At 41.1% G+C, this 70,798-nt stretch overlaps 5 protein-coding genes and 1 long non-coding RNA gene across 9 annotated transcripts; 5 read left to right on the top strand and 1 right to left on the bottom strand.

Annotated features, from left to right (window-relative positions):
- Positions 1–854: 854 nt before the first annotated feature.
- On the bottom strand, positions 855–4,695 carry LOC116224709. Of its 3 annotated transcripts, XR_006152951.1 has the most exons (5): positions 4,226–4,695; positions 3,374–3,481; positions 2,270–3,236; positions 1,681–2,030; positions 856–1,473 (listed from the first exon to the last, which is right to left on the bottom strand). XR_006152951.1 is itself a non-coding variant. In XM_031585358.2 (4 exons), the coding sequence occupies exons 3-4, from the start codon at positions 3,233–3,235 to the stop codon at positions 1,845–1,847; spliced, it is 1,152 nt and encodes a 383-aa protein (XP_031441218.1). In that variant the 5' UTR covers position 3,236; positions 3,374–3,481; positions 4,226–4,695; the 3' UTR covers positions 855–1,844. The 3 variants fall into 3 exon arrangements, 1 of the variants encoding a protein (XP_031441218.1); XM_031585358.2 differs by having other exon boundaries at positions 855–2,030; XR_006152952.1 differs by lacking the exon at positions 4,226–4,695 and having other exon boundaries at positions 3,374–4,205.
- Positions 4,696–16,276: 11,581 nt separating this feature from the next.
- On the top strand, positions 16,277–39,428 carry LOC116224708 (eosinophil peroxidase-like). Its single transcript, XM_031585357.1, has 16 exons — positions 16,277–16,329; positions 17,094–17,165; positions 17,371–17,455; positions 17,593–17,768; positions 17,874–18,006; positions 18,263–18,392; positions 18,516–18,722; positions 18,848–19,211; positions 19,356–19,516; positions 19,677–19,935; positions 20,262–20,432; positions 20,669–20,906; positions 21,990–22,189; positions 22,621–22,680; positions 22,840–23,287; positions 38,904–39,428. Exons 2-15 carry the CDS (start codon positions 17,096–17,098, stop codon positions 23,271–23,273), a joined length of 2,688 nt encoding a protein of 895 aa, XP_031441217.1. The 5' UTR covers positions 16,277–16,329; positions 17,094–17,095; the 3' UTR covers positions 23,274–23,287; positions 38,904–39,428.
- On the top strand, positions 32,753–39,428 carry LOC105895489 (eosinophil peroxidase-like). 2 transcript variants are annotated; one of them, XM_031585356.2, is made up of 16 exons: positions 32,754–32,852; positions 33,676–33,747; positions 33,901–33,985; positions 34,123–34,298; positions 34,410–34,542; positions 34,775–34,904; positions 35,031–35,237; positions 35,363–35,726; positions 35,871–36,031; positions 36,191–36,449; positions 36,788–36,958; positions 37,196–37,433; positions 37,597–37,796; positions 38,021–38,058; positions 38,231–38,290; positions 38,450–38,597. In XM_031585356.2, exons 2-16 carry the CDS (start codon positions 33,678–33,680, stop codon positions 38,471–38,473), a joined length of 2,316 nt encoding a protein of 771 aa, XP_031441216.1. In that variant the 5' UTR covers positions 32,754–32,852; positions 33,676–33,677; the 3' UTR covers positions 38,474–38,597. The 2 variants fall into 2 exon arrangements, with proteins under 2 accessions (XP_031441215.1, XP_031441216.1); XM_031585355.2 differs by lacking the exon at positions 38,021–38,058 and having other exon boundaries at positions 32,753–32,852; positions 38,450–39,428.
- A 6,752-nt stretch (positions 39,429–46,180) lies between these two features.
- LOC116224710 lies at positions 46,181–47,359 on the top strand. The gene is made up of 3 exons (XR_004165706.2): positions 46,181–46,218; positions 47,038–47,109; positions 47,314–47,359. It is a non-coding gene; the product is annotated as an uncharacterized LOC116224710 (long non-coding RNA).
- Positions 47,360–47,370: 11 nt separating this feature from the next.
- LOC105895488 (eosinophil peroxidase-like) lies at positions 47,371–53,146 on the top strand. Its single transcript, XM_031585466.1, has 13 exons — positions 47,371–47,398; positions 47,445–47,711; positions 47,805–47,937; positions 48,170–48,299; positions 48,416–48,622; positions 48,748–49,111; positions 49,260–49,420; positions 49,583–49,841; positions 51,024–51,194; positions 51,432–51,669; positions 51,833–52,032; positions 52,471–52,530; positions 52,692–53,146. The coding sequence occupies exons 1-13, from the start codon at positions 47,371–47,373 to the stop codon at positions 53,129–53,131; spliced, it is 2,658 nt and encodes an 885-aa protein (XP_031441326.1). The 3' UTR covers positions 53,132–53,146.
- Positions 53,147–62,903: 9,757 nt separating this feature from the next.
- Positions 62,904–70,489, top strand: loxa (lysyl oxidase a). The gene is made up of 7 exons (XM_012822222.3): positions 62,904–63,759; positions 63,890–63,998; positions 64,319–64,450; positions 67,580–67,736; positions 69,292–69,387; positions 69,665–69,780; positions 69,960–70,489. The coding sequence occupies exons 1-7, from the start codon at positions 63,126–63,128 to the stop codon at positions 69,964–69,966; spliced, it is 1,251 nt and encodes a 416-aa protein (XP_012677676.2). The 5' UTR covers positions 62,904–63,125; the 3' UTR covers positions 69,967–70,489.
- The last annotated feature ends 309 nt before the right edge of the window (positions 70,490–70,798 follow it).

Raw genomic sequence — 70,798 nt, 5'->3', positions numbered from 1 at the left:
CTTCCAAAACGCATTCAAAATACACATTTGTAGACAACATGCTCAAGGCTTTGACGGCATAACAAGTTTGACAAATGTGTATTTTGAATGCGTTTTGGAAGTAAACCAAGTACAACATATTAGTACAACACATTCTCAAAATTTCTGATCTGAGGATGGAACAACCTATTCAGCCGGCACTGCAGCTTATACTCCCAGAGAGCTTTTAGAGTGATGCTACAGATTGCATGCGTCCAGAAAGTTGAGCCTGATGCAGTATTTTCTAAGCGACACATAATGCATTGTGCACTGTGGTTTATGTTGACTTTTTGAAGTTTAGCACAGATTGTTTATGTAGCTGCATTCATCATACCAGCCTGTAAAACAAACCTACTTAGAAACAGTGGGGGTAAATGCAGAGGTATTTGCACTGAATACATTGAACTCAAATACCAGGCAGTGGAGAAAAATTGGGTTTCTCATTTTGTGAAGAGGAATGCTATACAATCTTAACCAACTAGGCTACTGTGGACGGAGTACTAAAGAGCATACAGCAGATTCAGTTTTCAATAGTTTTCAATAACATGTCTGAATGTGTAAACAGTGAGATGTTACTGTTGATTATTTGTTACTACTTTCAGATAAAATTATGTTTTTTGTACTTGGCCAGTACTAGAGCCATTTGCCACATGAACTAAACAAGTTTTCATAAATCTGTATTCTCCCAGCAACACACATGCATGCACGCATGCACGCACGATGTACAATCATCAGAGGGCCTTCGGTGGAACAGGACTATTAGGGGACACCCTACTGCTTGCAACCTCTAGTGAACACAAAACATCCTCCTGGCAAATGGAGACAGTTTTTTTGTTTTTAACACGCGCACGCATCCCCCCCACCCCTCCAACCTGCTTTCAGGTGGTACACTGTAAAAAAAAATTCTCAAAGTCCACACATGGGAGCAAAGAGCACAAAACAATACAAAAGTGAATAAAGAAAACCTTCACTTTCGGGACCAAACCCATGTGCTACATTGCATAAAACAGAAAAACAAGTTGCCAAGAGCCATTTAAAGGGGCAAACAGTTTCCACTTTCAAAGTCCAAATATGAAAGCAAAAAAAATATCTGAAGACCAAGTCCAAATGCTAGGGGAGATTTCTGCACTACAACTTTTTGTAAAGCAGCCTGTTACGGAGACCATTAACACGTGAAGAGCAGCTACACCCTCCGACATTCAAGAAAAGCTTTTGCATTACTTCAAACGTATATTTGAGATGCTTTGGGTAGTCAACATTGAGCGCATACATCAGACCCATCATTAGTCCGAATGCCTTGGGAATATCAGAAATATTCATGACAGCCAGCTGTTCCTCCAAGACGAGACAAATGTCATTGGTCTCGATTGGGACCACATATCTGCCGATCTCTTCAGACACAATCAGGATCCCGACACTGGTTCCTTTCAAGGTATCTTCAACTGGATCAGTTGGCTGAAAAACAAAATCACCATGAAGCTAAATATTAAACTGATAACCAGGAAATGCTTTTATTATATTGCAGTTTGGAATACAAATACAGTATTTCAGTGTCTCATGCTATTCATGCTGCTTTTTCCATCTTTGGTTTGAATCTATCCTTCAATTCAAACAGTGGTTCCAAATCACACGTCAAGTCATTTGAGGAAGCTTTAAACCTACCTCACAGGTCTTAAGAAAGCTTGAGGGCTCTTCACGAAGGAAATGCGGCATGCCAAGTAAGACTGCTGTTCACTTATTCTGATTGGAATCCTGAAATGCAAAAGCAAACACCGACACATGCAAACACACAGACAGTGTTAAAAAGAGAAAAGGCTATTTTCACATCACAAAATGAAAGATACATGTGCAATACTTACATGAGCGTCCAGCCATCTAACAATGTCTTGGAGCTCTGCAATGTGATCCTCTTTTCTGAAAAGGTCAAGAAACCTGGGCAGATATTCATCAAGTCCACCAAAGAAGGAGCTCAGGAGATCAGTAGACATCAGACGGCTGAATTCCGCAAGGATCTTGATGCAGAATTAAAAAAAAAACAATGATTTAATTGTATACGCTCAACAGGTCATACTGGTAGTACCTGGTGACACTATGAAACAATAACAACTAACAGTACAGCAATGAAACAATTTTTAGTTTTCCTATGAACAGTGCTTTTAGTTTTTCCTGTGTTAACTGCTACTGTTAATTGGTATTATAATGTTGTCTGACACTTTGAATAAAAGCAGTGGGAGAGTGGGAAGCATAATACCTGTCTCTCCGAGAACAGTGCAGGCCATCTGGATTTGACCACACTCGCAAGAGGCTCATCATCAACGATCTCCTTTCTTCTCAAAGCATAAGTGTTTGCCATGGCTGCATCAATTATCTTGTTGTTGGGATTCACCTTTTTAAATTCCATCAGAAGTGTCTTCCTGTCCTCTTCAAGGGAAGTAAAGGTGTCTTCATCAGGTATATCTGGAAGGAAGTTGGTTTCAGATCGCCTTGGCTTCTTGATCTTCCGCTTAGTTTTCCCATCTTCAAACATTCGAGTCTTGTTCACCAACACTGCTGTACACCCGGCAGCACGTAACTTGTGCCGATAATTGCCCATTTTAAAATTCAAACTGTACTTCCAGCAGTACCAGCCATCTGTGGACCCTACCTCTCTTAAACAGGGATGCTTTTCTACCAATGCTTTGGCAACTTCTTCAATTTGTACATGTGATGGATATGCATCGATTCTGAACATCTCTCCAACAAGTCTGTCCAAGATTTCACTCTTGAGGCCCTTGAGGACCTCTATCCGGGAACCATCTTTGGCATATGCTTCATTTCCTCTCTTCAGCTTCAGTTCCACATCATAAGAGAAAGTTGGAATGCTAAAGGGCTCAGACCAGTTCTTCATCATATCAGGTGGGCTGGTTTCTGTAGATGATGAAGCAGATGACAGGCTGGCAGTGTCAAGGGTACTGCTGTCACTAACTGTCACCAAGTGTTGGTCAGGTGGCATCTTCTGGATTATTTTGAGGGTTGCTTTATCCTTGGGCAATTCTGTGGGACAGTTGAGGTTTATCAACTCATTCTGGAAGTCCGGATCTTCATACTGTATTACAAACTCATAACCCAGATTTAGCTTAGTCCTCAGAATCAACTTGAAGCCCTCCAGAGTCTCTGGGATTTCTTCTATCAACAGCCTCCTGATGTCATCTGGTGCCAAAACAACTCTGAGCAACATTCTGAAATGTGAAATCAAAGAATGATTAAAAAAAGAAAACAACAAGACATAATGACTGCAGTTAACCAAAGTCCATGGAGGGAGCAAGTAGACATGGTAGGAATAACATTATATTAAGTTAAAATATGTCCGGCATACCTTAATGAAGCAAAAAGGCTTTTGCTGTGACCAGCTGTCTTCCTTGAATGGTGTAGCAATATAATGGTTCGTAGTGGTTCAAATCTTCAGGTTCAACCAGAAGAAAACCTGCAGAAAGTGCTCTAAACAGTTCAAAAGAGCCTAAATGCTCAATATACACAGATTGAAAAGGTTCAATGATAAACATTGCCTTATCAGCCACAATGAGTAGTTTGACAATCTTTCCAAAATCAGGTAGTCCACTTGTGCTGCCAAATGAGACAAACATTCCTTCAGAATATGTGGTCCCATGTCGAGTAATTGTTGTTGTCAGACAAACAGACATAACATTTGTGTACTTCCTCTTAAGTGCCTGCTTTATACTGTTGTCCAAAATATCAGTACAGAGAGTAGAAGAACTGTGAACCTCAAGGTTTGGCTTGAAAAGGCTGGGCAGCTCAAGGTAGTAGCCAAACATAAGTTGGTGTCTCTTGGCTAATGTCAATAAAATGTTTTTGAAATTGTTCACATCACGCACAACTTTTAAAAAAAAGCTGTGTTTACCCTCAAAACGGATTGTACAGAAGTTCAATAAAGGACCAAAACAATGAATGAGATTTGGATAATGTTCGAGGTAATGGTGTTTTGGTTTCAATGTGAAGTTAGGGAACACCTCTAACAACAGATTCCTGTGATCAGATATCTTGGATTCCAAAAAGCATATGGTTGGGGTAGTGAATACAGATAAGGAAATAAGTTCAACAATCAATTTCAAATCCAAAATGATACCCCATGTCTTATCATTTTCAGGAACTAAATGACCAATCATAAGGGGAAGTAATCTGAGTAGTGACAAATTTTCGTGTCCGTTACCTCCAATTGAGCCAGTTGTTTTAAACCTTTCTTGTATTTTCTGTGGACGGTTGGTTTTGTCTTTAAATCTGTATGGAAAGTTTTGGATGGCATAATTAAGGTCATCAAGAGAAAAACAGCCCCTGCCAATTAAATCAGACAAACACAAACTGAGCTCAACAGGAACCACCCCCTCTAAAAGGTCATGTAGAACGTCGGGTGGGAACCCTGTTGCTGAATGAAAGTGTTTTAAATTGTTTAAAACACAGTTAGCCTTTACACCCACAACGCTCTTCAGCTTTTTATCCCTACTCAGAGCCAAAACATTTTCGTCCACTGATGCTCTTGTACGAAGCGTGAATGACCCATCTTTCACTTGACTGGTCTGAAAATCCTTCCGGCTTCCTGAACAAAACCTACAGCATTTATCAACAATGAAGCATTCTTGGAAACCAGCCAGTGAATGAGCTGCTAAGTTATCTGCTGATACAAAAGCAATCTTTCTATGTATACACCTTTGGTTTCTAGTTGCTCAATGTCTCTAAGAAGTGGCTCTAGAACAGCAGAATATCCATATGTTTTCACATCAGAAGTATGACACAACAGAGCAAGATTGATTGATGTTAAGGATGACCTATAAAGAAGGGGTAGGTTTGCCAAAACCCAGTAAACAGCACAAATCTTATGTTTTTTCTTTAAAGTACCTAAAGGGTTACACACCTCAAAATCATCAATATATAGCCCTAAGGCAATTCGGAACACACCTGCAGAGAAAAAAATGTTTTCTTGGAAATATTTCCCATCACGAAAACTTTTATAGAATCCACAATTTGACCCAACATCTTCGTCTAAGGCCTTGTCAAGGACATCATCCCTATTCAACAGCTCTGTCAGAACAGGTAAAAGCGGAACATGAACCTCTTTCCTGCCCTTTGCTGAATCCAAAAAGTACTCCACTGGCTCAATAATCTTAAAATTTTGCCTGAAAAAAGAAGCTCTCTTATGTTCTGTGCCCAATTCACCAGATTTTGACAAGAATGAAAGTGGCACTGACTTATCCAATGTATCCGCTATTAGTGTAAATGTTGATGGCTCTAAACTGATGTTGTGCTGGGAAAGTACTTGTTCTATGGACTTCTTGCTTAGTTCCCCAGTGAGCACACTAACCTCATAAAACTCATCAATGATTTCCTGAGTGGCTGTCTTTGAAACGTGAAGAAGCGTTTGCATGCGCAAGAAAAGGGATGCCAATTTACGCTGCAAACACACCTCATCAGTAATTTCAACATTTTCTAAAACATCTGCAACAGGCTTATTGAAACTAAGCAAATCTGTATTGTCCTGAGCTTCCTCACCATTCTCACATAAATGGTTGCGTACCAACTCAAGTCTTAAATTCTTTATGCCAGCAGAACTGTGATGTCCTGTAAAGGTGGAATATACAGTTGATTGAAATGAGCAATCCTGGTAAGGGCACTTCACGGTTTCCTTATTTTTCAGATGGCTACGCAAATGTGATAAATACTGTTTAAGGTTACAATGTTCACAAAAGCTGCACAATGCACAGAGTATTTGAAAAGTCAGTGGATCTGAAGACCCTTTCTCCTGCTGTTTTCCATGTTGCTTGAATAAATGTCTGTTAAGGTCAACTTGCCTTCGGAATGTGAAAAAACAGTCAGTAAAGATGCAAGGCAAGGGGCAAAAACGGCTGTGGTGTCCGTGCTTCAGAGTGTAATGCCTTCTGATGTTTCTCTGATTGTAGGTTGAAAATGGGCACAATTTACAAGTCCACTTCATGAATACGGCATCATCATCTGTAACATAGAAAAATATATATAATATATCTGAGATATATGTAAAGCATTAATACAACATACATTATGATGAACTAGGTAGGCTATCTAGATCTAGGTTTCTTTAATAACCTACATTAAACATGATGAGAATAAAGTTGGTGGTCGTTGATAATTCTTAATAGTGTCACAACAATACAACATTAAATAATAGCCAGCAGCGCACATTTCATTTTTTTTCCGTTTTCTTACTGAATGTGCTACCATTTCTATGTAAGGAAACCTAAGCTTCTGCCTGGAACTATGTAAACGAATATATATCACCTCTCCTGATAATTTATTTGATTCAATTTTAAGTTGTTAGACAGTTGTCAGTGTTGGGGAGGAAGAACTAACTGGCTGATGGTCAAGGCAAGCATAAGTTAGCTACCCATTGAACATAACCATTTGAATAACTCGGCTTAAGCAAAAAACAACGCCTCCGAAACTGTTTTTGTAGGACACATGAGGAGGAATAACTATAAAGGCTAGAGGAAATGTTTTCTTCAAGACTATATTACAACATCTAAGATGTCAGTTGATAGCTAGCTTTTGCTGCCATGACTAGCTATCCTAGCTATCCTTTGATATACTATTAAATATTTCGCTCAGCAATAATATCCACGAATCCAACCGTTATTTAATAATATAAAATAGTTCTATTCATTTAGTGGTTGTGTTCTTAAGTTTACTCACCACAAGCGTTGGATGGTTAAGGATTGGATGCAAGCTCATCTTCCTCCGTGTGCTTTCCTTTAAACAAGGCAGGTGGTGACGTGGTGAACAGAACTGGCGATAGGTGGCAGTATAGTGCATGCGTAGGCCAAGTTGTGTTAACTTGCTTTTTTTTGTTGAAACAACTACATGCTTGTTCATTTAACTTAGAATGAAGTTGAGTCAGTAAAAACTTAGTATTTCTTTTTGTTTGGACAAATCCAATAGACTTTAGTTATATCAACATAACAAACACACTTGAAACAACTAAATTGCAGTGTCATTTTTTACAGTGTACCATCGTACTTGTCATTCATCGCCACTCTGCTTTGCCTTACGGGACTAGAACCCATAATCTCTTGATTCTGAAAGAACAAGTCTGGAAGCCACAGTGGTCTAATGGATAAGGCACAGTTGTCTTAAGGATTGTGGGTTCATATCTCATCTGTTGTGAGGTGGAGGAAGCATGCTACTCCTACTTATCAGGCCCATTCTAGCAAAGGATTGGTTTTCATTGGATCCATCGGCCTTGGGGTTATGGGCACGCTTCTCCTACACCATTGAGTTTTTCTATACTAAAATAATATGATCAATAAAGTGGCAATGGCTACAGTCTAAAATATGTGGTCAAACCAGAAGTTCATACACCAGCATTGCAATGAAATATGCACCAGCTTTCATAGACTTACTGAAGAACACCTATTTCTAAACTACCAACTACCAGCCTGTATTTTCTTAACTTAGAATGCAGTGAATTCTTTGAGCACTGCATATTTTAGCTATCTTTTCCATTATGAAAACAATTGGCAGAACAAACCTGTGGAAATGTCCATCATGACGTGTGGTCTGAGAGACATTTTTTAACAAAAAAAAATGCCACATGCTGTAAGGCAGACAACACTCCAAAAAATATCAGTGTTAGACTTTCTGATGTCTGGTTTGATTGGACTGCTTAATATATTTCAGAAGTTTTAGCTGAGAAGATACGAGACAGGTTAAAGAAGGCGTGTAGATGGGTATGGAATTGGCTACACGTTCCCCACTAAAAGCTTTCCGCTGTTCTTGTCATCACGGTGTCAGACTGTAGATTGTGAAAGGAAACTTCTGTGGAACTATAGTGGCGTTGCATTTAAAGAGTTACTAGCAGAGGATGGTTTTGAGCCATCGACCTCTGGGTTATGGGCCCAGCCCGCTTCCGCTGCGCCACTCTGCTCTTGCTCTTTTCTGTTTGCCTGCTGAATTTTTTTCTTGCTGTCGGCTCAAGCGACCTCATTGCACAGATACATTCTCAAAACAAAACAAATATTAGTGTCAGGCTTTCTGATGTCTGGTTTGATTGGACTGCATACTAGATTTCAGAAAATGCAGCTGAAAAGATTGAGACAAGTTAAAGGAGGCGTGTAGATGGGTATGTAATTGGCTACACGTTCCCCACTGAAAGCCTACCATCGTACTTGTCATTCATCGCCACTCTGCTTTGTCTTACTCCAGATGGGACTAGAACCCATAATCTCTTGATTCTGAAAGAACAAGTCTGGAAGCCACAGTGGTCTATTGGATAAGGCACAGGTGTCTTACATTAAGGATTGTGGGTTTACAATCTCATCTGTTGTGAGGTGGAGGAAGCATGCTACTCCTACTTATCAGGCCCATTCTAGCAAAGGATTGGTTTTCATTGGATCCATCGGTCTTGGGGTTATGGGCACGCTTCTCCTACACCATTGAGTTTTTCTTTACTAAAATAATATGATCAATAAAGTGGCAATGGCAACAGTCTAAAATATGTGGTCAAACCAGAAGTTCATACACCAGCATTGCAATGAAATATGCATCAGCTTTCATAAACTTACTGAAGAACACCTATTTCTAAACTACCAACTACCAGCCTGTATTTTCTTAACTTAGAATGCAGTGAATTCTTTGAGCACTGCATATTTTAGCTATCTTTTCCATTATGAAAACAATCGGCAGAACAAACCTGTGGAAATGTCCATCATGACGTGTGGTCTGAGAGACATTTTTTAACAAAAAAAAATGCCACATGCTGTAAGGCAGACAACACTCCAAAAAATATCAGTGTTAGACTTTCTGATGTCTGGTTTGATTGGACTGCTTAATATATTTCAGAAGTTTTAGCTGAGAAGATACGAGACAGGTTAAAGAAGGCGTGTAGATGGGTATGGAATTGGCTACACGTTCCCCACTAAAAGCTTTCCGCTGTTCTTGTCATCGCGGTGTCAGACTGTAGATTGTGAAAGGAAACTTCTGTGGAACTATAGTGGCGTTGCATTTAAAGAGTTACTAGCAGAGGATGGTTTCGAGCCATCGACCTCTGGGTTATGGGCCCAGCCCGCTTCCGCTGCGCCACTCTGCTCTTCCTCTTTTCTGTTTGCCCGCTGAATTTTTTTCTTGCTGTCGGCTCAAGCGACCTCATTGCACAGATACATTCTCAAAACAAAACAAATATTAGTGTCAGGCTTTCTGATGTCTGGTTTGATTGGACTGCATACTAGATTTCAGAAAATGCAGCTGAAAAGATTGAGACAAGTTAAAGGAGGCGTGTAGATGGGTATGTAATTGGCTACACGTTCTCCACTGAAAGCCTACCATCGTACTTGTCATTCATCGCCACTCTGCTTTGCCTTACGGGACTAGAACCCATAATCTCTTGATTCTGAAAGAACAAGTCTGGAAGCCACAGTGGTCTAATGGATAAGGCACAGTTGTCTTAAGGATTGTGGGTTCATATCTCATCTGTTGTGAGGTGGAGGAAGCATGCTACTCCTACTTATCAGGCCCATTCTAGCAAAGGATTGGTTTTCATTGGATCCATCGGCCTTGGGGTTATGGGCACGCTTCTCCTACACCATTGAGTTTTTCTATACTAAAATAATATGATCAATAAAGTGGCAATGGCTACAGTCTAAAATATGTGGTCAAACCAGAAGTTCATACACCAGCATTGCAATGAAATATGCACCAGCTTTCATAGACTTACTGAAGAACACCTATTTCTAAACTACCAACTACCAGCCTGTATTTTCTTAACTTAGAATGCAGTGAATTCTTTGAGCACTGCATATTTTAGCTATCTTTTCCATTATGAAAACAATCGGCAGAACAAACCTGTGGAAATGTCCATCATGACGTGTGGTCTGAGAGACATTTTTTAACAAAAAAAAATGCCACATGCTGTAAGGCAGACAACACTCCAAAAAATATCAGTGTTAGACTTTCTGATGTCTGGTTTGATTGGACTGCTTAATATATTTCAGAAGTTTTAGCTGAGAAGATACGAGACAGGTTAAAGAAGGCGTGTAGATGGGTATGGAATTGGCTACACGTTCCCCACTAAAAGCTTTCCGCTGTTCTTGTCATCACGGTGTCAGACTGTAGATTGTGAAAGGAAACTTCTGTGGAACTATAGTGGCGTTGCATTTAAAGAGTTACTAGCAGAGGATGGTTTTGAGCCATCGACCTCTGGGTTATGGGCCCAGCCCGCTTCCGCTGCGCCACTCTGCTCTTGCTCTTTTCTGTTTGCCTGCTGAATTTTTTTCTTGCTGTCGGCTCAAGCGACCTCATTGCACAGATACATTCTCAAAACAAAACAAATATTAGTGTCAGGCTTTCTGATGTCTGGTTTGATTGGACTGCATACTAGATTTCAGAAAATGCAGCTGAAAAGATTGAGACAAGTTAAAGGAGGCGTGTAGATGGGTATGTAATTGGCTACACGTTCCCCACTGAAAGCCTACCATCGTACTTGTCATTCATCGCCACTCTGCTTTGTCTTACTCCAGATGGGACTAGAACCCATAATCTCTTGATTCTGAAAGAACAAGTCTGGAAGCCACAGTGGTCTATTGGATAAGGCACAGGTGTCTTACATTAAGGATTGTGGGTTTACAATCTCATCTGTTGTGAGGTGGAGGAAGCATGCTACTCCTACTTATCAGGCCCATTCTAGCAAAGGATTGGTTTTCATTGGATCCATCGGTCTTGGGGTTATGGGCACGCTTCTCCTACACCATTGAGTTTTTCTTTACTAAAATAATATGATCAATAAAGTGGCAATGGCAACAGTCTAAAATATGTGGTCAAACCAGAAGTTCATACACCAGCATTGCAATGAAATATGCATCAGCTTTCATAAACTTACTGAAGAACACCTATTTCTAAACTACCAACTACCAGCCTGTATTTTCTTAACTTAGAATGCAGTGAATTCTTTGAGCACTGCATATTTTAGCTATCTTTTCCATTATGAAAACAATCGGCAGAACAAACCTGTGGAAATGTCCATCATGACGTGTGGTCTGAGAGACATTTTTTAACAAAAAAAAATGCCACATGCTGTAAGGCAGACAACACTCCAAAAATAATCAAATCTACACAATTGACTCCCAGACTTTCAAATGGTCAAATGGCATCTTATCAGAGGACCTCTCTCTGATCTTCTCAGACCAAAATACCTCCATTGTGTTTATTCACAGCAACCATATACATTGAGTGGTATATATTACATATAAGCATGGCCTGGCCACACTAAATACCATATCCTGCATTCCTAACGCCTGGTAGTTTGCTACAACCTCTCCAATTGTCACAGAGGATTTTGAGAGAGTTTGAGACTTCCAAGTCTGCAAATGTATATGAATGTAGTATACCGGTATTCATGTTTGGTTCTTTTTTCTTTATCCTTGTGATGTGGGCAGCAGTCTGATCATGGTTTCATTGCAATACCTGCCATAGTTGTACTATTTGAATAGAGTTTTCTTCTATCCGCATATTAATCAGCTTCCAGGACACCTCTGCACTATTCAGCTACAAAACAATGGTCTGCAAACTTCTGGGTCTCTTTAACTTCATTCTCAGGAAGTCTTCATATAATCTGTCTTTTGTGGAACCACTGACTACATTGTCCCTATGCCAAAAGAATGACTGGCTTAATAAATAAATGACCTAACAATCTAACAGCCATATGAAGAGGATTGGCTTTGGTACCTTGTTTTACCATCTTTCAGAGTTTATTTTTATCACGTATTTACAGAGTAGCTGATGTTACCATGGAACCATATTGTTTTACATTTACTTATTAATCTTTTATGTATATTAATCTATATGTTTTTTTCTCTCTTATTCCTAAAGCTTGTTATGGTGCTTTTCAATGTCATGGTGCTCATTCATGACTGGGTGTACATTTGCATGTAATCACTTAGCAGGGGTGATTATTCACTGCTTCATAGATACATTCATTCCTGTCTAGTTTTGTATTTTGAAAATAAAATGCTTTGCCCTGGCATGGCAAAGGTCATTCACCGCTGCTTGAGCCATACTACCAGATGGGGAAGTTTGTATGACACCACTTCTTCATTCAACTCTATGTCTGTGTGTGGTCAGTGGTTGTCCTCCGTTGTGGTAGAGTTAATGTGGTGACAATATGATGAGAACCAGTAGATTCTAAGAGTGACTTTCATCAGAGAATTCAGTTGTAATTTTCCAGGTTTTCACATTTCTTTAGGACCACATTTCTGTGTAGGAGACCTGGATGAATATGTCACTTTACCCTTAATGGTTGTGTCAATTGTCAACCACACCTGTTGTTTTTAAAGTTGTGTTTTGATTACCCTAAATGTGTTCTGTATTTCATAATACATTTCCTGATTGTTTTATAAAGAAATAGACATGCCATATGGCTTTATCCGTAATCCACCATTTCATATTCTTCAGGAAAGCCAGATTGTATAGATATGCAAATATATTCAGTCCTATCGTAGGTCAACCCTGTGCTCTGGGCATCTGTGGCAGGGTTTAAATGAGAAACATTTCCACATGGAAAGTGATGCTGACCCAAAGTACTACTGCTAGCTGCCTTTGCTTCTTTGCTTCAAGACTGAACTGCAGTGGTGAGATTTATACCTACACCAAGAATCAAGTTCCCCAAAGATACTTAAAAGTACTAATATTTAGATACGTAGTACTAATATTTAATAGTTAGTTACATACTTTGGAAAGAAAACACATTGTTCTTATATTTTGTATAACCTTAAAATAGATTATCATGGTTAAGTTCAAGACTGTGATGAATAAAGGTTTAGACCAAAATGCAGTGTGTTTACTAAGTAGAAGTTCTACAGTACAATCCAGTAGAGAAAGCCACAACTCAGAAACTGGTCAAACTCAGTTATCCAAAAGTACACAGGCAAAACACTGGTCTAGAAGGTCACAGACACGGTCAAAGTCAAACAGAAAACCACAAGGAACTGGTTTGGTAGCATCTCTATAAAAGGCAATACCTCACAATGACATAAGGAGCCTTTTAAAAAGCCTGCAGTTAATTGGCAAACAGTAAACAGCTGTTCAGAATTCAGGTAAAGCGGGGCAAGACTGGTGTGCGCAATATATTTTTTATCATTCCTGAAATACCTTTTGGTCACTTGTCCAACTGTCACAGATATGCTAGTCCAAATGTGTGGTGAGGTAGGTGATAATAATAAAAAAGATGTGTGGCATAAAGGTTTGGGGACTATTATCTGTTATATATGCACTGTTTTGTTAGGAGTAAGTCAGATTTTATTGCCAGGTCATTTGGCATAAGTAGAATATTTTCTATATTGTCATGTTACCTATAATACCACCTTTCCCCACGTGAAATAGATCTTGCACCCAATCAAGCATGTGATAATAATAAAATAATCAAAGTAATACAAATAATAAAAGTGTGCTGTCTAGCTTACACTGGAATTGAAAGCTTTATACCTGCATCCTAATCTGAACCTGAAACGTGTCACTATCTACCCACCCAGAAAGATAACACACAACAATAATCCACACCTCAGGCTCAAGTGCTGAGGTCATCACAAAGTGTCCTGAGGCAATGGCTCTCAGATTTGAATTTGTTTCTTTTGAGGTCTCTGTGAGCTGTCTACGTGGACCTCAGTGGAGCACCTCCAAGACACAAATATCTTAAAAATGAGAGAAGATGAGAGGTTCCTACATACAGGCATGGGAAAGGGCCTGTTTACCCTTGTGACACGTAAAAACTTGAGTCTATCCTACCCTTTGCCTTGTGCATTGTGATATTTTCAAATGAAATTGACTAGTTCTCTTCACCCTAATCATGTTTCCAAACAAATAAATGATACTGCAACACAAATGTGATTAATGCATGAAACAACATCTGGCTCACAAAGCAAGCTGCAAGAACACTTTGGGTCTAATTGAAATTGATTACTCATTGAGGATATCTGTACAGTTATTTGCCCAAGGAGAACAATGAACAAGGGTTTATCTGGTAGAGAATTAGTGGAGGTTCAATACGTCATACACGTATTGCACGTGAAGTGTTTTAGTTTTTATCCTGAGTGTCCCAGTATTTGCCAACAAATTGGCAGGATGCCACCTATCACAACACAAATTGTAGGTATTGTAGGTAAGTACAAGAAAACAAATTTGTGGGCAATGAAACGTCACTTTTGGGCAATGAACCTTTACTTTTGTACATGAAAACAGACAGTGCACATATATTTTTCAATTTCATACCACTGGCACATTCTGTAAAATCCTTGTCTGATTTACGCATATTTCTACCAGTGACAAAGTACCATCTTGCCTTCAGATGTGTTACCTGTTTTTATTGACCTAATGACAAATATAATATAATCTATAATCTACATGTCCTCGTGGTTTCATAGTGAGACGGTGCTTACCAGTTTAATGTTCTACATACAGTTTAATGTTCAACATACACATTAATCAGAGGGCAGTGCCTTTCTCTTATCAACAGATACAGCAAGAGCCAGAAGGGCATTTCCCTGAACACTTCACGGTTTACTTCCTTATTCAGTTGACCTACCATATTAACACCCTATTAACACCCCATATTAACACCACAAGTATGTAATAGATCAGTATGTACAGTATGTAAGACCTTTTAATAATACTTACTTTAACATACACAGCTCTCATTGGTGAATAGTAATTGCCACTATTTTGAAAATAAAAAGATATTTCAACCAGGCTCCTCCACTGAACTTCACTAACAGATGATGAAGGGACCGGTATAGTTAATAAGAATATGCCATAGTCAATAATTCAATGTTTATTATGCCTAGTTATAATTGTTACTTTTGTTTGGATTTCACGAGAATGTGGACAGTTCCTGGGTGAATATACTTGATTTTGACCAGGGGAGTGAGGTGCGACATTGGTCTCACCTTCCCCCCCAGGTCGGGACAAAGCTTTCTATCCAGGGCTTATTTGAATAGACGGTAACACCCCTAAACTCAGCTTTTAAGAGCAAATCCTACAAGGAATAATTCAGATGAGTCTAAGGTGAAGCTATGAGTGGACCTTCAGGCTTTGTCTCCCTTGGTGGCAGCCATTGTATAAGATTAAAACCTGGATCATGACTGACTAGAATCCAAGACTGGTCTCCATTATATGGTATAAATTATATCCCATCAATGATCATAGTTGCCCTATACTGTCAGATGCATATGCCAATATGTGCCATCTGTCCACACTGATTAACACAATAAGATCAGAGTTGTTATTCACAACAACTGATCTATACAGTCATTGACAAAGATATTGCACTTCTGTCAGATAATGCACCACTTCTACCAGAAAATTATTGCAATTACAAATGCTTAGGTATTCACATGTTTATTTCTATTGTTTGCATTGGAACAACACAAAAAAGCAGAGAAGAAAAGCCTAATCTGATACATTTCCACACAGAACTCAAAACATGGACTGGACAAAATGATTGGCACCTTTTCAAAATAGTAAGAAATTATTTTATTTCAAGCATGTAATGCTCCTTTAATTTGTATTTAAACTCACCTGTGACAAGTCACAAGTGCTGGCAGTATAGAAATCACACTTGCAACCAGTTAAAATAGAGAAAAGTTGACTCAACCTTTGTGTTGTGTGTCTGTGTATACCACACTGAGCATGGATTGTTTTCTGTAACAATGAAAACTCCCTGTGAATGTGTCAGAAATGTATAGATCGTGTGGAAATTATTTATATTTAGGCAATGTGATCGGTGTGTATGTGTATTTGTATTTATATACAGTATAAATATATGCAAGCATCATGCAAGTAGTAATTCATATTCAGTATAGGTGGACTGAAAAAAGCACTCACATCTAAAACTATATGCTTAGATATGAGAGTCAAAGTCTGAAAAAGTCTGAAATCAATCAAATGTATTTGTAGAAATCATACAAAACTAGAATTACTCAGGGATTACAGAATCTTAACACTGACTACAACTGGCCAGACACCCTCTGATATTTGTGTAATTTTATGATCAGCTTCAAGTACCAATTTACCAGGGCCATCAAGGAAGAATCTATAATCAAAATGCATACTTAGAAAATGCTGTAATCACTGACGGGAAACCACTCAATAGAAGACTGATGGAGGAACTACTCTTAACACCGACACACCCTTCCCACGAAGTGGGGGCGAGGCTCTAGGGTCAAAACTGTATAAAGTAAGGGAGAGGTTTACCCCAGAACAGACTCAACATTCAACCTTACCAACCAACATTCACTCAAGGCTGTACAGGTAAGATTAAGTTGTGGTGGATTGTGCTATTCATATCAGATGATTTTGTAGTGTTTTAGAGTCAATATGAACAAGTATATATAATGTTGCAGCATCACAGCTATAGAGTTATTTCATTTTTCATCTTTGAATCGTTTAAGTCAGCCGTTTGCATGATTGTTCAGACCTTCAAAGTGGAGTGTATTATATTTGCTCTTAGAAGCATTCTCTAATTTCATCAGGCTCATCTATGTGCCACATTAAACAATGTGGCTTGTAACCACATGGAAACAAGTAATTCATTATTATCTACTGCTATATGGCAGTCTGCAACTATATGGCAATTTAAAACGTGATTCATTGCACATTGCAGATATTTTGTATCTTTAAAAGATAGCTCTCAGTCTTTCATAGACACAATTTAAGAAGCAAAGACATTAGCCAAAAAGACCATCAGTATGAAAAACTAAAATCATACACATCATATTTTTTTTACCCAAATATATTCCTGTAAATATGATAATACTTAAGATCATATAAAAGATAAGGACTAGAAAAGGATAAGATGAGTGGTTATAGACGGACACTCAGTTTCTGCTATATACATGAAAGTAATTAAATTGCATTGTCACTGCCAAGTCATTTCCACTGAAACTGAACTCTTTCATGCTGAAGATGTTTGAGATGTGACAGAGGCTGAAGAGGAATAGTGTCTTCCATTAAGCCAATAGGGAATGCATATCGATATGTATGCACCAATCACTCTCACTGTTCTTTTGTTTCAGATATGAATCTGTCTCCTTTACTGGTAGCCATTGGGCTCTGTGTGTTGCTAGGCTGGTGTGATGGCTCAGATGGTAAGTTATTTAATCAAGCAATATTAAAGAATCCTGCATAGCTTCCTAAAAAAAACTTTATTATTCAGAAATGTATTATTCCGTTGCATAATTTCTGTCATCAATGATATTAAACAAGGTCATAGTTAACCTTGGTTAATGCTGTTACCCTGCTGGTCAAACCAATGGATGTGCATAACAACTTTACAATTTGGCTTATTCACAGAAAGCCCTGGTCGACCTTTCATACTAGAAGCTATTGAAGAGGCCAAGAAGATTGTGGATGAGGCCTACAAGTATTCACGTGAAGAGTAAGTATAGAATTCTGCTGTACACTACATTCCTTAAACAATTTCACTGTTTTTCCATTTCTAGGTGTGATTCAACTTGATACACTGACAAATGCTTGACATGAATGGCTGTGGCTATGTCTTGTCCGATTCTGTAGGAGTCTGAGGAGAGTGCGTAGGGAGGACATCCGTCCCTCAGATATTCTGCGACTGATGAAGCAGCCAGCACGGGATACCCGCAATGCAGTGCGGGCCGCTGATACCATGGACGTCGCCCTGGGGCTCATCCACGAGAAGGCCCATCACATTCACAAGAGATCCATCAATGCCACAGGTCAGACATGAGCAAAACATTACTTGCATTCTCTGACACTCATCCATATCCTCACATCCTTCCAGGTATGGTGACCACAGGACTCACTGTATCTTCCTCTTTCAGACTTGATCACAGAGGACGAACTCCAGCTCATTGAGCGTCTCACAGGCTGTGCTGGCCGTGTCCAGTCCCCATCGTGCAGAACGACACCCTTAATCAACAAGTACCGCACTGCCTCAAGCCTCTGCAACAACAAGTGAGTGCTGCAGATCAACACCACATCTCCCCAAGACTAAAAACAATGTAATAGTTTAAGCAATAGTGTTTGTGCAGACTACTTGTGTTGACTAATAGTGTTTGTGCAGACTACTGGTGTTGACTAATAGTGTCTGTGCAGACTACTGGTGTTAACCCACAGTGTTGGTGTTGACTGTCAGTGCTCAAAATAAATGAGACGGAATTCTTGGTGTGTGTTTCCTTTGTATCTTATTGGCTCCTCTTTCCATTCCCAGGAAAAACCCAAGACTTGGAGCTTCAAACACACCTTTTGCCAGATGGCTCCCAGCTGAGTATGAAGATGGCATCTCTCAGCCAAAGGGGTGGGACCGGAGTAGACTGTACAATAATGTCCTGCTCCCTCTGGTATGATTATGCTACTGATGATAAGGATGACGCTACTGATGATGATGGTGTTGATGATGATGGCATCTGCTCCTCTGTGGTTCATGTTCATCCCTCATGTTTTTCTCTGTTCTCTGCTTTCAGGTGAGAGTGGTGTCCAACCGTATCCTGAGCACCACCGACAATGGCGTTGAGAGTGACAATGAGTTATCATACCTGGCGACGATCTTCGGTCAGTGGAATGACCATGACCTGACTTTCACGCCTCACTCGCCCAGCATACGCTCCTTCAGCAGTGGCCTGAACTGTGACACCAGCTGTGAACAGTCCAATCCCTGTTTCCCTATACCGGTTTGTGACATACACTTTCTCTTGCTCTCTCTGACTCCTCTTCTTTCCTCAGTCTGTCTGTGTCCATCTTTCTCTGTCTCTCCCTCTCTCACACATCTGCATGTGTTTTCACCTCCTTTCCCTAGGTCCCTAGTAATGATCCCCGACTGCCCCAAGACGGCTGCATTCCATTGTTCCGTTCGGCTCCAGCCTGTGGCTCCGGAAATACTGCCTTTATGTTCGGCGGACAGGCCAATGTACGTGAGCAAATCAATGGACTGACGGCCTACGTGGATGTGGGCCAAATGTACGGCTCAGATGACAGCCTGGCTCGTCATTTGCGAGACCTCACCAATGACGGAGGTCTGCTGCGTGTCAACGACAGGTTCCGTGACTCATCAGGCAACCGCGAGCTGCTGCCCTTCTCGAGTGTGGAGGGAAACATGTGCGCTACACGTAAACACATCACCAATGATACCACTGCTGAGGAAGTACCCTGTTTTGTGGCGGGTAATTATTTACACATTTCTTCCTCGCTGCTTTCTTCTCTCTTATATATTGTTTGCTATACTCTTCAATTGCTCTCCTTCTCATCATGGTTTTATTTCTATAAGCTTCCTGACAACCATCTCCCCATCTGCTGGTTGTGCACAGGTGATTCACGTGTTGATGAGAACATTGGCCTGACATCTCTGCACACTATGTTCTTGCGGGAGCACAACCGTCTGGCCCGGGCCCTGCGGCAGCTCAACCCCCACTGGAGCAGTGAGACACTCTACCAGGAAGCCCGCAAGATCCTGGGTGGCTACCATCAGGTAGGTTTACCAACCATGCATCCATGTGCCTTCTCCTCTCACACCCTATTTTTAAAATGTTTTTTAATTGTCCAGATTTTCCCACAGCTTTCTTTTACTCTTTATTTATCTTTTTCTCTCTGTCTCTCCTTCCCGCCCATTCACACTTGTGCTATTTCAGGTCATTGTGTACCGTGACTACCTTTTGCACATCATTGGCCCAGAGGCGCACAACCGTTATCTGGGCAGATACTCTGGCTACAACGACAGTGTGGACCCAAGCATCTCCAACGTGTTCGCCACTGCTGCCTATCGCTTTGCCCACAACACCATCCAGCCTCTGATGTTTCGTCTGGATGAAAACTACCAGGACCACCCCCAGTTTCCCAGCGTGCCCCTCTTCAAAGCCTTCTCTACCCCATGGAGGGTGGTCTTTGAAGGTTAGTATGAGCCTCTCCATTAATAGACCTTCATATTTGATGGATTAAACTAAACATGAAGGCATTTGCCTCTTCCTATATGACAGTGTTTAGGACCATTACAAACAGCACCCACATATATCGGAGATATGATATTTGAAAGCAGAGAGCTGATTAAATCACCACTGTCAATTATATTAAACTCTGGAATGTAATATTTCATTGGAACCATTTACGTTTCACAGTCTGTTAAAGCTCTACATCTCCAGCCATGTATAATCTGATGTAAAAACCTATGCTGATTTCCAGAGCATTAAAATACACTCAACCCTTCTCCCCCCCTGCAGGTGGCGCTGATCCTCTGATCCGGGGCCTGGTGGGGAGACCGGCTAAGCTAAACACCCAGGACCACATGATGGTGGATGCCATTCGGGAGAAGCTCTTCAAGTTTACCAGTCGCCTGGCTTTGGACCTGGGCTCCCTTAACCTCCAGCGAGGCCGAGACCACGGCCTACCTGGTACTGCGCTAAACATTATAACTTTACTGTGTTGTAAAGATATTACAGACCATTTGTGCTTAACTAGTCAACGTGAAACCACCAAGGTCATTGGTTCTCTAAAAATATTAGTGAGGTTCACATTTTTTCTCTGCACATTGCTTGTCTGCTCAGTAGTCAAAAGATGAAAATGTTATGTCACATATACCAATACAAAAGTACTGTAACTCATTGTCCCTCTCTTTCTCTCACTCCAGGCTATAACACATGGCGCCGGTTCTGTGGTCTCTCCACTCCTAAGACACAGGCAGAGCTGGCTCAGGTCTTGAATAACGCAGACCTGGCCCGTCGGCTCCTGGAGCTGTATGGATCTCCTGACAACATTGACATTTGGCTTGGCGGTGTGGCTGAGCTTTTTGTCCCTGGTGGCCGTGTGGGACCCCTTTTCGCCTGCCTCATTGCCAAACAGTTTCAGAATATTCGCGATGGGGACAGGTGAGATAGAGAGGGAATTCTGAGCTTGGGACCACATTTGCATGATGCTGTCGGTAGGAAAACTGTATGATCAGGGAAAGTGTATTAAAACCGGATGTCGTCACTTTAAGCCGGTCTCTGGTTGGATAAAGCTTTTCAGCAGAAATGGACAAGGACCTTTACTTTTTAGTTGAGAAGTTGTGTTGATCGCCTGGCATGCAAACGATCGGTTTTCTTTAAATTATTATTATTTTTGTGAAGTTATACGGCTTATGTGAATAAAGCTATCTACACAACTTTGTATATGTCTACATTGACTCGTTTAGTTGTTCATGTGGTACACGTAGGTCTTAACTGAAGCTAACGCTTAGACCAACAATCCATTGGAACACATAGTAGCTAGCTAGCCTCGCTGCTAATAAGTCTAACGTTAGCATGCTAATATGAATAGTCCCATTATAGTCAGGTGGCTTAATGCTCAATTGACTTGTTAACCGAACTTTTACGAAGTCATACAACTAAACACACAAGTGACTTGTTAACCGAACTTTTACGAAGCTATATGACCAAACACAAAGCTAGCACTGTTAATTCCGCTATAGCTAGCCAGGTCAATTAGCTCGCCTAAGATACTGCAATTTAAGCTAACCAATTACCTCATTCCCCCCAAAACCCATCGATTACATGTGTTTGTGATGTGTAACATATATCCTTAATCAGTCATTCAAGTTATTAACGTTTATTTACCGCTAGCGATTACACGACACAAGGGTAATTCAATCGCTATTAATGTTGAGCTTGAACTTCAACAACGTCACACAATATTAAAAGTCAGGCATCGGCATGGTTCCTACAGAATAAATCAAAGATCCTTGTCCATTTCTGCTGAAAAGCTTTATCCAACCAGAGACCGGCTTAAAGTGACGACATCCAGTTTTAATACACTTTCCCTGATCATACAGTTTTCCTACCGACAGATGCCATCAAGCGTCTTTGGGTACCTAGAAAAGTGCTTTATAAGTTTAAAGTATTATTATTATTATTATTGTCTTAGTATGCACTGTAGATGCCACATCACTTAGAAGCTCTCCCTTGTGTCTTCAGGTTGTGGTGGCAGAACCATGGGGTGTTCACAAGGGCACAGAAGACCTCGCTGGCCTCTGTCTCCCTGGCCCGCATCATCTGTGATAACACAGGCATTGGAGATGTGCCCAGCAACCCCTTCGTCTTTAGACCCCGAGGTTCAGGCTACATCAAATGTGATGACATCCCCCCATTCGACCTCCGTCCATGGTTGGAGACAGGTGAGTGGACATTAGAGATGAACCACACATTTTTGTGTGTGTATAGTCCCTCACAAACAGACAACAGATATTTTGTCATTAGAAATCCAATCACTGCATGTCTTCTCCCTGGTACTTCTGCTGTTCCTTCTGTATTTGAATAATGAGCCAAATGGAGCCAAACATGACTGTGATAAGTAGCCACATTGTTAGTTGACATATGGCTCTTTTGACCTTCCAGGTAAGGTTGATAATCACATTGCCAACGATGGAAATGAGGTTAGCGAGGATTCATTTATGCATGTTATATTTGCACAGATTATGAAATCGTAACAGGCCACTTTTTTTTTGATAATCAACATCTTGAATTACTGATTTAGTGCCAGATTACAGATTGACAGATTAGATGAAGGAAAATGTCAATACTATGAACATTTTCATAATTTCTGCAGATCCAGACACAGAGCCTATCCCAGGGCCCCCAGGACCACGCGGACCTCCAGGGGAACGAGGTAATGTAGGGATAACCATTGATTCAATCACATATTGCTTCAGGAAGAAATTATGGAATCCATGTGCTCTTGTGATGTTCCTGGTTTGCTTAATCTGACCATCTTCAAGCGTACTGAATGTTCAGCTGTGAAATTGACCGTACCTGTGTTACTCTGCAGGTCCCGCAGGGTCCCAGGGTCTAAGGGGTCCCCCTGGGCCCCCTGGCAGCCAGCAGCCCCGTTCTGCTTTCTCTGTCAGCCTCGGGGGCTCCATCCCCTCCTACAGCAATGTCCTTCGCTTCCGCCGGGTCACCTACAACGGCCAGAACCACTACAGCACAGAGACAGGCAGGTTCACTTGCCAGGTGTCTGGCGTCTACCAGTTTGAGTTCTTCTGCACAGCGTTCCGGAACGTGGGCAGCGTGCAGCTGAGGCGAAACGGGTCAGTGGTGATGACCGCCTTCTCCTCCTATATGGACGGTCGGATCAACTACACCGGGGACACTGTGGTGCAGCTGGGGCAGGGGGATCAGGTGTGGCTGGAAGCCACCAAAGGGGGATCTGGACTTCTCTCAGAGAGTTTCTTTTCTGGACACATCCTCTTTACAGTCTGAGGGAAGAAGAAAACATTCTGCATTCTGTCTTTCTATATCACACACACAAATATTTTCACAAGCGTGTTCCAAAAGAACTATTCTACATACTCTCATTATTGTTTTTATACTTGATCATCAGAAACAGCACAGAAGAGTCTTTGTGAGAGTCTGGTCTTGTGTTGTTAGGTCAGTAAACGCAGACCTAACTTCACCGGTGCTTGTTGCAGAATGTAGATGTGTCCATTCTATTCCACTATGTTTATATCCACGCGATTGAGTTTAGTGCTTATTTATTTATTCACTTACATTTGCAGTGTTCGTGTAGTGCTTTTCTTTATTTTAGGACATCACGATGCCTCGTAGAATCATGGCTATAAATGTGAAACGTAATTGTTAATGATACAAATATTCTCGTATTCATTATTATTATAATTATTTAAATCCGAGGATGTCTGTAGAGTTGTAGAGAACACAATCACCAACGATTTCTCACAAATTCAGCCTTTAACCCTTCTAACACGGAGAGGTCCCGTGGGGCATCTGGTGTGTTTTTGAGGAATTGCATTTAAGAAAACTCTGGGCGATTTACGACTGCTATTTAGCGTACTGAAATTCTGGTCTAAGTTCAGAACGAATCCCAGATGAGAAAACTTTCATGAATGCCAAATTTGTCCCTAAAACATAACGTAAGTGGAGTTCAGAAGAAATTCCTTTTTAAATTCTTCTTAACTGCGTTCGAGAATGACGCCCATTGTTCTTATATTTTAGTACACAGGCAAAAACACTGGTCTAGAATCAAGGTCAAGGATATACAGACACGGTCAAAGAAGTAGAGCTCAAACAGAAAACCACAAGGAACTGGTTTGGTAGCATCTCTATAACAGGCAATACCTCACAATGACATAAGGAGCACAGTCTTTAAAAAAGCGCTGTTCAGAATTCAGGTAAAGCGGGGCAAGACTGGTGTGCGCAATATATTTTTTATCATTCCTGAAATACCTTTTGGTCACTTGTCCAACTTTCACAGATATGCTAGTCCAAATGTGTGGTGAGGTAGGTGATAATAATAAAACAAATGTGTGGCATAAAGGTTTGGGGACTACTATTTGTTATATACGCACTGATTTGTTAGGAGTAAGTCAGGCTTTATTAACAGGTAATTAGGCATAAGTAGAATATTTTCTATATTGTCATGTTACCTATAATACCACCTTTCCCCAAGTGAAACAGATCTTGCACCCAATCAAGCATGTGATAATAATAAAATAATCAAAGTAATACAAATAATAAAAGTGTGCTGTCTAGCTTACACTGGAATTGAAAGCTTTATACCTGCATCCTAATCTGAACCTGAAACGTGTCACTATCTACCCACCCAGAAAGATAACACACAACAATAATCCACACCTCAGGCTCAAGTGCTGAGGTCATCACAAAGTGTCCTGAGGCAATGGCTCTCAGATTTGAATTTGTTTCTTTTGAGGTCTCTGTGAGCTGTCTACGTTGACCTCAGTGGAGCACCTCCAAGACACAAATATCTTAAAAATGAGAGAAGATAAGAGGTTCCTACATACAGGCATGGTAAAGGGCCTGTGTACCCCTGTGACATTGAAAAGGGCCTGTTTACCCTTGTGACACGTAAAAACTAGGGTCTATCCTACCCTTTGTTTTGTTTGGGTCACAGTGCATTGTGATATTTTCAAATGAAATTGACTAGTTCTCTTCACCCTAATCATGTTTCCAAACAAGTAAATGATACTGCAACACAAATGTGATTAATGCATGAAACAACATCTGGCTCTCAAAGCAAGCTGCAAGAACACTTTGGGTCTAATTGAAATTGATTACTCATTGAGGATATCTGTACAGTTATTTGCCCAAGGAGAACAATGAACAAGGGTTTATCTGGTAGAGAATTAGTGTAGGTTCAATACGTCATACACGTATTGCACGTGAAGTGTTTTAGTTTTTATCCTGAGGGTCCCAGTATTTGCCAACAAATTGGCAGGACGCCACCTATCACAACACAAATTGTAGGTATTGTAGGTAAGTACAAGAAAACAAGTTTGTGGGCAATGAAACGTCACTTTTGGGCAATGAACCTTTACTTTTGTACATGAAAACAGACAGTGCACATATATTTTTCAATTTCATACCACTGGCACATTCTGTAAAATCCTTGTCTGATTTATGCATATTTCTACCAGTGACAAAGTACCATCTTGCCTTCAGATGTGTTACCTGTTTTTATTGACCTAATGACAAATATAATATAATCTATAATCTACATGTCCTCGTGGTTTCATAGTGAGACGGTGCTTACCAGTTTAATGTTCTACATACAGTTTAATGTTCAACATACACATTAATCAGGGGGCAGTGCCTTTCTCTTATCAACAGATACAGCAAGAGCCAGAAGGGCATTTCCCTGAACACTTCATGGTTTACTTCCTTATTCAGTTGACCTACCATATTAACACCCTATTAACACCCCATATTAACACCACAAGTATGTAATAGATCAGTATGTAAGACCTTTTAATAATACTTACTTTAACATACACAGCTCTCATTGGTGAATAGTAATTGCCACTATTTTGAAAATAAAAAGATATTTCAACCAGGCTCCTCCACTGAACACTGAACTTCACTAACTGATCATAGTTGCCCTATACTGTCAGATGCATATGCCAATATGTGCCATCTGTCCACACTGATTAACACAATAAGATCAGAGTTGTTATTCACAACAACTGATCTATACAGTCATTGACAAAAATATTACACTTCTGTCAGATAATGCACCACTTCTACCAGAAAATTGTTGCAATTACAAATGCTTTGGTATTCACATGTTTATTTCTATTGTTTGCATTAGAACGACACAAAAAAGCAGAGAAGAAAAGCCTAATCTGATACATTTCCACACAGAACTCAAAACATGGACTGGAGAAAAGGATTGGCACCTTTTCAAAATTGTAAGAAATAATTGTATTTCAAGCATATAATGCTCCTTTAATTTGTATCTAAACTCACCTGTGGCAAGTCAAAGTGCTGGTAGTATAGAAATCACACTTGCAAAATAGTAAAAAGTTGACTCAACCTTTGTGTTGTGTGTCTGTGTATACCACACTGAGCATGGAGAAAAGAAAGAAGAGCAAATATTTGTCTGATGATTTGAGAACTAAAATTGTGGAAAAGCATTGACAATCTCAAGGCTATAAGTCCATCTCCAGAGATCTTAATGTTCCTTTGTCCATGGTGCGCAATGTCATCAAGACGTTTACAGCCCATGGCATTGTCGCTAACCTCCATGGACGTGGAAGGAAGAGAAAAATTGATGAAAGATTGCAACGAAGGACTGTTCGAATGTTGGATAAAAAACTTAGAACAACTTCCAAACAAATTCAAGCTGACCTGCAGAGACAGGGTACAACAGTGTCAGCTCGTACTATCCGTCGCCATCTGAATGAAATGGGACGCTATGGTAGGAGACCCAGGAGGACCCCACTGCTGACACAGACATAAAAAAGCCAGACTGGAGTTTGCCAAAACTTACCTGGGGAGGCCAAAATCATTCTGGGAGAACGTCCTGTGGACAGATGAGACCAAAGTAGAGCTTTTTGGTAAAGCAGTTTAGAGAAAATGAAACAAGGCCTTCAAAGAAAAGAACACGGTCCCTACAGTCAAACATGGTGGAGGTTCACACATGTTTTGGGGTTGCTTTGCTGCTTCTGGCACCGGATGCCTTGACTGTGTGCATGACATCATGAAATCTGAAGACTACCGAAGAAGTTTGGGGCACAATGTAGGGCCCAGTGTCAGAAAGCTGGTTCCCCGTCAGAGGTCATGGGTCTTCCAACAGGATAATGATCCAAAGCACACTTCAAAAAGCACCCAGAAATGGTTTAAGACAAAGCGCTGGAGGGTTCTGAAGTGGCCAGCAATGAGTCCAGATCTAAATCCCATAGAACACATGTAGCTCGATCTCAAAACAGCAGTTGGGAGAAGGCACCCTTCCAATGTGAGAGAGCTGGAGCAGTTGGCAAAAGAAGAGTGGTCCAAAATTCCAGTAGAGAGGTGTAAGATACTCATTCATGGTTACAGGAAGCGATTGATTTCAGTTATTTTTTCCAAAGGGTGTGCTCCCAAATATCAAGTTGAGGGTGGCAATAACTTGTCCAGTCCATTTTTGGAGTTTGGTGTGTAAGCATGTCAGATATCTGATTATATATTTACAAAGTACAATATATGGTCACAATCTATGTTTCAATATCCGTTAACATTGCTATGTGATGTACATTTGTAAAGATATGTAACATGTGTGTAAAACGTGTTTACGGTGTGTAAATATTGTGAATACACTGCTCTTCAGTGGTTTGTCTTTTGATACAAAGTAAAACCCACTGGACTTTAAGGAAGTTACTGTAACTCTTCTTTTGTCCCCACACAAGCAGATGGTGATAAACCAGCAATTGTGCTGGGCAATGAAGGACAAGCCAATAAATGTGTCTCACATAGAAATGTGACTCATGTTCAAGACCATCATCCTGTACAGATAAATCATCATCCTGTGAACGGTAAATCATGTAATGTTACTATCTGATTTTTTTTGCTGTAACAATAAAAAAAACTCCCTGTGAATGTGTCAGAAATGTATAGATCCTTTGAAAATTATTTATTTTTAGGCAATGTGATACATATACATATATATGTGTGTGTGTGTGTGTGTGTGTTTCTCACTGTTTCTGGGATTAGGGTGACTCTGGTATCAAAAAGAGAATTAGAATAATGTATCGAGAAAGGAATGACATCTCGTCCTGTATCAAATGTGACTATTAAGAAAGTTGTGTCCACATTGGTATGAACCCAATATAGATAGATAGATAGTGTAGGAGCCATTTGGGTTCATGTTTTAATCTTGTTTGGGACACTAGATGGCGCTCTACCTTAATTGGGCTCACACAATATAGGTAGGAAAGTTCATGCAGGTGTCAGGTATTGCTTGACAGAGGGAGAGCACACATAGCTTTTTGACTTGTGTATGGGCTAAGTCTACACTTAAAGCCCAGAGGGATTGCTGACTGAGCACTTGATTTACGCGCTTGTTAGATGTAAAATAACGTTCCAACTTTGCGTTCTTGTTCTTGGCTATGATACTTTATTTCTCACAATAATCCAATCAATAAAGGTTTCCATACATCCAAACTTGCATATTAATTTACATGTTACAGACCTTTGATGACACAAATGAAGCGGTCAAAAAGCTATGTGTGCTCTCCCTCTGTCAAGCAATACCTGACACCTGCATGAACTTTCCTACCTATATTGTGTGAGCCCAATTAAGGTAGAGCGCCATCTAGTGTCCCAAACAAGATTAAAACATGAACCCAAATGGCTCCTACAGATAGATAGATGGATACTTTATTTATCCTGAGGGAATATATATATATACTGTATATCACCTGGGTAGAACCTGGGTAATGTAAAATTAACAATTTTGTATTGGAAGAAGCCTTTTGAATTGAGGAAATGTTATTTATTTATTCTGGTTGTAAGGTAAACACAGGAAACATTCCTCTCTGTAAATGGTTGACACATTCCTACAGTAATTGTGGTCAAAATAACAATGACTAATAGTCAGCAAGCTATTATAAGCTTCAAATATAAACATACATATATCAACAGTTGCCCTAGACTGTCTTGACAGTGACAAACTTTAGTCTTGAGAGTGACACATAACTGCTCTGACATAGACATTATGTACTGAGAGCTGAGGACACATTACAGCCGTCAGTAGAGTTATCAATAAATACATTAAACATTGAGTATACGTGTTGCTTTTAAAGGAGGAAATGGAGAGAGAACCACAAAGCCCCAGTTATGACAAGCACGTTTCATACAGCACAGTAGCCGAGCCCATGATAATACCAAGTAGTAGCACAGACACTATTAGTCAACACCAGTAGTCTGCACAGACACTATTGCTTAAACTATTAAGATGAAATACGGGACAGTGACACTGATCTGCAGCACTCACTTGTTGTTGCAGAGGCTGGAGGCAGTGCGGTACTTGTTGATTAAGGGTGTCGTTCTGCACATTCACATTCTTAGGCAATACAACTAATGGCCTAAATGTAGTTACTGGTGTCTGTCAACAGCTATACTGCGATGGAAACACAACGTCCCAAAGGCATTGGCCAAGATGACTCGGTCCTGAGTGGATACAGTGGGGAAAATAAGTATTTGAACCCCTGCCGATTTCGCAAGTTTGGCTACTTGCAAAGAAATGTGTGATCTATAATTGTAATAGTAGGTGTATTTTAACAGTGAGAAACAGAATAGCAACAAAAAAATCCAGAAAACTGCATTTTATAACATTTATGACTTAATTTGCATTTGATGCAGAAAATAAGTATTTGAACCCCTAGCAAAACATGACTTAGTACTTGGTGGAATAACCCTTGTTGGCAAGCACAGACGTCAGACTTTTCTTGTAGTTGGTCACCAGGTTTACACTGTTACACACATCTCAGGAGGGATTTTGGTCCACTCCTCTTTGCAGATCCTCTCCAAATCCTTAAGGTTGCGTTTTCAATGGGAGGGAATGAGGGAATGAGGTTCAAGCCCAATATTCCACGTTACATGGCCCCATCCATAGTCCCCTCGATGCGGTTGAGTCGTCCTGTACCCTTGGCAGAGAAACAGCCCCAAAGCATAATGTTTCCACCTCCATGCTTGACGGTGGGGATGGTGTTCTTGGGGTCATATTCAGCATTCTTCCCCCTCCAAACGCGGCAAGTCGAGTTGATGCCAAAGAGCTTGATTTTGGTCTCATCTGACCACATCCTGTCTCCCAATCCTCCTTAGAATCATTCAAGTGTTCATTGGCAAACTTCAGACGGCCCTGTACATGTGCTTCCTTGAGCAGGGGGACCTTGCGAGTGCTGCAGTACTTCAAACCATTACGGCGTAGTGTGTTGCCAATGGTTTTCTTGGTGACTGTGGTCCCAGCTGCCTTGAGATCATTCACAAGCTCCCCCTGTGTAGTTCTGGGGTTATTCTGCACCTTTCGGATGATCACCGATACCACACGAGGGGATATCTTGCATGGAGCCCCAGACCTAGAGCGATTGACAGTTGTTTGGTGTTGCTTCCATTTACGAATAATCGCACCAATAGTTGTCTGCTTCTCACCAAGCTGCTTGCCGATGGCTTTGTAACCCATTCCAGCCTTGTGCAGGTCTACAATCTTATCTCTGACGTCCTTGGTCAACTCTTTGGTCTTGCTCATGGTGGTGAGGTTGAAGGTGTGAAGTATGATTCTTTGGACAGGTTTCTTTTATACACGTCACCAGTTGAGATCAGGTGTACCTTGTTAGGCCTAATGAGGACTAATCTGTGTGCTTCTTGGGCACATAACTGGTCATTGGGAGCCAGAATTCTTGCTGTTTGCTTAGGGGTTCAAATACTTATTTTCTGCATCAAATACAAATAAAGTCATAAATGTTAAAAAAAGCTGTTTTCTGGATGTGTTTGATGATATTCTATTTCTCACTGTTAAAATACACCTACCATTACAATTATAGATCACACATTTCTTTGCAAGTGGCCAAACTTGCGAAATCGGCAGGGGTTCAAATACTTATTTTCCCCACTGTATGTCACTGTAGATTCCTAGTGAATCAAAAATTTGAATTTGACTTCATGCCATTAACATAGTTCAAGACCCTTTTAAAGGAGGAAATGGGGAGAGAACCACAATGTCCCAGTTATGACAGGCATGTTAAATATAGCACAGTAGCTGAGCCCATGATAACAACAGCTTGTACCTTACTCTCTGTGAATAATTAAACCAGGAAATTCTGTAGAATACTGACAGTAGTGCCATAATGATAAAACGTACAAAGGTAGAAGATATTCCGAGAAGGAAGTCAACTCATTCCCTTCCTTATTACAAATGGCCAAATGACCTAAATACATACATAAAGAACAACATTTTACTTGTGTTATGGCTTTAAAATGTTTATTGCCAAAACACGTTGTATTCACTGCTAAAGCAGGCTTCCTTCTGTAACATTCACCCCTCTTACATTGGCAGCATAATACTTTATACTTCTGAATTAAATAACATAATGTCAAGGTATAGAGCCAAAGCTTCAGTGGACATTTACATTAAGGCCATTAGTTGTATTGCCTAAAAATGTGAATGTGAAGAACGACACCCTTAATCATCAAGTACCACACTGCCTCCAGCCTCTGCCAACACAAGTGAGTGCTGCAGGTCAGTGTCACTGTCCTGTATCTCCCCAAGACTAAAAACATCTTAATAGTTTAAGCAATAATGTCTGTGCAGACTACTGGTGTTGACTAATAATGTTTGTGCAGACTACTGATGTTGACTAATAGTGTCTGTGCAGACTACTGGTGTTGACTAATAGTGTCTGTGCAGACTACTGGTGTTGACTAATAGTGTTTGTGCAGACTACTGGTGTTGACTAATAGTGTCTGTGCAGACTACTGGTGTTGACTAATAATGTTTGTGCAGACTACTGGTGTTGACTAATAGTGTCTGTGCAGACTACTGGTGTTGACTAATAGTGTTTGTGCAGACTACTGGTGTTGACTAATAGTGTCTGTGCAGACTACTGGTGTTGACTAATAGTGTTTGTGCAGACTACTGGTGTTGACTAATAGTGTCTGTGCAGACTACTGGTGTTGACTAATAGTGTCTGTGCAGACTACTGGTGTTGACTAATAGTGTCTGTGCAGACTACTGGTGTTAACCCACAGTGTTGGTGTTGACTGTCAGTGCTCAAAATACATGAGACGGAATTCTTGGTGTGTGTTTCTTTGTATTTCCTCTGAACTACTCTGATGACCAGTAATCTAGATTGTATTAATCAATTACCTCCGAAACACTGTTTAATCCTTTAACACATATTTTACAGGCATGCTTCGGTTAAAATCCACACCACTAAGACCTTGTTCACAAACAAGTCCTGAAAATATACTCAATAAATATAATTTTTGAGAATCAACCCAAAATGAAACCGTATTAAAGGTGATTTTCAATCTCTGACTGTGAAGAAGCATCATGCAAGTAGTAATTCATATTCAGTATAGGTGGACTGAAAAGAAGCACTCACATCTAAAACTATATGCTTAGAAATGAAAGTCAAAGTCTGAAAAAGTCTGAAATCAATCAAATGTGTAGAAATCATACAAAACAAGAATTACTCATGGATTACAGAATCTTAACACTGACTACAACTGGCCAGACACCCTCTGATATTTGTGTAATTTTATGATCAGCTTCAAGTACCAATTTACCAGGGCCATCAAGGAAGAATCTATAATCAAAGTGCATACTTAGAAAATGCTGTAATCACTGACGGGAAACCACTCAATAGATGACTGATGAAGAGGAAGGAGGAACTACTCTTAACACCAACACACCCTTCCCACGAAGTGTGTTGGGGGCGAGGCTCTAGGGTCAAAACTGTATAAAGTCAGGGAGAGGTTTACCCCAGAACACACTCAACATTCAACCTTACCAACCAACATTCAACAAGATTCAGACTCAAGGCTGTACAGGTAAGATTAAGTTGTGGTGGATTGTGCTGTTCATATCAGATGATTTTGTAGTGTTTTAGTCAATATGAACAAGTATATATAATGTTGCAGCATCACAGCTATAGATATTAGGGTTTTCTTTTTATCATCTTTGAATCGTTTTAAGTCAGCCGTTTGCATGACGGTTAAGACCTTCAACGTGGAGTGTATTATATTTGCTCTTTGAAAACCAATCAGGAAAAGATCCAAAACAAACTTTTATGTGTGTCTTAGAAACATTCCCTAATTTCATCAAGCTCATCTATGTGCCACATTAAACAATGTGGCTTGTAACCACATGGAAACAAGTAATTCATTATTATCTACTGCTCTATGGCAGTCTGCAACTATATGGCAATTTAAAACGTGATTCATTGCACATTGCAGATATTTTGTATCTTTAAAAGATAGCTCTCAGTCTTTCTTAGACACAATTTAAGAAGCAAAGACATAACCAAAAAGACCATCAGTATGAAAAACGAAAATCATACACACAGGTATAAGATGTTTTTTTACCCAAAAATATTCCTGTAAATATGTTAATACTTAAGATCATATGAAAGATAAGGACTAGAAAAGGATAAGATGAGTGGTTATAGACGGACAATCAGTTTCTGCTATATACATAAAAGTAATTAAATTGCATTGTCACTGCCAAGTCATTTCCACTGAAACTGAACTCTTTCATGCTGAAGATGTTTGAGATGTGACGGAGGCTTTAGAAGAATAGTGTCTTCCATTAAGCCAATAGGGAATGCATATCGATATGTATGCACCAATCACTCTCACTGTTCTTTTGTTTCAGGTATGAATCTGTCTACTTTACTGGTAGCCATTGGGCTTTGTGTGTTGCTAGGCTGGTGTGATGGCTCAGATGGTAAGTTATTTAATCAAGCAATATTAAAGAATCCTGCATAGCTTCCTAAAAAACCTTTATTATTCAGAAAAGTATTACCTTGGTTAATGCTGTTACCCTGCTGGTCAAACCAATGGATGTGCATAACAACTTTACAATTTGGCTTATTCACAGAAAGCCCTGGTCGACCTTTCATACTAGAAGCTATTGAGGAGGCCAAGAAGATTGTGGATGAGGCGTACAAGTATTCACGTGAAGAGTAAGTATAGAATTCTGCTGTACACTACATTCCTTAAACAATTTAGCTGTTTTTCCATTTCTAGGTGTGATTCAAGTTGATACACTGACAAATGCTTGACATAAATGGATGTGGCTATGTCTTGTCCCATCCTGTAGGAGTTTGAGGAGAGTGCGCAGGGAGGACATCCGTCCCTCAGATATTCTGCGACTGATGAAGCAGCCAGCACGGGATACCCGCAATGCAGTGCGGGCCGCTGATACCATGGACATCACCCTGGGGCTCATCCACGAGAAGGCCCATCACATTCACAAGAGATCCATCAATGCCACAGGTCAGACATGAGCAAAACATCACTTGCATTCTCTGACACTCATCCATATCCTCACAAAAATGTCCTTCCAGGTATGGTGACCACAGGACTCACTGTATCTTCCTCTTTCAGACTTGATCACAGAGGACGAACTCCAGCTCATTGTGCGTCTCACAGGCTGTGCTGGCCGTGTCCAGTCCCCATCGTGCAGAACGACACCCTTAATCAACAAGTACCGCACTGCCACCAGCCTCTGCAACAACAAGTGAGTGCTGCAGATCAACACCACACTCCTGTATCTCCCCAAGACTAAAAACATCTTAATAGTTTAAGCAATAATGTCTGTGCAGACTACTGGTGTTGACTAATAGTGTCTGTGCAGACTACTGGTGTTCACCCACAGTGTTGGTGTTGACTGTCAGTGCTCAAAATACATGAGACGGAATTCTTGGTGTGTGTTTCCTTTGTATCTTATTGGCTCCTTATTCCATTCCCAGGAAAAACCCAAGACTCGGAGCTTCAAACACACCTTTTGCCAGATGGCTCCCAGCTGAGTATGAAGATGGCATCTCTCAGCCAAAGGGGTGGGACCGGAGTAGACTGTACAATAATGTCCTGCTCCCTCTGGTATGATTATGCTACTGATGATGTTGATGCTACTGATGATGATGATGATGCTTCTGATGATGATGGCATCTGCTCCTCTGTGGTTCATGTTCATCCCTCATGTTTTTCTCTGTTCTCTGCTTTCAGGTGAGAGAGGTGTCCAACCGTATCCTGAGCACCACTGACAATGGCGTTGAGAGTGACAATGAGTTATCATACCTGGCGACGATCTTCGGTCAGTGGAATGACCATGACCTGACTTTCACGCCGACCTCGCCGAGCATACGCTCCTTCAGCAGTGGCCTGAACTGTGACACCAGCTGTGAACAGTCCAATCCCTGTTTCCCTATACCGGTTTGTGACATACACTTTCTCTTGCTCTCTCTGACTCCTCTTCTTTCCTCAGTCTGTCTGTGTCCATCTTTCTCTGTCTCTCCCTCTCTCACACATCTGCATGTGTTTTCACATCCTTTCCATAGGTCCCTAGCAATGATCCCCGACTGCCCCAAGACGGCTGCATTCCATTGTTCCGTTCGGCTCCAGCCTGTGGCTCCGGAAATACTGCCTTTATGTTCGGCGGACAGGCCAATGTGCGTGAGCAAATCAATGCACTGACGGCCTATGTGGATGTTGGCCAGATGTACGGCTCAGATGACAGCCTGGCTCGTCATTTGCGCGACCTCACCAATGACGGAGGTCTGCTGCGTGTCAACGACAGGTTCCGCGACTCATCAGGCAACCGCGAGCTGCTGCCCTTCTCGAGCGTGGAGGGAAACATGTGCGCTACACGCAAACACATCACCAATGATACCACTGCTGAGGAAGTACCCTGTTTTGTGGCGGGTAATTATTTACACATTTCTTCCTCGCTGCTTTCTTCTCTCTTATATATTGTTTGCTATACTCTTCAATTGCTCTCCTTCTCATCATGGTTTTATTTCTAAAAGCTTCCTGACAACCATCTCCCCATCTGCTGGTTGTGCACAGGTGATTTCCGTGTTGATGAGAACATTGGCCTGACATCTCTGCACACTATGTTCTTGCGGGAGCACAACCGTTTGGCCCGGGCCCTGCGGCAGCTCAACCCCCACTGGAGCAGTGAGACACTCTACCAGGAAGCCCGCAAGATCCTGGGTGGCTACCATCAGGTAGGTTTACCAACCATGCATCCATGTGCCTTCTCCTCTCACACCCTATTTTTAAAACGTTTTTTTTTTTAATTGTCCAGATTTTCACACAGCTTTCTTTTCCTCTTTATTTCTCTTTTTCTCTCTCCCTCCCACCCATTCACACCTGTGCTATTTCAGGTCATTGTGTACCGTGACTACCTTTTGCACATCATTGGCCCAGAGGCGCACAACCGTTATCTGGGCACATACTCTGGCTACAACGACAGTGTGGACCCAAGCATCTCCAACGTGTTCGCCACTGCTGCCTATCGCTTTGCCCACAACACCATCCAGCCTCTGATGTTTCGTCTGGATGAAAACTACCAGGATCACCCCCAGTTTCCCAGCGTGCCCCTCTTCAAAGCCTTTTCTACCCCATGGAGGGTGGTCTTTGAAGGTTAGTATGAGCCTCTCCATTAATAGACCTTCATATTTGATGGATTAAACTTAACATGAAGGCATTTGCCCTCTCCTATATCACAGTGTTTAGGACCATTACAAACTCTACAAGTTACACATATATTGGAGATTTGATATTTGAAAGCGAAGAGCTGATTCTGTCATCACTGTCAATTATATTAACCTCTGAAATGTAATATTCCATTGGAACCATTTACGTTTCACAGTCTGTTAAAGCTCTACATCTACAGCCATGTATAGTCTGCTGTAAAAAAAAACCTCTGCTGATTTCCAGAGCATTAAAATACCCTCAACCCTTCCCCCCTCCCTCTGCAGGTGGTGCTGATCCTCTGATCCGGGGCCTGGTGGGGAGACCGGCTAAGCTAAACACCCAGGACCACATGATGGTGGATGCTCTCCGGGAGAAGCTCTTCAAGTTTACCAGTCGCCTGGCATTAGACCTGGGCTCCCTTAACCTCCAGCGAGGCCGAGACCACGGCCTACCTGGTACTGCGCTAAACATTATAACTTAACTGTGTTGTAAAGATATTACAGACCATTTGTGCTTAACTAGTCAACGTGAAACCACCAAGGTCATTGGTTCTCTGAAAAATATTAGTGAGGTTCACATTTTTTCTCTGCACATTGCTTGTCTGCTCAGTAGTCACTAGATGAAAATGTTATGTCATATATACCAATACAAAAGTACTGTAACTCATTGTCCCTCTCTTTCTCTCACTCCAGGCTATAACACATGGCGCCGGTTCTGTGGTCTCTCCACTCCTAAGACACAGGCAGAGCTGGCTCAGGTCTTGAATAACGCAGACCTGGCCCGTCGGCTCCTGGAGCTGTATGGATCTCCTGACAACATTGACATTTGGCTTGGCGGTGTGGCTGAGCCTTTTGTCCCTGGTGGCCGTGTGGGACCCCTTTTCGCCTGCCTCATTGCCAAACAGTTTCAAAATGTTCGCGATGGGGACAGGTGAGAGAGAGGGAATTCTGAGCTTGGGACCACATTTGCATGGCGCTATCAAGCGTCTTTGGGTACCTAGAAAAGCGCTATATAAGTTTAAAGTCTTATTATTATTGTCTTAGTATTCACTGTAGATGCCACATCACTTAGAAGCTCTCCCTTGTGTCTGCAGGTTGTGGTGGCAGAACCATGGGGTGTTCACAAGGGCACAGAAGACCTCGCTGGCCTCTGTCTCCCTGGCCCGCATCATCTGTGATAACACAGGCATTGGAGATGTGCCCAGCAACCCCTTCATCTTTAGACCCCGAGGTTCAGGCTACATCAAATGTGATGACATCCCCCCATTCGACCTCCGTCCATGGTTGGAGACAGGTGAGTGGACATTAGAGATGAACCACACATTTTTGTGTGTGTATAGTCCCTCACAAACAGACAACAGATATTTTGTCATTAGAAATCCAATCACTGCATGTCTTCTCCCTGGTACTTCCGCCGTTCCTTCTGTATTTTAATAATGAGCCAAATGGAGAAGGACAAACATGACTGTGATAAGTGGCCACATTGTTAGTTGACATATGGCTCTTTTGACCTTCCAGGCAAGGTTGATAATCACATTGCCAACGATGGAAATGAGGTTAGCGAGGATTCATTTATGCATGTTATATTTGCACAGATTATGAAATCTTAACAGGCCACTTTCTTTTGATAATCAACATCTTGAATTACTGATTTAGTGCCAGATTACAGATTGACAGATTAGATAAAGAAAAATGTCAATGCTATGAACATTTTCATAATTTCTGCAGATCCAGACACAGAGCCTATCCCAGGGCCCCCAGGACCACGCGGACCACCAGGGGAACGAGGTAATGTAGACATAACCATTGATTCAATCACATATTGCTTCAGGAAACAAATATGGAATCCATGTGCTCTTGTGATGTTCCTGGTTTGCTTAATCTGACCATCTTCAAGCGTACTGAATGTTCAGCTGTGAAATTGACCGTACCTGTGTTACTCTGCAGGTCCCGCAGGGTCCCAGGGTCTAAGGGGTCCCCCTGGGCCCCCTGGCAGCAGCAGCCAGCAGCCCCGTTCTGCTTTCTCTGTCAGCCTCGGGGGCTCCATCCCCTCCTCCAGCAATGTCCTCCGCTTCCGCCGGGTCACCTACAACGGCCAGAACCACTACAGCACAGAGACAGGCAGGTTCACTTGCCAGGTGTCTGGCGTCTACCAGTTTGAGTTCTTCTGCACGGCGTTCCAGACCGTGGGCAGCGTGCAGCTGAGGCGAAACGGGTCGGTGGTGATGACCGCCTTCTCTTCCTATGTGGACGGTCGGATCAACTACACCGGGGACACTGTGGTGCAGCTGGGGCAGGGGGATCAGGTGTGGCTTGAGGCCACCCAAGGGGGATCTGGACTTCTCTCAGAGAGTTTCTTTTCTGGACACATCCTCTTTACAGTCTGAGGGAAGAAGAAAACATTCTGCATTCTATATCACGCACACAGGCATGTTAAAATAATCACTAGCACACACAGGCATGTAAATATTTTCACGAGCGTGTTCCAAAAGAACTACACCACATACTCTCATTATTGTTTTTATAATTGATCATCTGAAACCGCACAGAAGAGTCTTTGTGAGAGTCTGATCTTGTGTTGTATTTGTACTTACTGCATGATACTTGTTGTTCACATGGGCACACATGGTTGGCCATCTCTCATTACTGTCCATGCATTGTGGTAATTATTTAGAAATTATACTTGCAAATATGATGCTGAGATATGTTATAAATTAGGATGGAGCCATATGAATTCTGTTTAATCTGGTCTGAGAAGTGGATTCTGAATGTATTCTAATTCACAGAACCTTTGATAAAGGTTGAACACGGTAACAGTACAGGTTATATTTAGTGTAGCACTTTGCTTGTTTTGAAAGAAAAATGTAAGAATTACCATATGGACATCCTCTGATATGTTGAATTAAATAAAATGTTATTATTATTATTTTGCTACACAGTGTTTTCCTGAGAAACACAAAACAACACTCAAGTCAATAGAGTAAAAATACATCAAATCTGTAGCCAGCCTGGGGGAAGGCATACAACTACACAACATTTTCAATGAGTTTCAAATACGTTTTAGTATCATTTATTGTTTTGTTAGACCTCTTTAAATGCCAAAATAATGGCTTAGTTTTGCAATATTTATATTTGGGGAGGTGTTAGGTGAAAATTCACTCAAGTTAACTCAGGACTCCGGAGTTGCATATAAGTATATTTATTAACATTAACAACAACAACAAGCTTGTCAGGCTCACCCACATCCGGGCAGGTCAGAGTCATAGGGATGGTTGTCACACACTATGGGGTTGTTTGTCACAATGTTATTTTAATGGGAAAAATCTTAAAAAGAAGGCAAGAAGGCAGAACTAAATTTGAAAGTTTAATTGCATTGACAAGTTGTCAAATACATAACTTAACGCATCTTAACACAAAATGAGCAAGGAACATGAACAGGAAACATATCTTTAAGCCAGCCTATATAAAAACATGAAGAACAAAACAAATAACCCATGTGACCAGTGCTGTAGTGGTAAAATTAGAGGTGGGTAAACTATGAATTTTGTGATCAGACAGACCTCGACCCGATGCAACATGACGCAATGCAACACGGCGCGAAGCAACGCAACACAAAGCGTTGCGACTCTGTAAGGCTGACCTGGCTATATTCCATTATGTTATCAGTTAAAGTCATATTAAATCAATGACAGTGAATAGATGTGTTTGGAGTTTGTAGTTTATAAAATTAAAAAAGAAAACAGTAAAGAAAAGTATGTGTAGGCCTCACAAAAATTAAGGCCTCTGGAAACAGGCCCAGGGTGTTGAAAAGTATAATATAAAAAGAAACCATGCTGCAATTAAACACTTCCCCTGTTCTTTAACCATTGGAGAAACCTGCCTTGCAGGGGCGTGTTCTGGGGTTCATGGCTCTCCTGTGCTTCACCAGCCAGGACTTCAAATACTGTGTTGGATTGAACATTCATGTAGGCTATAACTACCTATGTCAGCATAAATAGCCTTTACAGCATGTTTTTTTCACATTGAGAACTGACTTGTTTTCAAATAATCTATGTTTCCAGTGTATTTCGCTTACAGGCTACTCTACACCTTTCATGACTTCAAATAACGTATTGATTAAGCATATAGGCCTATTCAGTGAAGCAAATGCTTGGCTCCCCGCTCACGTTTCTATGCGAGAGCACGGACGTGCGGTCAGGGGAGGCAGAGCCTCACCTGTCATTATGAAAGTAAAAAACAAATAACGATAAAACAAAATACTTTTCTACTGATCTGTGGTATAAATGTATTTTCTGCATGATTCCAATCATTTCGAGCATTTTTATAATCAAAATCGATGAATTTGCGCATGTCCTGTTCAAACAGATAGGAGACAGCGAGACGGTGAGGCAGCGACGAGCTGTGCCTCATCTCAGATTGCGCAATCCCTCACAAACTGGGTTGAGCGCATGCGTAGAACCTATTTAGTCTTGCTGATCTGACAAAAAACCTCAGTGAAAAAACACGGAAGGGAGGCAAGCAGTACCTCTGCCTCAATGAAGGGGGCGGTCAGGTTTATGCTTGTTCTGCCGTTGCTCTTCTTCTACACTTATATTTGACCTTGACTGCGATAATGGAAGATTCTATAGCTAAGCTAAAACATTTCCCTTAGCTATGTCTACCTGGATTGCAAAGAATCTGTCTACAATTTTCAATGAATTAGCCTAATCTGCAGCGATATGCGTGAGGATAATTACTCATGCATCTTCAATTGCTGAAAGAATTTAGGTTTTATTATAGGCCTATTTAGATGGAACCGGGAAGGCTGGCTTGTTACCTGCATCATCGTATTTGAAAGCACGTTATTAAAAGCGTTTGTCCCTGTCTTAATGCGATGTTGTGTGAACCAAAGCAACGTTTAAAAATATTTTGTACTTGAGGCCTTTTGCGGTAATCTGTGTGAGTGAAAGCACTCGATGGTCTCTTCAAAAATCGCCTGATATCCATGGCTAATGAATCCATTCCGAATGGGTAGGCAGGCAGGCTAATCCACAACGTGTATGTGTTTACATACTTCCTGGATCCTTATTGGTGTCGCCGCCGCAAGGCACTGATTGGAGGGTCACAGACCATAATACAGCGCAGATGAAAATGATTCAGACTACAGCGTTTATATGTTCAACAATATGAAACTTAGTCTTAGGTGATTTAAAATGACACCAAATTTATTTCGGATTATTCCAACGGCAGAATACAAGGCGCAGGGAACTTTGAGATGCGTAAAGGCCACTTTGAGTTGCGTAAATGGCGTTTACGTGCGTTTACCCTCCACTACAGCCCTGCATGTGACAACCAACCCCAAAGAGAACGTGACAACCAATTAAAACCCGCCCACGTTGCTGCCAGCTGATTGTAGACGTCTTCTGGGTCAAATTTTCTCAGACACACAGTAAAGTAGCCTTACTTTTGGAGCAGGCAATAAAAGCAGTCACCCTGTTCTGGTCGCCTCATTTATCAGAATAACTATCTAAAACGGGAATAGATCAAGTAATAAAGTCAAGAAACAAAGCATCAACACAATTCAAATTGGATTACCCGGCTTCTGCTCTGAGATTGTGACAAGTACATAAGCAAGTAGGCTAGGCTAGTGTATTTTGTCATCCAACTGGTAATACTACAATGCCAGTAGAAAATATATGGGAAGATAATTTAAGTTGTCATTCGCCAGACCAGGTGTTCGTACTTGTTTAAACCAGGAAATTGTGTCAAATGATAAAGAACAGCGTTGAGTAGGCTAAAGGCTGCTAGCTAACAGCAGGTAGCTCGCTAGCTGGTAGCTAGCTATTAAATGGCACTCATCTTTGCTCTGATTATGAAGATGTTTTTTGTTTTCACCTTCCAGACGACAGCGTTGTGAACCCATCCACTTCTGAAAATTAAATAACTATCTGTGCTTTTGTAGGCTTTCAGTTTTTGAGATGTGTAGGGGGACGGATTTTCTATTAGATAGATGTAAATATCTCCACACTGGAGCTCAGGCAGGGACTTTGTCGAGGTTAAAGAAATAAAAATGTCAGCGGGTGCAGTAAATGGATCACAAGCTCCTAAAATTTAATTTTTTTCTAAATATCTCTGTCTGGCTATAGTGGTATGGTTTGTGGTTGATGGTGATCGTAGTTGAGTAGGTGGCACTGCTCGAAGTTGTCCACTGTTTGTCGCCATTTTCGCTGTTCTTTTTGCCCGCCAGCTACCTATTGTAGTCATGTGACTGAAAGCTATGAATAGCTTTCCCATCACACTTTTTAAGGGTAACAATTGTTTTGTTATAAACCCATTTAAAAGCCTAGAAGAAAAATACTGAGGAGCTAAATATTTTCAATTTGACATGAAAAACACAAAAAGTCCTCTCAACTCAAGTTCAGCTGTCTTACTCCAGAGAAGAGGTGAGCTCTGATCCCAATTCTGGAAATTTCCATACCAAAATTCTGGAGACAGCGCTTTCTGGTGGCGAGATATAATGAGTGTGACAACCAACCAGTGTGACAACCAACCAGTGTGACAACTAACCCTGTTCTCCCCTACGCGGGATCTCAGACAGGCATAACTCTTCTGAGTTTCCCTTTTATATAAAACATGTAAATCACCATACAATAAACAAGTGCACAAACAATCTAAACAGCAATGCACACACAACACACACATTTCAGTCTTGGAGCATACCTGAATGAAGCAAACATGCAAAGTTCTTTGGTGTACGCGGGATCTTGTAATCTTGATCTTGGGATGTTGTAACTTTAAGTGTATAGTTTACATTTGACTGAGTTAATTATTTTACTACTGAATTAAGTTAAGTTAAGCTAAAATGAATTTGTATTGGATGTATTTAAATATGCATAATTGCCTTAGTTAATGTGATTTGATTGATTGTTTCATTCATACTGTTGTTTGATAATGTAGTAAGTTTCGTGTGTTACTACATTTCCCATAGTGCACAGCGAGTTGCACTCCTGGTTAACGTTTTCAACGGTTTTTGCCTGTACTGTGCAAGTGATAAAGTGACGAGAGATTCTGCGAGTAAAAGTTCTTCGGTTTTGTACCCAGTTGTGGACCTCCATTTATTTCCTGCTTGCTAGTTAGATTAAATACAACACTGCACAAGTAACAACATAAAAACCATTAGGTTCAGTATAACAGCACTGCTAGCTAACTGGAGGAATGGAATGAGTAGCCCAATTAGCATTCCGATACGGATAAATGTACCATCTACAATTTGTTTCCATTGGTATATATCAGCACACTATACAAAGATATTTACAATAAAATCAAAATAATTCATAATCAATAATCAATACATTCAAACGCTGTCAAATTAAACAGTACATTTGAAGCATGGAAAGTTCCTAGCGAACTTTACAGCTAACCACAGTATGTATATGTACAGAACCTCGTTGTCAGGTGAAAAATATAAATAAACGCTCTGCCAATTGATAAAATGATACCACAACCATCACAACAAATATTTACATACCAAATACATATAATACATCGACAATCATTTTCTCATATTAAATTTCATGAATTATGATGGGCATTTTGCATAGTGGACCTACCTCAGACAGGCATAACTCTTCTGTCTGGTAATGGCAACAGCACACGAATATAACTTGCAGACCTGCAGTACATCACATCCCCAAAGGTGGCTCCAAAACACTAACACTAACTAAACACGCTTAATTATGGCGAAACTCACACTCGTATCTATTTACATTTCTAACTCCGTTACACACCTTATCGGCCTTAGACAGATCCTCCGAATAAAACTCTGCAAGCGCTCTAACTTTCCGAGCAGCATCAGACTGACAAAAATGTCCGCTTCATATTTGCACATCATATTTAATATTATTGTCGTTTAACATGGGCTACGGGAGCGGCGCTAACCGTTACTGTAAATCTCGTTAGTTTACTCAACGTCTATCCTACTGTACGTCTACTGTATGCCTACGTCTACGGCAAAGAGTCAGCGATAGGCCTACAGAATTGAGGAGAAACTATGAGATTGGAAAAAAATCTCAGATTTTGCCAGCTATACTACATAGAAATGCATTAATAGAAATCCTATACGGATCTATACAGAATAGCAGTTAAAAGTTAACTACTGTTTTGTAGTATTGTATATGTGTGTGGCTGACTTGGCTGCCCTACGTGTTTTCTTAGATGGGGTGTACTTTGAAGGAGGCTTAGTAGTATAGTTTATTTTGCAAGACAAGAGAGAGCACAACGTGCTGTTGTTCAAACTTGCTCTATTCTAACAATTTTTTTTAACCATACTGAAACTCCTCGAGGCATTGCTATGTGGAATGCAAAGTAATGCCTGATATGTTGACGGACGCCATTCTTACCGCCGTGCCCTATGTTGAAAGCTTTGCAAAAAGCATGACAATTATCTAGATGTTCGATATGCATGCAAACTCCTCTGTCCAACCAGACTTAAATTTACAAACATACTTCACCTTCTTCGGTGGTAGCCTACACTGGCGTCCCCTTCTGTCATTTTCCCTTTCCCTTTGAGCCTACATGATCTGGCAACTGTAGAACATTGGACAAACATTTTGATTTGATTATTAATATAATACGTTTGGACCTCATAATATACGGGAGATTACCGGGAGAAATGACAAAAAGGGAGGGGGCCGGCACGGAAATGGGTCAGAAATACGGGAGAAACCCGGAAAATAACGGGAGACTTGGCAGGTCTGCTTCATTTGTGTTTGAACTTTTGACATTATTTGTGTGTAAGTAGATATTTTGTGTTAGTACATTTAATGCCGTTTAGAGAATTAAAAAATGACGTCTAATTTCTGTTTGTAAATGTTATGAGAAAATTCAGTATTTAGCAGCTAAATTATGCTAGCTCTCCTGGTATCGTGCTACTTATGCCACATTATTTGACGTGAAATGTATGTATCTCTTTATTTCTGTTCCAGACAGTTTTACAAAATTAAACGTCCTGTATAAATACTTGCATGCTGATAACTTCAGTAAACTCAAGAAAAACAAGACTTGTGGATTCAGACGTCCTCTTTTACCAGGACATGTCCTCTTTTTGAGACCTAAAAAATGCGTCCGGCAGGGATTCCAAAAACGTCTGGGATTTTGCCTCGTCGGATATTTGTGGTTCTCTGGGTCCTTCACAAACTCGTTTTTACGCCCTTACAAGTTTTGGAAGGGGTATCTCCCTTACGTTCCACCTTCTTGCGCGAGCTTTGACAGGGTCATCTAAAATATGTCAAAACTTTGTTGCGGGGGAGGGGGCGGGGTCATCTGTATGCTATACACTACCACGCCCACTCCCCGCAACGAAGTGTCCTCTTTTTCACAAACTCAAATATGGTCACCCTACTTGAAATGCATCATCTTTATTCTGCAAAGACAAGTGTCGGCTAGCCGTCTAGTCCTGCTGGCAAACGCAGTATGAGGACAGCATAGAGAGAGAGAGAGGGCGATAGGGCCAGACAGCAATTTTTGCGTGTCCCCTCCTTGGAATTACTCTCTGAAATTTTACTGTGTAGGAAGGAGGAACTACTCTTAACACCGACACACCCTTCCCACAAAGTTCGCTGGGGGCCAGGCTCTAGGGTCAAACTGTAAAAAGTCAGGGAGAGGTTTACCCCAGAACACACTCAACATTCAACCTTACCAACCAACATTCAACAAGATCCAGACTCAAGGCTGTACAGGTAAGATTAAGTTGTGGTGGATTGTGCTATTCATATCAGAGGATTTTGTAGTGTTTTAGAGTCAATATGAACAAGTATATATAATGTTGCAGCATCACGGCTATAGATATTAGGGTTTTCATTTTTCATCTTTGAATCGTTTTCAGGCAGCCGTTTGCAGGACTGCTCAGACCTTCAAAGTGGAGTGTATTATATTTGCTCTTTGAAAACCAATCAGGAAAAGATCCAAAACAAACTTTTATGTGTGTCTTAGAAACATTCCCTAATTTCATCAAGCTCATCTATGTGCCACATTAAACAATGTGGCTTGTAACCACATGGAAACAAGTAATTCATTATTATCTACTGCTCTATGGCAGTCTGCAACTATATGGCAATTTAAAACGTGATTCATTGCATATTGCAGATGTTTTGTATCTTTAAAAGATAGCTCTCAGTCTTTAGACACAATTTAAGAAGCAAAGACATAACCAAAAAGACCATTAGTATGAAAAACTAAAATCATACACACAGGTATAAGGTGTTTTTGCACACAAAAATATTCCTGTAAATATGATAATACTTAAGATCATATGAAAGATAAGGACTAGATAAGGATAAGATGAGTGGATATAGACAGACACTCAGTTACTGCTATATACCTAAAAGTAATTAAATTGCATTGTCACTGCCAAGTCATTTCCACTGAAACTGCTCTTTCATGCTGAAGATGTTTGAGATGTGACAGAGGCTGAAGAGGAATAGTGTCTTCCATTAAGCCAATAGGGAATGCATATCGATATGTATGCACCAATCACTCTCACTGTTCTTTTGTTTCAGATATGAATCTGTCTACTTTACTGGTAGCCATTGGGCTCTGTGTGTTGCTAGGCTGGTGTGATGGCTCAGATGGTAAGTTATTTAATCAAGCAATATTAAAGAATCCCGCATAGCTTCCTAACAAAACTTTATTATTCAGAAATGTATTATTCCGTTGCATATTTTCTGTCATCAATGACATTAAACAAGGTAATAGTTAATCTTGGTCAATGCTGTTACCTTGCTGGTAAAACCAATGGATGTGCATAACAACTTTACAATTTGGCTTATTCACAGAAAGCCCTGGTCGACCTTTCATACTAGAAGCTATTGAGGAGGCCAAGCAGATTGTGGATGAGGCCTACAAGTATTCACGTGAAGAGTAAGTATAGAATTCCGCTGTACACTACATTCCTTAAACAATTTAGCGGTTTTTCCATTTCTAGGTGTGATTCAAGTTGATACACTGACAAATGCTCGATATAAATGGCTGTGGCTATGTCTTGTCCCATCCTGTAGGAGTTTGAAGAGAGTGCGCAAGGAGGACATCCGTCCCTCAGATATTTTGCGACTGATGAAGCAGCCAGCACGGGATACCCGCAATGCAGTGCGGGCCGCTGATACCATGGACATCACCCTGGGGCTCATCCACGAGAAGGCCCATCACATTCACAAGAGATCCATCAATGCCACAGGTCAACATCACTTGCATTCTCTGACACTCATCCATATCCTCACATCCTTCCAGGTATGGTGACCATAGGACTCACTGTATCTTCCTCTTTCAGACTTGATCACAGAGGACGAACTCCAGCTCATTGTGCGTCTCACAGGCTGTGCTGGCCGTGTCCAGTCCTCATCGTGCAGAACGACACCCTTGATCAACAAGTACCGCACTGCCACCAGCCTCTGCAACAACAAGTGAGTGCTGCAGATCAACACCACACTCCTGTATCTCCCCAAGACTAAAAACATCTTAATAGTTTAAGCAATAATGTCTGTGCAGACTACTGGTGTTGACTAATAGTGTCTGTGCAGACTACTGGTGTTAACCCACAGTGTTGGTGTTGACTGTCAGTGCTCAAAATACATGAGACGGAATTCTTGGTGTGTGTTTCCTTTGTATCTTTTTGGCTCCTCTTTCCATTCCCAGGAAAAACCCAAGACTCGGAGCTTCAAACACACCTTTTGCCAGATGGCTCCCAGCTGAGTATGAAGATGGCATCTCTCAGCCAAAGGGGTGGGACCGGAGTAGACTGTACAATAATGTCCTGCTCCCTCTGGTGTGATTATGCTACTGATTATAATGATGACGCTACTGATGATGATGGTGTTGATGATGTGATATCTCTGTGGTTCATGTTCAACCCTCATGTTTTTCTCTGTTCTCTGCTTTCAGGTGAGAGTGGTGTCCAACCGTATCCTGAGCACCACTGACAATAGCGTTGAGAGTGACAATGAGTTATCATACCTGGCGACGATCTTCGGTCAGTGGAATAACCATGACCTGACTTTCACGCCTCACTCGCCCAGCATACGCTCCTTCAGCAGTGGCCTGAACTGTGACACCAGCTGTGAACAGTCCAATCCCTGTTTCCCTATACCGGTTTGTGACATACACTTTCTCTTGCTCTCTCTGACTCCTCTTCTTTCCTCAGTCTGTCTGTGTCCATCTTTCTCTGTCTCTCCCTCTCTCACACATCTGCATGTGTTTTCACCTCCTTTCCCTAGGTCCCTAGCAATGATCCCCGACTGCCCCAAGACGGCTGCATTCCATTGTTTCGTTCGGCTCCAGCCTGTGGCTCCGGAAATACTGCCTTTATGTTCGGCGGACAGGCCAATGTGCGTGAGCAAATCAATGCACTGACGGCCTACGTGGATGTGGGCCAGCTGTACGGCTCAGATGACAGCCTGGCTCGTCATTTGCGCGACCTCACCAATGACGGAGGTCTGCTGCGTGTCAACGACAGGTTCCGCGACTTATCAGGCAACCGCGAGCTGCTGCCCTTCTCGAGCGTGGAGGGAAACATGTGCGCTACACGCAAACACATCACCAATGATACCACTGCTGAGGAAGTACCCTGTTTTGTGGCGGGTAATTATTTACACATTTCTTTCTCGCTGCTTTCTTCTCTCTTATATATTGTTTGCTATACTCTTCAATTGCTCTCCTTCCCTTCATAGCATGTTTTATTTCTAAAAGCTTCCTGACAACCATCTCCCCATCTGCTGGTTGTGCACAGGTGATTCACGTCTTAATGAGAACATTGGCCTGACATCTCTGCACACTATGTTCTTGCGGGAGCACAACCGTCTGGCCCGGGCCCTGCGGCAGCTCAACCCCCACTGGAGCAGTGAGACACTCTACCAGGAAGCCCGCAAGATCCTGGGTGGCTACCATCAGGTAGGTTTACCAACCATGCATCCATGTGCCTTCTCCTCTCACACCCTATTTTTAAAACGTTTTTTTAATTTGAATTGATTTTCACACAGCTTTCTTTTCCTCTTTATTTCTGTTTTTCTCTCTGCCTCTCCTTCCCACCCATTCACACCTGTGCTATTTCAGGTCATTGTGTACCGTGACTACCTTTTGCACATCATTGGCCCAGAGGCGCACAACCGTTATCTGGGCACATACTCTGGCTACAACGACAGTGTGGACCCAAGCATCTCCAATGTGTTCGCCACTGCTGCCAATCGCTTTGCCCACAACACCATCCAGCCTCTGATGTTTCGTCTGGATGAAAACTACCAAGATCACCCCCAGTTTCCCAGCGTGCCCCTCTTCAAAGCCTTCTTTACCCCATGGAGGGTGGTCTTTGAAGGTTAATATGAGCCTCTCCATTAATAAAACTTCATATTTGATGGATTAAACTAAACATGAAGGCATTTGCCTCCTCCTATATGACAGTGTTTAGGACCATTACAAACAGCACCCACATATATTGGAGATCTGATATTTGAAAGCGGAAGCTGATTAAGTCATCACTGTCAATTATATTAACCTCTGAAATGTAATATTTCATTGGAACTGTCATGGCAAAAGGTGTCCGGGTGCCTAAAGGGGTCCGGGTGATGTAATATTGGCTTTCGAACGACTCTTCAGTGACAGTTGCTATACCAACGCTAGCATTACCTCACCTGGACACTTTTTTGTGATAGACTTGCGCTGCATTAAATACCTCAATAACGCGATTTACCCCAGAGCATCTAGCATTATACTTTGCTACCTGAGACCAGCTTGCCTGTATTTTACCTGTAATAAACCAAGCAAAACAACCATGTGCTTGATGTTTGACTGTTAGGAAAGTTGTTGACTCGCTAGTTTGTTATAGTATCAAAGTAATCACATTTCAACAGGTTTCGCCGCTAGCATCTTGTTAGCGATTAGCAATTCCGCCCTTGTGTTGCTTTAAGAAAGTCCTTAATGTGTTGTTATTATTAGACATATCTGACGGCATCCACGATTACATTTTCACAAAACGGAATTGTTTGCACCAACTTTAACTATAGAGCTCATCCGAGGAATTGCTAATCGCTAACGAGATGCTAGCGGCGAAAAATTGCTAATCGCTAACGAGATGCTAGCGGCGAAACCTGTTGTAATCTGCTTACTTACAGGATACCGGCAGGCAGGTGCAGCTAAAACGGAATACTTCATAGTTAAGGCCCAATATTAAGCGACTAAAAAGTAGCTGATGGCTTTCGAACGACTCTTGAGACTCTCTGACTGATAGCCAAAAGGCGTCCGGGTTACGCAATTCAGACATTAAACCCACACTAGCGTTGGTATCTGTCACAACTGTCACTCAAGAGTCGTTCGAAAGCCAATATTACATCACCCGGACCCCTTTAGGCGCCCGGACACCTTTTGCCATGAGAGAACCATTTACGTTTCACAGTCTGTTAAAGTTCTACATCTCAAGCCATGTATAGTCTGCTGTAAAAACCTCTGCTGATTTCCAGAGCATTAAAATACCCTCAACCCTTCCCCCCTCCCTCTGCAGGTGGTGCTGATCCTCTGATCCGGGGCCTGGTGGGGAGACCGGCTAAGCTAAACACCCAGGACCACATGATGGTGGATGCTCTCCGGGAGAAGCTCTTCAAGTTTACCAGTCGCCTGGCATTAGACCTGGGCTCCTTAGACCTCCAGCGAGGCCGAGACCACGGCCTACCTGGTACTGCGCTAAACATTATAACTTAACTGTGTTGTAAAGATATTACAGACCATTTGTGCTTAACTAGTCAACGTGAAACCACCAAGGTCATTGGTTCTCTGAAAAATATTGTTGAGGTTTACATTTTTTCTCTGCCCATTGCTTGTCTGCTCAGTAGTCACTAGATGAAAATGTTATGTCATATATACCAATACAAAAGAACTGTAACTCATTGTCCCTCTCTTTCTCTCACTCCAGGCTATAACACATGGCGCCGGTTCTGTGGTCTCTCCACTCCTAAGACACAGGCAGAGCTGGCTCAGGTCTTGAATAACGCAGACCTGGCCCGTCGGCTCCTGGAGCTGTATGGATCTCCTGACAACATTGACATTTGGCTTGGCGGTGTGGCTGAGCCTTTTGTCCCTGGTGGCCGTGTGGGACCCCTTTTCGCCTGCCTCATTGCCAAACAGTTTCAAAATGTTCGCGATGGGGACAGGTGAGAGAGAGGGAATTCTGAGCTTGGGACCACATTTGCATGACGCTATCAAGCGTCTTTGGGTACCTAGAAAAGCGCTATATAAGTTTAAAGTCTTATTATTATTGTCTTAGTATGCACTGTAGATGCCACATCACTTAGAAGCTCTCCCTTGTGTCTGCAGGTTGTGGTGGCAGAACCATGGGGTGTTCACAAGGGCACAGAAGACCTCGCTGGCCTCTGTCTCCCTGGCCCGCATCATCTGTGATAACACAGGCATTGGAGATGTGCCCAGCAACCCCTTCATCTTTAGACCCCGAGGTTCAGGCTACATCAAATGTGATGACATCCCCCCATTCGACCTCCGTCCATGGTTGGAGACAGGTGAGTGGACATTAGAGATGAACCACACATTTTTGTGTGTGTATAGTCCCTCACAAACAGACAACAGATATTTTGTCATTAGAAATCCAATCACTGCATGTCTTCTCCCTGGTACTTCTGCTGTTCCTTCTGTATTTTAATAATGAGCCAAATGGAGAAGGACAAACATGACTGTGATAAGTGGCCACATTGTTAGTTGACATATGGCTCTTTTGACCTTCCAGGTAAGGTTGATAATCACATTGCCAACGATGGAAATGAGGTTAGTGAGGATTCATTTATGCATGTTATATTTGCACAGATTATGCAATCACATCGTAACCGGCCACTTTCTTTTGATAATAATATCTTGAATTATTGATTTAGTGCCAGATTACAGATTGACAGATTAGATAAAGGAAAATGTCAATGCTATGAACATTTTCATAATTTCTGCAGATCCAGACACAGAGCCTATCCCAGGGCCCCCAGGACCACGCGGACCACCAGGGGAACGAGGTAATGTAGACATAACCATTGATTCAATCACATATTGCTTCAGGAAGAAATTATGGAATCCATGTGCTCTTGTGATGTTCCTAGTTTGCTTAATCTGACCCTCTTCAAGCGTACTGAATGTTAAGCTGTGAAATTGACCGTACCTCTGTGTTACTCTGCAGGTCCCGCAGGGTCCCAGGGTCTAAGGGGTCCCCCTGGGCCCCCTGGCAGCAGCAGCCAGCAGCCCCGTTCTGCTTTCTCTGTCAGCCTCGGGGGCTCCATCCCCTCCTCCAGCAATGTCCTCCGCTTCCGCCGGGTCACCTACAACGGCCAGAACCACTACAGCACAGAGACAGGCAAGTTTACTTGCCAGGTGTCTGGCGTCTACCAGTTTGAGTTCTTCTGCACGGCGTTCCGGATCATGGGCAGCGTGCTGCTGATGCGAAACGGGTCGGAGGTGATGACCGCCTTCTCCTCCTATATGGTCGGTCGGATCAACTACTCCGGGGACACTGTGGTGCAGCTGGGGCAGGGGGATCAGGTGTGGCTGGAAGCCACCCAAGGGGGATCTGGACTTCTCTCAGAGAGTTTCTTTTCTGGACACATCCTCTTTACAGTCTGAGGGAAGAAGAAAACATTCTGCATTCTGTCATTCTATATCACGCACAGAGGCATGTTAATATACTCACTAGCACATACACAGGCATGTAAATATTTTCACGAGCGTGTTCCAAAAGAACTACACCACATACTCTCATTATTGTTTTTATACTTGATCATCAGAAACCGCACAGAAGAGCATGTTCTTTGTGCATGTTCCTTACAAATGTGGCACCATTTAAAAGGGAACTAAACAGCCTTTCCAACGGTATAAGATTTATTGCCAAGAAGCATTGTTACAACAAAGAAATAATCTACCAAACACAAATTTCATTACTTTTTGTGCTATGTTTATATATATAATTTTAAAGTAATTTTATGTATTTACTTTTGGTAATGTAGCATTAATCACTGGAGGGGATATATTTTTTTATAAAAATAGTTCAGCAGAGGAATGGATATAACAACCTGACAGTAGATGGCGTGTTGAGCCATTTTCAACCTATAAAAAAGCTATTTAGTTAATTTATTTTTTAAACCAGCATTGACGTGTTTGATCACAGTCATATAATTTTGCTTACAGCTTTAAAACGCATTTAAGTGTGCAGTAAACCTACCTCTTTATAACAAAGCTGATCCGCTTAATTTTAAAAGTATAATAATGTGATTTATTTACCCAGATTAAATGAATTAGGGTAAGTGGACAAGTATGCTGCATGCTCAAATGCCTACATTCGAATTTTTAACCGTGCCGTTTACACATTTTCGGTTTACATGGAAACAGGAAGAGCCTTACAGTGCATGCGCGCGCCTATCAGCGGTCAAAGGGCATGCAGTAGTGAAAGCAAGTAGGCTACTTCAGCGATTGAAACACCCTACCAGGTTGCTATGGTTTGACTTCCGATGAGATTTACCTTGTTTTGCCAGTAAACATGAAAGCGACTGGAAAGGCGAAAGTTGCACGTACTGATCGGACCGGACTTGTGTTCGGTATCGGACACATCCATAGGCTACTCCGGGAAGGAAACTATGCTGAGCGTGTAGGCTCTGGAGCGTCTGTTTTCATGGCTGGTGTTCTGGAGTACCTCGTTACTGAGATCATGACACAAGCTGGCGCGACGGCAAGACTCAAGAATTCCAAACACATCGGCGTTCACCATCTTCCAGGCTTACAGGACCCGAAAATGTACTTGAAATTGCGTTCTGAAGAAGCCACCTTGAATGGTACAAGTAATACGGACTCGGGTAGCTAGCTGGCTAACGCCAGCCGTTAGCTTACTTGCCCATTCGATTGCCCATTCGCTGTATACGATCAGATGCTCACTCAACAAACTGGCAAACTTGGTGTCTGGGCAGATTGGCTTCACTTCGGTTGAATATTTGCCTTTGGACTGACTACTTTGAGAGCAATTGCACTGAGAGATGAATGTATGAATGTGCACACGTGTTTGGTTCCTTTTTTTTTAAATACATTTTGTAGGCAGATGCCAGCTATCTGTACTTTTGCGGTGTAAATAAAGAGGGTTGAAAGTTACATTGAGTTGTTTACTTAATATGAACTACATTTCTTCTACACTAGTAAATCATGGCTTTTCCCATATAATCTTGAAAGCATAGATCCTGTGGTAGGCCATGCTAGGCATGAAAAGGCAGAAGTTTATCTTAAACCATCATTTATACTCTGCAGGTCTCACCAAACCAGCCTAACGTTGTAGTCTGTGTGGAACAGAGCAGGTTTTGAGTTTGACGAATAAGCTTCACCATCAATGGAATATATTTGAGATATTGTCATTCAAAGCCACAATCGCAAATACAGCTGCGAGTAGCGATGAGGGGGGTCAAGCAGACAGGCCAGAGTTGCCATGGAAACTTGATGTCATTATGTCAAGGGCATGGTTTTAAGTACTCACAGCTACTTTAATGTCAATTGACTGGCCGAGCTCACTTGCTGTTTGGCGGCTTCGCCAGTCTTAGTAAATCTCACGCCAAATAAGCCTTTGAAGTTTGCAACTTTATACGAAATTATGCAAATTGCAAGTGTTATTGTGTAAAGCACGTCATGTGATGTTGAGGAGAAATGGGGTGATTGTTTTTTTCTGTCCTTGAGAATATAGTGTGCTGGAACAGTGATACTCCCTCTGTAACTCTGTTAAATAGACAATTCATCCGATTCTCACAGAGTGCTTGCTGTTCACTCTGTGTGTTTCTGATCCTTCTGCAGAAGACTAATACATTTTATACTAACTCTTATTATAAGACTGATCTCATTAGACTGGTTATTATCAGATTTCCATCACAAACCCTTGAAAATTTTACTCGGCTAACTAGTTAGCTTGTAATAAATTACACTAGCCAATATATATTATGCTCAATATGTGCCTTTATCATGTCCGAATCAGAATCATGTTCATTGGCCAAGTAAGTTTACACATACAAGGAATTTGACTCCGGGTTTAGTGGCTCTCAATGTACTTACACAGAAATATACAACACAACAGTTTAGAATAAAATAAATAAATATAAGATAATATAATAATTTGTAGTTAACTGTTCATTAGTGTGACGGCAAGGGGGAAAAAACTGTTCCTGTGTCTGGTGGTTTTGGTGTACAGTGTTCTGTAGCGCCTACCAGAGGGGAGAAGTTGGAACAGGATATGTCCTGGGTGTGAGTGGTCTGCAGTGATTTTCCCTGCCCATTTCCTGACTCTGGAGGTGTACGGGTCCTGGATGGTGGTCAGCTTGGCACCGATAATCATTTCTGCAGACCTGACTGTCCGTTGTAGTCTGTTCCTGTCCAGTTTGGTGGCCGATCCAAACCAGACAGTGATGGATGTGCAGAGAACAGACTCAATGCCTGCAGTGTAAAACTGGATCAGCAGCTCCTGAAGTACAGGTTGTACTTGTATGTCACCAACAACATTCAATCGCTTAGAAAACAATGTATAAATGCTGAAAACACGAGCAGTATTTCAGCCAAACTAAAATGTGTCACTCTTTTTTTGTTATTCAACTCGTTATGTTAGCGTTCATCTCTGATGTCACAATAAAACTAAAACTGTCTCATATTTGTGTAAAATCTTGTAATATTACTCTACCTTGTCAGTCGACATGCTTCTTTGACTTCTGCCGTTGTCTCTGCCTGTTCCATATCCTTCAGCATGTCAACAAAACAGGTGGACCACTGTCCATTAGGGGATCCCAAAGCACGATTTGTATTTACGACACTCTGCAACTTTAGGGGGAGCTCAGTAGCAAAAAATACCAATTCTTGCATAGTTTACAGGTTTTTGATTAAACCCAATATGACGGCAACATAAATTTGGTCGACATGATAGGTTGTCCCATGCTTGAGATCTCCCAAGATACCACCTGACATTACCACTTTTATAAGGCCAACATATCAGAAGTTATCAGGAAAAATGGGTTTTCCCCTACTACAGCGCCCCCCACAGTGGTCAAATGATCTGCACCACCACAGGGTCCCGAGTCCATCATCTCTTCCTCACCACTTTTCCTCGACCCCGATGGAAAGCGCCAGGAAGTCAAGGAAAGATGTGAAGCAGAATTCATATGGACTTAGGAAAAGACAACCCTGGTGCTACAAGAATACAACTGCGTATACACTAGGCTACTTATTATGCAAAGACAGTGGCATTATGCTGTCCAGACATTATGCTGTTGACGAGGGTCACATTGATCGGTTGTTGATTTGGTTGTTGTTGCTGACCGCTCCAGTGTACCCTATGTTAAAGGAGATACGAAAGAAAGCATTGAAGCTCCTTCCTAAGCTTTATTTAATTTGACCAGCTCTTATTATGACTGTCACTTAGATACTTCTGGGTCATTTCACTCAGTTAGAAACCTTCCTAATCAAAAAAGTGTAAGGAGTTGATGTTGTTCCTGGTGTATTGGATATTTAATCTTGGGCTAACTTACAGAGCAACATTTCTGATATAAAGACAAGTGACTGAATAGCCTACTAGATGGCTAGCTAGATGGCTAGCTTGCTAGTTCAGTCTTTTACACCATTTACACGGCACACCCTCACAGAGTGAAAATAGCATTTCACTCTACTTTCATGTATTTTCAGCATAATACATTTTTTTACATTATTTGTCTGGTCCAGGAAGTACAATGCATTTCTGCATTAAAACTCATAGCCACTAGATGGAGCCAATTTTTTTAATTTGTAGGACAAATTCAGCCTGAGCAGGTACAATTGTAATTCACTCAATTCTAAATCCTAAAGTCCCATAAGGTGTTAGGTTATCAAGTTATGTGGGCACACAAGATCAATTGTTCCCACAAGATAAAAAAAAAACTGTTATTAACACTGCAGTAATATTAATCATTAAAATCCTCTAAATTACATACATATTCTATCAGCATTGAACCAGGCACAAAATAATCCAACAAATAACGCAAACCTTAGTCTCTGATGGAACCTAGTAGAAGGTGTCATTATATGTCATGATATATCCAGTCAGTAAAAGTGACCAATGGAAAGGACCATGTCCTGAATAGTATGGATAGGGAGGACAGATCTATATGGGAAAGAATATATTCCCTTCCTCTGTTTGTGCTCAGTGCTCTTGTTAAAAATGAGAAATAACTTTTGTTGAACTGTGTTGCCAGAAAACTCTTATACCGGACATATAAAAACGCAGCTTGGGATAATGTAGAAATGCTCCTTGGTCCTTGGGTTACACAAGGTAGCTTTAATAGCTGGGAATATACTGACCTAATCCGTTGGGTCTTACAGGATCCTCTTAAAAGTTTTTACTGTCTTTTCACCCAGGGTGTCTACCAGAGATGGAAGCAAGCTTTATTGAGCCCTTTCAACCTGTATACAGTGTCTCTGAATCCCTTGCAGTTCCTTTGAAATGTCTAATTCTTACCGGGTGGTACGTGATTGAATTTTAGGTGAGTGAAAATAGACTTACTGAGGATTCATGAGAAAGCTATTCTCCAGTGGTTAGTTGGAAATACAAATATTAGCCTTTACTTTTCACTGCTTTGTATAAATGCAACAGCTGACGTAAAAAAGAAAAGGGCTTTTGCGAACAAAAATAGAACATACACTTAGACCTTCTAAAGACGTTCCAGTTGTGGTCATCTGACAGTAAACCAGACCATGTTGTTTGAGCCAGCAAATGGGCAGTGCACATTCATTAAAATGACCATCTGCAGGGAATGGTTTTAAGAGATATTTCTAAAGCCAGTGTTCTATTTTTTTTTTTTAAAGGTAAAAGAAAACAAATTAAGAGCACTGATGTAACTGCTGACTGTCTTTCACACCAGTTTCAACAGAAGATAATCAGTGGTATAAAATACACCGTCACCTCTTCAAAGGTCAAAAGGTCATGTAATTTAGTCTCACTCACTCCAATTTTTATGTGGCCTGTGGTTTTTACAACAGACTTTCACTGAAAAAGCTCCCACACAACTGAGAGAAAACTCCCAGTGCTTTAGAGAGAAGGCAGGATTGCTGCCCCTTTACACAACACAGATCACACAACTATTTTTATTGTGTAGGAAAGGTTCCCTCAATCATACACATATTGAGGATATGGTTTAGAACTAGGGCCTGTAATTCGCAGAATATGTCCAAGAATTTGTGAAAAATCTCATCTGGATTTGTAGACTTTTGGCTCCTCTGCTGTGGTCAGATGTTTTTTGTTCAGGCAAATGCAGTGTTGTTTGTAATCAGTGTCTGTGAACTATTGGATGCAGTTTGCCATTCAGAATTCCTCTGGGATAGTGTGCAATGTTTTATGTTTTCCACAGGGCCACAAGAACAATGACTTTAAAATGGATTCATTGTAAGTTTTTTAATCCAAGAGCCTCCCATCCTACACTGTTGAAAAAAGAATGGAACGGAATGATGAAAATCTAAGGAAGGCGAGAGGGAGAGGGGTAGAATGTTGATTTTTGAGTTTTGTAAGCACTCAGGAACCCTTCTGGCAGAGGCAAGGAACTCCTCCTCTTGTTCTTCCTCTGTGGTATCTGGAGCCAGACTTCATGTGCAGATTGCCACGTAGGCTGATGTGTGTGCGTAAGAGTGTGTGTGCGTAAGAGTGTGTGTGTGAGAGAGGGAGAAAGGGGCAGACAGTAGGAGATGGAGAGAACGAAAGAGGGAGCGAATGGATGGATGAAGAGGCAGACAGAGAGGAAGAGGAAGAAAAAAAAGGAGAGAGAGAGAGAGAGAGCAACCTGTCAGCTGAGTTTGAGATTCTGGAGTAATGGAAAACTGCTGTTAGCTCAGGACAAATCATCTGCGCTGTCTTTCTGAAGGGGAATGTAGGCAGGATACGCAAGCAGTTCAGCACAAGCTTTTGCCATGGCTTTTATTGGTCACAAGGAGTTCTTTTTCATATTTTAGCCAGGCAGAAAAGCAAAACATAATAAAATACAACAATTATGTAGAATTGGTTCATACAGTACAACCACTTCCTTTCAAAGATGAAACCATCAAATAGGCTTCTCTAATGTAGATTCTTAATTGTCAATTACTACATTTTTGGTTTATAAAAATAGATTTTAGATTAGCTTTTCAAAAATGCTTTATGTATCTGCTAAACTTGAATAACCACATGGACCCAGATTGACCCAACAAAAAATGTATCACCCGCATCTTTTTATGGAATTACAATCTGTGCTGTTTTTTGTGCTCCGCTGCGCGCAGGGGGCCCGGTGGTCCTGTTGGGATTTATTTTCCAATACTGACTGTCGGACTATACATTCTCCCTTATATATTTGATACAACTATACGGAGCTGTGAACCTAAGGTTTATGATTCCATTAGCTCCTAGTATGAGCCTTTTTTTTTCATTTTAAGAGAAAAAGAGTGTTTTTCTTTTCCGTCCAAGCTAGTTTATCAAAAGTTTCTAAAGTAATGTGAACTTTGTAGACTCTCTCTTTGTCATATCTGTTCACTTTCTCCATGATTCTCCATTCTTCATGATGCCCAGACCATACAAACAACAAACTTCTCACCACTGCCAGTCTCTTGGCCTAATATCAAAAGAGGGTAATTTCAGCGACATGGACAGAGGAACTGGGTTAATTGCTTGCAGATGTGTTTCCACTGTCTGAGGGACAGACAGTGTTTTCGTTGCCAGTTCCAGTGAGACACAGACATAGGGAGGGAAAGGGAGAGAGAGAAAGAGAGAGACAGAGAGGACCAAAAGTAGATGAAGAAAAGAAGGAACTTTTGACCCAGGACAGATGGTTCTGATGGTGTGGTATGCAACAAATCTCAGATATTTTAATGTGTTCATGCATATTTCAAAAGCAGAATCTGGTGGAGATATTAATACCTGATCTGTTGTCGGTGGAGTATGTGCTATTTTAATGAAATTCCCATTTCTCATTTTAGTGGTATGAGAGTATAGCCTGGGTATCTTGGGCACATTTTAAAGCGCCAGTTATATTTCTAAAGGGTGAAAAACATAACATTTATACCACTAATTGTAATAACATCTGGCAGACATTTATAAATATGCTCAAAAGTCATTTGTAAAAACTATTACACTCTGTGGTATATTTACTCCATGTATAGTAGCTGAAATGTTTGATGTTAGCTCATTTTTAACCCAATGTACTAGGTGTGAATAACTCAGAGTTGTCCAGACATAAGTCTGCAGTCACTGACTGGCTTCTATAAACATACTGAGTCCCAAGTCTGCAACTGATCACAGTTCTGAGTCGGTCCAAGAACTTGAGGGCTAAAACTTTTCTCGGGAACCATATAACAGCTCTTTCTTTTTCAACCTATTTTTTTGTCAGATTTCTTTCCTTACACAAGCACAAGGTCACGTGACATAGTAACTGAAACGTGTACATTTCTCCTTTAGTTGGATAAGACATGGAGATGGCTGATTTGCTGCTGTGTGCTGCTAATTTCACTGAGAAAGAAGTTGTACATGATTGGTCTGACAAGGGATCATAGATGTCCACACATCATCCCTCCCCACTGGCTCATAACATCTGTGATGTCGCTATCTTTAACAGTAGATTACTATGGCTATGAAGACATCTACGTGCTTATTCTTAGCCAGATACTGGGAATAATATAAAAGAGACCCACAATTTGTCTTACCTGCAGAAATCCAAAACAGGCTGAAGATACTCAAATGCACATTGCTAACAGAATAAGATGACTCAGATACTTTATGATTTTTCATGAAAATCTGTTAAACAGGAGACTGACTATCTATTACATTGAAGATTGTACTGCAGTGCACATTCTGCAGTTCTAAATTAGTGCTAAGTTAGGACAGCTGCAAACAATGATTAATGTAATAGATATCACATTACACATTATAATGTGCCTTGTCCTTTTCTCTCCATAGGGTTTCCCATATCAGGTGACAAGACGAATCTATAGGAATAATTATATGGTCACTTGTTTGTATTGTATGTTACATGTTTGTATTACATAATTTAGAACACTGTAATAATTGTCATGTTCAGATTTGATAACTGTGTGAAGCTAATTTGGTGAATAAATAGTAATGTAATATCATAGGCCTACCCACAATTAAACACAGTGTTAGTGCGTGTCAGTTGTTGCAATCCTTCTCGTTTTCCTTTTCATTTCTGCAGCATGAAAAATGCATATTGCACTTATACTGTTCTGTCATAGTGCAGAGCGATAGGACATTAAAATGGCAAGACGGGCTTTGTCTGTTTCTCTGTATTGATGCTGAAACCTTGTTGCTAAGTTAGCCTATATAAGGGGGTCTGTGGATTTGTGATTGCACTGTGGTTGTGGAAAAAAGTGCCACCTAGTGTACAGCTAAGCACAAGTCCTCTTATTAAAACGGAAGGTTTCGCACCTGATGAAGACTTACATTTCAAAAGATTGGATAACATTTTAGATTAAAACATCCCATTTTAGAGGGGTATGGCAGACACCATACATATACTGTATATATATATATATATATATATATAGAGAGAGAGAGAGAGAGAGAGAGAGAGAGAGAGAGAAACACCTGGACTTTATGATGTTCTTTGATGGTTCATTTGATAGGGAAACCTATTGCTTTTCATTGCAAAAGGGAATCAAATGCATTTCATACAGAACTTCATACGGGTGGCCAAAGTGGTTTATAATGAAAAGTAGGTTGTGACCAGAACCCCTCATTACGTTTCTCAAGCTGCAAGTTTCACGTCTGGTATCAACGAGAGAACAAGTCAACATTACTCCGTCTTAAATTAAAAAACAAAGCTAGTAACAGAACTCCATGTGAAAGATGATGTGTCACTGTGAGGCTGGGGACTATAAGAGACAATGAGATATTCATTACCCCGCGGCCACAGCTCCACATAATCGGAGCTTTTAACAAAAAACCTAATATATGGTTGGTTAAGAAACGGAAAGTAGGTAGGGATGTGAACAAACCAAGCCTACATTTCTAAACCAATATCAAATCTGCTGTTGATTTACCGTTGATATATCCAAAATGCTGCTAGCAGCAGTATATTGTCTGCTGCTCCAATTGAAAAGATCTGTTCTTAGACTTAGGCTTGCAATTGCAGGGGAAATTCGTGGAAACTATGTACATCTCCCTTGATGACTTAAGCATGCGGATACATTTAATGCTCTGTAAGAGTAATTTTCAGAGACACAATTCATCACAAATCTCACCACATGTCATGTCTCATCACAAAGACTATTTAAAGGAGTTAATCAAAGGGCTGAGAAATATTATTTACAAATTTGGTTACTGTTACAAGGACCTTGTATAACAACGGAATTAGAAACCTTACAAAATCAACTCCTCCTACTTAAGCTCCCCATAGAACAGCCAACTTGGGTAGCTCTCCAGTGTGGAGACATGAGAGATTGCGCCTAGATCATGCGTATGGCCATGTAGGCATTTTTAAAACATGAAAAAGATATTATAATTTTTTTTTCCAAATCAGTTTTTAATATTTCTTTGTCTTTGGGATATTTCTGAGCCTACAGTCTGTCCTTACGTTGACCAAAATATTCACTGCCTCTTAAAATGCAGATGCGTTTACTTGACACTCTAATTTGCTTAAGCGCGCATGTATGTCTACTCAGTTGCATACTGCAAACTACTCACTCTCAACGAGTCCGTGAACAAAGCCTTGCGAGTACTGCCTCTGATACTGGGCAGACCTTTCAGTGGCAGCACAATGGCCAAGTTTTTAGCATACTCAGCCACGGCTCGGAATATCAACCACCGAGGCAAAAACAAAATAAGGATAATTCCGAGGGCAAATCCATAACTATCGTCAGCAACGTCAACTCGGCGAACAGTCCTTCGAGCTCATCCCGACCCCTTAATCCCGCCAATGGAGCGGGACGCACTGTCGGACTGCGTCGGATACAATCTCAAACACAGAGGCGCAACCGAGGACCCATCGCGCGCCTAAATCAGCCGGCTAATCGAAATGACACTTCAGGTAACGGCACATCTGGTGCTGCGCAAAACCAAGTCACTCGGACCCCTCCGCTATCTAATCTACGGAGAGAAGACATGATGGCCGGAGACGATCCTTACAATCCATACAAGTCTTCTGACCCAGACAACCCATACTACAATGACCCTGACGCATACGAGAGACCGCGACGCAGGCAGCGCCCGGGATATGGCACAAGGTACTTTCAACACGGTAAGAGCGACGCAAATGTGAATGCGATTATGTGAATGACATTTGCTGTGTGAGTGATTTGTTCATTGTAAAAGTAACTTACTTAAGGGTGCATACATCATGGAAATCACTAGATATACATTCTCCATAGGCCTGCCTGACCTTGTGCCAGACCCTACTTATATCCAAGCCTCCACGTACGTCCAAAGAGTGCCCATGTATAACCTTAGATGTGCCTCTGAGGAAAACTGCTTGGCAAGGTATTGTGAAGAGAAAAAAAAGTACTGTGCATAGACTGTGTTTCAATGTGGAATATTATGATTTATGTCATCATAAAGAATTGTGAAAATGTTTGCTCCAAAAAAAGACAGCAATATCTATAAACCTTTAGTTTCCCAGGAATCAGTTGCTAGTGGGCTGCCTTTCTGCATCATCATTCAGTTAGTCATGTAAAAAGAGTTCCAAAGAGACATCTGTTTTTTTTCTTCTCCTGTCAACATGATTTCATCATGCATATTTGAGAGATTTTCCACAGAATGCCATGTTAATTATTGGATCTGATTGTATCTTGGATCAACAGTTCAGCCTACGGTGCTCGAGACTATGACACACGGCAGCTCCTGAGGTTTCCACAGCGTGTGAAGAATCAAGGAACCTCAGACTTCTTACCGAGCAGACCACGCTACTCATGGGAGTGGCACAGTTGTCACCAGTGAGTGTGTACATTTCTGTCCCAGGTCTACTCAATCATCTTTCACTGACTTCACGTGTCACCTGTCTGTTTGACTTTCTGCCCTCCTCCAGAAACCTTTGGTTATTTGAGGCATGTTAAAAGAAAAGGTTTATTGATTTCTTGTTCCCTGTGAGGGCTAAACCTGTGCTCTTGGTTCCTCTGAAGACCAAACCAGAGATTTTTCGTTGTGAAAGTGACAGTAGCTTACAGAACTATTCTGTATCCTCAGTGTGTCTGTCTGTCTGCATGGAGAGTTTCAGATCCTGCTGATTTCAGTGTATGCCACTTCCAGCCTTTGACAGTACAACATGAAGTCTCCTATTAGCGCTTACCTAATGCTATTTTTGGAGTTGTGTTACGTGTGGTTACAGTGTTCAATTCCAAGGGAAATGGTCTGAGTGCTTGCTTTCATAAAACACATAACTGGCCCTCTCACTTGTCCTGTAGAGCCAAAAAACCCAATGCATGGTAATGTCTTACAGCATAGTTTTGTTCTGATGTAGGGAGGCCACATTACTCTACTACACTTGGAGTGCATTTGGCACATTCCCAATGCATACAATGACCTAATGCTGTAGCCAGTTGTAGAAAACCCTGAAATGTCATCTGCCTGGAGAAATCCTTTAGGAAAGAGATTTTTTAGTATTCTGGCTTTTTTTTTGTCATGAAGCTGTTTTTGATGTAGGTATCCATCCTCTGTTAAAAAACTTTGGTTGTAAACACATTCCAATTCTTCAACACAGTCTATTTGTTCTTTACCAAGGATGTGTGCAAACATGATCCTTTCCATTAGTTTCCTGTCTTTGTTCTCAGATGAGATCTGGTGAAATTGGCAGTTCATCAAACCACTGTCAGACAAAGACCACCCAACCATATGTTTATAATAATAAGTCCATAATAAGTTGTTACATTTTATAAAGTATGCTTAAAAAATAAATAAATAAATAAAAAACGAATTAGACAGATGATGTTTAAAGAGGTGAGTTTTTAAAATGCTGTTTAAATCTACCAAGGCTCTCACTGGAACGGACAGTACTAGGTAGATCTTTCCACCACGAGGTACCACAAACAAAATTAGTCTTGACTGCCATCTCTTGCTGCAGTGAAAAGGCAGAGACAACAGAAGCTGAATGTGTCGATCCCTCATCCAAACTGAAATATCACTGAGGCATACAGAAATTCAAGCCGATATTGTGGAATCATCCAGGGAAAAGGACAAGTGCAGTTGAGTATCATCTGTATAACAGGGATAACTCATCTAAGGAAGTGGTGTGGATAGAAGATAGGAGGGGTCCACGTATCGATCCCTGGGGTACACCAGTGGAAAGGTGATGAGATTTTGATACTTGTCCCTGCCAAGAAACACTGAATGAACATCAACAAGATACAATTCTAATCAGCTGTGTGCTTTCTCTGAAATTCCCAGTTCAGACAAGGCTGAAGAGATAAGGATGGTGACAAGTCTAGTTAAATCAGAACTGATGACTGAGCAGAGACTTGTGCTACTCTCAATGCACCCGTCACAGATAAAAGAGGTTAAAAAGGGTTTCAGTAGAATGAACACTCTAAAAACCAGACTGCATGCGCTTTTTCAATCGCAAAATAATTAAATATTCAGTTTAATGGCAAAAGAGCCCCAGCTGGGGGGCACTGTGGCGCAAGCTGATAAGCCCCCCATTTACGGGCTTCATTGCCCGCGGGGACACAGGTAATGTTTGAATGGGTACAGTGAAATAACCTAGGCTATCTGACATGACAGTTAATCACCGACATCCATTTGTGGATTAAACTGGACAGATCTGATTTCTGGTTAGTGTTTTATTACTAGTTGCTAGCAAAACAAGCCTGTTCCCTAACTGTAGGTTAACATAACTTGTCATGGAAACAAAAGTTGGCCTCAGCTGCATTATGTGTTCTTTTATTCTAGCACTTTTCATCAGGAAAAGATGTTTTGGCACAGCCTAAATGCAAAGTTTTGACTTGCAGGTCTTCATCAGACAAGACTGTAATGTTAACGTAAACCACAGAAATGTTTGTACTGTTTGTACTGTTGCTGTAAAGTCCCTCCACGAGTTCTGTGCCATCTTGGAATCCCTATGCTCCTACATTGAGAGGTCATACCAGCTGTGCCTCGTGCAACAAGTGAAAAAAAAAAGGGAGGTGCGCAACCAGCCAAAACGACACCAAAGCGCACCACGTGGCAGCAGAAATGGCGTAATGTTTGCGCGTGCGGTTCACAAAGTGTATGCTCCCAAGAACAGTGAGCTTAAATTCCCCTGAAGAACCCACAATGCGTAATTTATTAAATTAAGGCCCACTGAGTATAAAGTTTATAATGCTTTACAGAAACAAGACTGGTGAATAAGAGCATTGAAAGCAACTCTTCCTGCTAACTTGCAACATTAACACAAAGAAGGCAGGAAGGCCCCCTTTGTTTCAACACAATGGTTCCCTGAAGTGCCAAATGCTCATAAATGTCATGATGCATCGTTGCTGTCCTATGTTATTGAAATATATATAAGTGTACAATTACATAATAGCAATGATGAAAAAGACAGTTTTTATGTAACAGATCACTAAAATGATCTCTCAGTGTAGCCGTTCTATTTGTAGAGAGTTGTACCTATAGGTGCACGATTACCGATCCAATTGTTTGAAAACAGATCGGAGTCGTATCTTTTGCTATCTTTGTAACACATATATGGATTTTGTGGAATTATTTTCTAATTTAGTGCCATTTGGGGAACATGTGCAATGTCCAAATGTAGTCCTTTTAGTGTACAATTACAAAGCCTTGTTATTGGAGAACCATCAGTAGCCATTGCTGACAACCACATAACCATCCAAGTAGCTCACAAGTCTTCAGGTATGCACTTCATGGGAATACATTAATTAGGGCTCCTGTTCCAAAACAACTATGCAGCTCGCCTAGTCACAACGATTGGCAAAAATGTAGCACTTGTAATTGGAGGACTGGAACCATTTTTTCCATACACCTGTTCTTAAATCTCTAAAACCACTTTCTCTATTTCACATGTTTTCTACTTTTGCACTCTATTTATTCTCCCCCCGGCATCTCAGCCACTGAAAGTTTCCCTGTGATTTCAGGCACTACCACAGCATGGATGAGTTCAGCCATTACGACCTGCTAGATGCCAGCACCCAGCATCGTGTGGCAGAGGGACACAAGGCCAGCTTCTGTCTGGAGGACACGTCCTGTGACTATGGCTACTACAGACGATTTGCTTGCACTTCACACACCCAGGTAATTACACCATTGCTGTTTACACACAGTATCACTTAAGGGCAGTTCAGACTAAATTGCCTAAATTGAGGCATTATCTCAGAGTGAAATGCCACTATAATTTTCTTTTAAATGGACTGAAATGGTTGGACTTGATGCACTTAATTGTGTTTGAAATGAGACACAAGTGGTAGCTCTACACATCAGCATCAGTCCTGTTTTCGCACACTGGTGTTCAGTAAACACCAATTACTAAATCTATTTTCAGCAACTACTTTTACCTCCGCCAAGGAGGTTATGTTTTCATTGTCACTATTTGTCTGTCTGTCTGTCAGCAGGATTACGCAAAAACTGGCTGAAATTTGGTGGAGGGGTGTAGCATGGTCCAAGGAAAACCTTATTTAATCTTGGAGTTGATCCGGATCAAGGGCCGGATCCAGTAAAAATGAACTGTCTTTAACATTGCAAAGATAGGGCACATTGTCCATGGTGGGTGTATGTGCTCTCTGAGGGCCCTTCTAGTTTGAGGAGTGATCATAAGGGTTGGTCGCTACCTACACAGTTAGAGACCACCCCAATGCAGGAGGCGTTCAAGCGTCAGTATTTCATTAAAGGTACAATATCTGGTGAAAGGTTGGTGACATTTTAACAGAATATCAAATTGTACCTCTCACTTCAGTGCTCCTGAAGCAACGTGTTGATTGGTTGGAACTGTTTATGGCTGTGTACAAACACCAGAGTTTCTCTGAGCAAACACACAGAACAGATAGTCAGTGAGGAGCAGTTTGCTGAAAGGTGTCTTCGATTAGACTAGATTATTAGATTTGACTCTACCTTTGAAGATGTCAATTTTGATGCGGGGTTCAGAAAACAGTGAAATCTGGTGTCCAAATCATATTATTTATGTATACTGGTTGGCAAATATCAAAACTCTCCCCCTCCTTATTCTGGGAATTAATATAAGAAAGGCCATTAGAGTTATTTCTGATAAAAGAAAATAGGACAAGATAAATAACAAAAACATTAAGAAGTACCATTATTTTGATATTACAATTACAGCACAGAAATATGATGCGTTTTATAAATAGCACTGTACTTTTTATCCCAAAGGCACATGTCCACTATTACAAATCGAGTGTTGCCCACAAAATGGAAAAGCAGACACTGAATAAAGACCAGATTTATGTGTGGTAAAAGGGAATGATGGGGTGAATTGTAGGCTCCTATAATCTGTTCCGTATGGTGAGTGAGTAGTACCCGTTTGTTAAGGTGCTGGAGGTTAAAGTTCAGACGAGATGTGAGATGGTTGTTCCAGTTCTGTTTGGAACCTCCTCCATTTATAGATCCAATATTTCCCACATTCTTCATAACAGAGTCATGCTGATTATGTCTGATTTATGGGCAAGAGAGGCCTTTCTGAGCTGAAGTTGGACCGTGGCAAACCACCTTCAGCAATTCATGCAAGGCTGGATCAGCTGTTATGTGGGGAATGACAGCAGTGTAAATCACTCAATGTCAGGCTATAATGTTCAAAGATTTGAGCCATATGTCTTAAAACCACTGTCTGCTGTTGCAGGGGTTGAGTCCAGGATGTTATGACACTTACAATGCCGACATTGACTGCCAGTGGATAGACATCACTGATGTGAAACCTGGCAACTTTATACTCAAGGTTTGTGTTAGTCTTGTACCATTTATATTGTATTACCTTCTCATACTCTGACCTATAATTTATGAATGGAATAAGATATGGATTGTTATACCATGCATTTATTTTATGTTGACAAATTATAAAGTAAAGGAAAAATAAAGGAAAATTAGTTTCCCGTTTTACCGGCCATTTGTATTGTTTGCAGAATGTAGTAAACACAGGGTAGTGTGCGTGTGTGAATATGTGTGTGACTATCAGGCCTATTTACTCAGGGTACTGTCTCTCATTCATCTTGCAGGTCAGTGTGAACCCCCACTACCAGGTCCCGGAGTCAGACTACAGCAACAATATTGTTCGCTGTGATGTCCAGTATACTGGCAACTATGCTCATGTCTCTGGCTGTCATATTTCACAGTAAGTATCTGGTCTTCTTTTGTAGATGACAGATAATCTCATCCATAATAACAGCAAATAACAGATGTGAAAACATGAAGGCATCTTATCACTGGAACATGTGTTCTGCATTCTTCTTTGTACATTCTTTGTCATTTCTTAAATGTTTATAATTAAACTGACCCCTCAATTGCTTTCAGATATTGAGAATGGACTACACTATGAACAACTGAAGGACAATTAAGACAGTGATCAAGCCATTCATTTATCACGTTAATGTCAATGATAAATACTTGTACTTAACAGCCACGGATGCTGTTTGGAAGAAGCACAGTATAAAAGCCCCACTGTGTGAAAGGTGAAATGTCTTAGAAGTTTATTTTAATTTTTGAAAAACTGCTCATACTGCAATTTTACATTTGTATTGCTTACTATTAAGATATGGTATCAACTGTGCATATGAAACTACACACTGAATCACAGCTTTCTTCTGTCTTTTCTATTAGCACATAATAATGTAAAGACGCCCTTCACTGGGCTACACCAGTAGACAAAATGTTTACAAAAAATAAATTGCAAGACTTCTTTTCTAATGTTGTAGTTCTAGTTCTTGTAGTGGAACTGTTGTGCTCTAATTTCCTGTTTCTGAGTTAACATTGTACACATTAGCTTATTACTGCGCCCCCACTATGTATTTCCGAATTATACTTGAATAAATCATTTAAATGTTTTTTACTTGTGTTGTGCATCACCAGATATATACAGTATATGGCAGTTCCTAAACTTTAAAGTTATCTGACACCGCACTTCCCATCCCACAACCCACAGATGTGCTACTTACTTTTAAATGCTGACAACCAGCATGTCTAGCGATCAAATTCAGTGAGCACACGTTAGCGTACTCTCTCAAATATTAGCCACATCTGAGTGATGTGGTGGTGGTGGAAACATTTCATATGGAATACCAAAGTCGAGTACCATTAAGCAGTTCCTAAAGCATTAAAAAAACAAAACTAAGGGTCTAAATGAAAGGAATAAA

The sequence above is a fragment of the Clupea harengus genome, chromosome 18 (assembly GCF_900700415.2).
Source record: "Clupea harengus chromosome 18, Ch_v2.0.2, whole genome shotgun sequence".
In the NCBI taxonomy this organism is placed as follows: domain Eukaryota; kingdom Metazoa; phylum Chordata; class Actinopteri; order Clupeiformes; family Clupeidae; genus Clupea; species Clupea harengus.
This window is presented reverse-complemented; position numbering and strand designations above follow the sequence as displayed.

Coding starts and splice junctions, on each gene's coding strand:
- LOC116224709 (XM_031585358.2), bottom strand. CDS start 3,235: ATGTTGCTCAGAGTTGTTTTGGCACCAGATGACATCAGGAGGCTGTTG. Junction 2,031..2,269: donor CACTGTTCTCGGAGAGACAG/GTATTATGCTTC, acceptor TTCTGCATCAAG/ATCCTTGCGGAATTCAGCCG.
- LOC116224708 (XM_031585357.1), top strand. CDS start 17,096: ATGAATCTGTCTCCTTTACTGGTAGCCATTGGGCTCTGTGTGTTGCTA. Junction 18,007..18,262: donor TCAAGCCTCTGCAACAACAA/GTGAGTGCTGCA, acceptor TTCCATTCCCAG/GAAAAACCCAAGACTTGGAG. Junction 19,936..20,261: donor ATGGAGGGTGGTCTTTGAAG/GTTAGTATGAGC, acceptor CCCCCCCTGCAG/GTGGCGCTGATCCTCTGATC.
- LOC105895489 (XM_031585355.2), top strand. CDS start 33,678: ATGAATCTGTCTACTTTACTGGTAGCCATTGGGCTTTGTGTGTTGCTA. Junction 34,299..34,409: donor GAGATCCATCAATGCCACAG/GTCAGACATGAG, acceptor TTCCTCTTTCAG/ACTTGATCACAGAGGACGAA. Junction 35,727..35,870: donor AGTACCCTGTTTTGTGGCGG/GTAATTATTTAC, acceptor GGTTGTGCACAG/GTGATTTCCGTGTTGATGAG.
- LOC105895488 (XM_031585466.1), top strand. CDS start 47,371: ATGAGGCCTACAAGTATTCACGTGAAGA. Junction 49,421..49,582: donor TCCTGGGTGGCTACCATCAG/GTAGGTTTACCA, acceptor GTGCTATTTCAG/GTCATTGTGTACCGTGACTA. Junction 52,531..52,691: donor CGGACCACCAGGGGAACGAG/GTAATGTAGACA, acceptor GTTACTCTGCAG/GTCCCGCAGGGTCCCAGGGT.
- loxa (XM_012822222.3), top strand. CDS start 63,126: ATGCAGATGCGTTTACTTGACACTCTAATTTGCTTAAGCGCGCATGTA. Junction 63,999..64,318: donor GAGGAAAACTGCTTGGCAAG/GTATTGTGAAGA, acceptor TTGGATCAACAG/TTCAGCCTACGGTGCTCGAG. Junction 67,737..69,291: donor CTTGCACTTCACACACCCAG/GTAATTACACCA, acceptor CTGCTGTTGCAG/GGGTTGAGTCCAGGATGTTA.